Here is a 69,016-nt window from a genome sequence, read left to right as displayed (position 1 = left end):
ACTGTTGGATCACTGGAAGAGCAGAGCCTGCAGTGCTCGGTGTTGGTTGGCAGGGGGCGCTGTTGGATCACTGGAGGAGCAGAGCCTGCAGTGCTCGGTGTTGGTCGGCAGGGGGCGCTGTTGGGCTCTGGTAGTCACCGTGTGGGAGCCCCGGATCATTGGAGAAGCCAAAATGGAGATTTCCTCCGCCCCCATCAAGGAGGGGAAGAGGAAGAAAGGGGAAAGAAAGGTGGTTTCTTTCCCACTAAACTCACGCTCTCCGCGGCTGGCTGTAGACAGGACTCCCCCTTTGTTCATCGGTGAGCACAAACTTTACGATGAAATCTGAGTAGATTTGGCTGGCGACAGAGCAGACCGTAGACCAACCGAGGCTGGAGAACAGACAGGTGACCAGGTTGAGAGCAAAACAGCCTCAGAGCTTTGCCAACACACCTTGCCCCAGTTAAGGCACAAAGTGAAGTGTTCTCCGTTTATAAGGAGAGGAGAAAAACTCTTCCCCCCTCCCTGTAGTTTTTAGATGGGCTATTAGCCGGGAATGCAGGTCTGCCAGCTAGGTTTTCTTGTATAGTCAATTACCCTTCCCCCTCCTCTTTCAACCTTCTTCTTTTATAGTGGGACAGGGGAAAGGAAAATTTCTGCTTCGATTTTTAGAACAAGTAAACCTATGACAGCATAACTGCAGTGTTTCAGCAGTCCCCATTATGGAAATGAAGAGCTTGCACAAGGTCACTGTATTCTCTTGCTGTACTAAAATTGGAGATTTTTTTTGCCAGGCTTCTACTTTCATCTTGAATGTTCTTTGGAAATTTGGTATCAGGGAATAGTTGTCTTCATCTTCTAGGCTACAGAAATGTAGCCTAGACAGGCAGCATTAGAAGGGCATCAGCTGTGTCTTCAACTTTCCCAGCACCAAAAAAACTTTGAAACAGATCTTAATTTCTAAGTGGTATAGTATGAAAGTGGAAAATGGTTTCATCACTGCTCTGGGTTTTGCTGATTGCCTGTCAGTGATTTTTGCTGCTGTTTTGATATCTGAATATTAAAGTTACCATGAGAGAGGCACATGGTGTCTTATCTACTTAGTTGTTCTTGCATGCTGATCTTAGTATTTGTAATGGCAAGGAGCCAAAACTTTCAGATTTCATTTGGTCTTTGCTTTCTACTGCAGCAAACAAGTGGGTGGCTCTGATGAAGTGTCATGTTTTTAAAACTTGAGTGGGCAGCCAAAGAACAAGATCCTAGGTATGCACATCAGAATAGATGATTTATATCCATAGCTATCTATCTATACATGAATAAAATTTAACCTGTTATCTTCTTGGGGTAAATTCAACCAAGGCAACCTGAGGATACAACTTGGAACTGAAAGACACTGCACTGGAGCTGTGCTGTCTCCAGTCGTGTCATTTAGCATTGGCTATTTCTGCAGGCTTCAAGAAAAGCTGTAAGCTTCCTGCCACAGGTAAAAACTAGATATACTGACAAGAGAACATTATACATCTAAACGCACAGTAGATTACTTACATTTGAATGAAGCGGTTTAATAGCCACCATTTCCCTTTCCTTCTGGCTTGCCTCCCTCCACACAAAAGTTAGTGGCAAAGCTTATAAAGTAAATAAGGCCAGAATTTTGTCACGACTTGCAGATGTATACTCATGCTATAGGGTTTCAAGAACAAAAAAATCTAAACCTTTCCCTTTTCTATATGAATTTTCACCTTCTAGAATTAGTCAGATGTAGCTTTCTCAGAAATCCCTGTTCAGTAGGAGAAAAAGGAATGTAATGTCTGCCTGCTGCTTAAATTTCTATAAGAATCTATTGCCTTTGACATTATATTTTATAGATATTTTTCATGTGCAACTCCTGTTCTTTAGCCCCTTCTTCCCCACTACTCCTACCCCAAAGGAGAGATTATACATAACTCTTCTGCAGCAATCCAACAAAAGATTACATGTTCACAGAACAGCTTAGCAAAGCTCTGTTCTAAATACTAGCTGTGGCCATGCCAGTAAAACGTGCTTTAAAACACTTCGTTAATAGTAGATGATGTCCTTAAATTTTAAGTTAGTCAGTTGTGCTTCACTTCAGTTGCATCTCATTAAATGATTTCATGGAATCAATCTTGCAAGGAAAGGGAGAGAGAGATCAGTTGAATTTTTGCAGAAGTAATTATCCTCTTTAAAAAGTTGCAAAAAGGAGAGATGGGGTGGATCAAGATCTCTATGCTGCTGTGAATCTGTGGTTCCTTTGAAATAGCTGGATAAGGAATCCAGCTACTTCAGTTTAATCAACTTTTATTGGATTATTCAATATTTCAGATTGATGTATTTCTTTAGAAAACTGTACCTGGATTGAGGGTAGAAAAGAAGCCAAACAACTGAATGTACAATACTTAGAATTTCCAACAGATGGCACTTTATAGCAAGGAATCTTTATTGTCTACCGGAAAAGAGCAAAAGATGGCTGTGTGCACTGACATCCTAAAGTCTGCAAGAGAAAAAACGTAATATCCTTAAATCTGAGAGTAGAGTTCTATAAAACTGAAGGAACAAAGAGGGAATCTATAGCCAAACAAAACCACTCAAGTAACATTCTATCTCAGATATTAATCACACTGACATGTTCTTCTCAAAGGCGGAATATTCCCATCTTCTTTACTTCTCACTTACAGCTAAACTGAAAGACAGCAAAGAAAATATGACAATCAGACTGTGGTTATTACTGCATACAAGCTCAGAAGAAAACAGAGAATACTTTCAATAATATGACTTAGAAAGTCCAGTCTTGTGGAAAGCTTCACAGGCATTTTGATATCTAAAGCTACACAGAAGATTTTTAGAACCACTTATGATCTAAACAAGAAAGGCCTGGAAGCATTTCAGCCTCTGAGTTACAACCCAAATTACAACCCAATTTACACTTTTGTCTGTCAATATTATCTAAGTAGAAGGTGCTTACTTACGAGATTCACAAAAGGCAAACTGAGAATGACAACATTTAAAAAAATCTATGGGAGCTAAAAGTTATCTTCAGCTACCTGAACAATAGTTCAACAGACAAAGTCAGTCTTCTTGGATATGCACAGAGAAAGGACAAAATGATGTGATCAGATGTGATGATGACATTTCAACAGGATGCAGGGTGTCCTCTTTCTATTAAAGATCCGAGAAACATGTCTTGGTCTGAATCCTCTCACTGAACTAAGTAGTTTAATTTTAAAGTCACCTATGTTTCAGATGTAGAATCTGCTTAGTGGGCAAGCTTTTCATTTTTTAAGTTAATTTATATAGGACTAAGCAGCCAAAATCAAGCAGCACTTGCTATGCTAGACAAAATAAAAGGAACGTGTAATTTGTAAATGCTGTGAGAGTTTACAGATAAGATATTACCATCTAACAGTATTCACTAATGTTTAAATTATTCATGCCAACATGTAGAAAATATAGCTACATACATGTACAGTATTTCCAAATCTAAGTGGCATGCAAAAAAATTCTCAGACTTCTTAGCTATATCCTTAAGGTGATGTATGTCAAGGGAGAGTGGAGGGTTTAGACAAACTTATTTAAAAAAAAAACCCTGCTGCTGATTACGAGGTGCAAAAAGGACTCCCTTGCTTTCTAAAGTCCTTCTCGAAGAAGGGCTGAGGTGTGCCTGAAACCTCTCTTAGCCTTGGACTGTGTCAACAGTTTAAATTTAAGGAATTATAGAGATGTGATTAAAACAGTTTGTTCTGCAAGTTTTTAATAATGGCAAAATGGATATATTTATATAAAATGAATTATCTATTATCACAAATGAACAGACAAGTGAACAGAAGAAAGATCATAATCAGAATTATACACTACACAATATAAAAGCTAAAAATCTCCTATTAGGGTATCATAAAAGCTGTAACAAAGCAATTATATTAAACCAATTGCATCAAAGCTAACAAAAGAAACAATCATTAAGAAGAGATTGGTAGAGATGAGATAGCACATAGATCTTTTAACCCCTAGGGATTAACCAGGAAGAGGCATCCCTGCTTCAGGGAGAAGCTCCACACTTCAAGGAAGTGTGTGGAAGAGTCTGCCAAATGAAAGGTGGACCGGGCTTTTATAGTTGTGCCAGACTATATAACCATATACTCTGGTAGTCACAGATTACAGGCAAGCAGACTAGCTTATCTGTCAAATTCTGCTTCAGAAAAGCAGGATTCAAAATCTGGTGAACCAGGCTGGTTTTAGCATAATTCAATACCAAGACAGCACCTGGCACCAGCGGTTGAACTTGCATGATAGCTTGAGTGATGGTTTGCATTGCATGCATTCTCTGATCAGATTCTAGGCCTTATCAGGGTGGGCTATCCTACTACAACAGGACAAACCATCATTTGTAGGCACTCAAGTCTATCAAAAGATTTTATACTGAACATTATGTGTTCCAGAAACTTTTCCTGAAATTCATAAAACCTTTTCTAAATCTATCCTCTGTACCTAAGTATCACTAGAAACTCCACACTGAATTTGAAGCCAAGATGTCTGTAATACAGATGAAGTTCTCACTTTGGCACCAGGCTAGGGAAAACATCAAGCATAGGAAGATAGAGGAAAGGGTAGTGTTATACTTGCAGTGCAAGTACTGGGCCACCAAAATCCATGAAAGCTACGTTTCTCTCTGTTCCTGAAGGAGGCATTTTTTCTGCTGATTTTAATTGAAAATTTAGGCACATAAGAATGTCATTCAGCAGTCAAGAAACAAAAAAGTAGCAGTGAAAATGCAGCAGAAATGCAGCAACTACCAGAACCCAAAAGATTTCAAGCCAGGTATTGGCCTTATCAGGCTTTAGAGCTCTCATGAAAACACAGTTGTAATTTTAGCATATTTTTCCACTGTCATTGGTAGCAATAGATTTATCTCTTGCACAGATGAAAAACTCCATACCCAGATGAATTGAAACATGAGCTGTTCATTCATTTAGAATCAACTGAGCCACATACTTTACTGTTGATTTTAAGACTGATTGATGACTTTGGTGTCAAGGAAAGCCTTACTAATCTGATATTAAAAAACTCTGCTCAGAATGGTGTATTTAACAGTAGATCTGAGACAGAGAGAGATAGAAAGAAATAGAAAAAGGGTGGCGAGGGCAAGAAGAGAATGAGAGAGAGAAAAATAGAAAATGTATCAGCACTCCATGTAATCGGGTAGCATCCCATAGGTCCCATTTTTCTGGTCTTCTTGGTGGTGAGAGGGATACCTTGGGGGTCTTTGATTGTTTCTGACCCTTTCTCAGCTGCCTCTCATGTGAATGCCCCATGTGTACATTGTCATCCTGGGGGGGGGTGGTTTAATCTGTTTTGTGTGGAGAGATTTTGCCATCACACTCCGCAAACCCTCCTCCTCTGCCACCCACTGAGCTCAGCTAGGTCAGATTCCCTGAGCCTTGTTTACTTCTCCTCAGACCTGAGATGATTAGACAATAGTCTTACCTCAAGCTTCCCTTCACAGTCCAAATTCCAGTCAAGAAGCATATTGAGGAAGAGGGGGTGATTTCAGTGGTTGCAGACAGGCAGTTGCTTCCTTGCAGCTTGACAAAAAGGCTTTCTATGATTTTGACAATGTTTAAGATATTAATAACATCTCAGTCCATCACAGCTGCTTCCAGTCTTCTCCTATTACTTCTTTCATGTCTAAATCCTTGAAAAATTCCAGACAATGACTGCAAAGCGAGTAGAAATAAACAAAAAAAAGTCATAAGTCTTGTAAACATGTCTTTAACAAAAGACAGTATTCTCAATACGCTCAATTCATCTTTATTTTATGGTTTTCTTGGACAGGAATGTAACCGGCATTTCATGTGTTCATTTTCCAAAATTTGAGTTTATAAATAAAAAACACTACTGTGTTTCTGAAAACCTTGTACTGTAAAGCACGGGGCAAAATCCTCAGCTATGAAGAAGTATCGCCCAGCAGAAAGTGAAGTTAACAAAGTGCTTGCCTTTTAAACTCCCTCAGCTTGTGCTGCCTGGAACCGCTGTCAGAGAAAGAGCAATGACATCTTGCTTTATGACATATCCGCACTCCAGTGGAGCCAAAATTTACAAGTCTTGACCAACTTACAGAGGAAAGGAAGACTGGATGGGATAATGAAGCTAGTAAATATATTTTTTTCATAAGACTAGAAACCTCATTTTCTTTTAAATACTAAGAATTTTTTCTTTAGGCTATCATACAGAAACAATAGAAGGAAGGTATCAAAGCCAATTGCTAATAAATACTTACATTAAAAAACCACCAAACAGTAAATAGAACATCTGACACCACATTAATCATTTAAAAAGGTGAATGGAACTCTCGTATTAGGAGGTAATTTGTAAGAGTAAAGACAAACTAAGAATAATGAAAGCAGCAAGGAACAGCCTCTTCGCATAATCGCATCTGCTACCAAGGTCTGAAAAATACAAGGGTTTTTTTTGAAAGCAATACTGTAAAAAGAATCCCTTCTTGAAATTATTACAGGCTATTACAGAGAAATAAAAATATCTATTTCTCACAGAACACTGCTAATGTATTTTATTAGCAATAGCTTAGAATTTTTAAAAATAAATAGCTGCAGAACCTAAGTTTGTCTTAAAAAAAAGGTAACAAAGAGTAATTTATCTATGATTTACCTTACTTGTTGTGCTGGTTTAAGAGTTAACCAGCAGGGGGAATGAACTCAACTCAAAGGAGAGATTATAAGTCAGAATAACAATTTATTAAAATAATACAATAAGTACAATCATACAAACAAACAATTGGTCTCAACCCACAAAAACTCAAATGTATAACCCAGTACCCTGGGGCCTGAACAAAGGGGTGTTCCTTGGGCCCCGCTTGAGTCCAAAGTAAAGGGAGAGGGGAAGAACCTGCTGGTGGGAGAGCTGCTGCAGTCTGGCCAAAAGTGGTGATCGCAGTCCAGTGATGGTCTAAGTCTGGTTGAGAGCAATGAACTCCAGCCTTCCTCTGGATCCCACGAGTGGGTCGAAAAATGTTCCAAGACTCCAAGATTATATATCCTCCAGTTCAGGCAGGAATGTTCAGTGCTCCCCTCAGGGCGGGGAGTTCCACAAAGGGTGTGAGGACAAAAGCATCCTCCTATCTCTCAGGCCTCTTAACACCTAGTTTATAGCCTGAGGAGTCTTCCACATATATATATATATTACAAGCATTAGAACTAGAAGTGTAAATTAACATTTGTGACTTTTTCAGAGTGCTATACTTACGGACAAAGGTCAACTCCTAAAGAGTGCTCAGTTCTGTCACTTGGAAAAATGCTTCTATAACTAAAAGAAAACCCAAAACCAGGCTGTCAGTATTTTATATTAACTACTTTGTAATGTCCTGAGATCTTCATATCTCATTAAAACCATTCTGTTTTCATGATTTTCATGCCAGAGTTTGACTTGCTTGTGTACATGCTACTGACAGTTTTCTAACTATTCAAAATGCTGTGCTATAATTCTAACTTCAGGATCTTTTATTTTTCATGCCTCTTATCACAAAATGTGTTATAAAGTACTGTACTAATTTTATTAACTTTACCAACTCCAGCTTTGAAAACACTCACCTTGATATAGGAGAAAAATAAGGCAAATCTAGTAAGATTAGCTCTCCCTGGAGTAAGAAATGCATAAGCATACAGTTATTTCATCCTGTATGCTTGCTGTGAACAAAGCTGGCCAAGGCAGAGTAATCCTACTCAATCATACTCTCAAGCAGGCACTCCAGGTAGAGCACTTAAGTGCATAAGTCTTGTGTTTGCTGGTAGCCTGAGGATTCAGAGCATCAGACACTTACAGCAGAGCACACCCCCCAAAACTATGACTGCTAAATTTCAGAAACAGTGAGAAAACATTTAGCTCTGAAATGGTTATTCCCTGTAGATGGGTGATATTTTGGACAGAGGATTACTGACCAGGTATACCTGAAAGCCATCTATTACAGAATCATAGAATATGATGAGTTGGAAAGGATTCACAAGGATTATTCAGTCCAGCTCTTGTCCCTGCACCAGACCGTTCCCAAGAGTCAAACCATGTGCCCAAGAGTATTGTCCAAATGCTTCTTGAACTCTACCAGGCTTGGTGCTGTGACTTCCCTAGAGAGCCTGTTCCAGCACCCAACCACCCTCTGGGTGAAGAACCTTTTTCTAATATCTAACCCAAACCTTCTCTGACACAACTTCAGGCCTCAGTTACTACAGTTGAATCACATTTCAGGAACACAAAGTAGAACTACAGTGGTGTTTCTCACATAAAATTACAATGGTAATTGTAATTATTAGAAACCTTTAGTTAGAATTATGATTAAATATGACTGATATATTTATTTTTACATAAGCCTATTATAATAATATCAAAGAGGTGCTAATACTGTTTCAGTAGAGTTTTAATCAGAATAGCTCAATAATTAGGAAGTAGAGAACTTCTGGAAACATTCAATTCTTGCATTACTCAAAGCAATGAGTAAAAGTGACAAGAAAAGGAGAAAAAACAACATTACTATAGAATTTTCTCCATTACATTTGGGTACAATTTTGAATTGTATTTTTTGAGCTGCAACTTCTGTGTTTTACACCTTCCTATTCCTCAAAGAAACTTTGGAAAAGCAATTAAAACACTTTACTTCTTAAAGTAGAAGTAGAATCTATCTTTAGGATTTCACTTCTACTTAGTTCCTGCAAAGGAATTTATAGATATATGCCACAAAACTATTTTGATATTCAAATATGTCAATCCTCTGATAGTCCACAAGTTATATCAGTTACCCAAAAACTAAGTTTGAGTGCATATACTGTTGACAAGATCAGGAAGAGTCAACTTGAACATCACTGAAGTCAATTCAGCTCAATGAGTGACCCAATACATTCGCTTCTTTTCCCAGTTGTCTGAATTGTTGCACTACTACAGACCTACAACTCATGGTTAGCAGTGCCAGTGATGAAAATCAATTCGCTACCTACAAAAAGTGCATCACTCCTGAGTCAATCTGGAGTAGTTTTCATATGAATATAGCAGGAGGCTTATAGTTACTTGCGGAGCTGTTTAAGGGTAAGGCAATGATTACAACTGCATTCTTTCCCAGTATTCTTTCACAGATTCCTCAGGATATAGCAGAAAGGAAAATTTTTACTTTACATTTTAGGTCTGACCTGTAAAAGCAGTACTGTGACCAAAGAAACTGGATTAGATATCATACAGACACAACTGTTAGATCAGTTTGAAAAAACAACCATTAATGACTGTTAAATAAAAACTAGGCATATTAACTTCAGAGAAACATCAGTGTCCACAGAAATCAGATCTATTTGCAGTAGAACAGTTACATTTACCCTCATAGTCCCACAGCCTATCAAAAGGTTTCCCTGGCTCTCCAAGTGGTGCTTGAGGGTCATTACAGAAGGGACCATGAACCTTCATTAGCAGTCCTGCATTGTCTGGCCTCAGCTGAATCATAACCAGGTTATGGCTCACAGGTAAACCATCCCATGTGTGTTTAATTCTAAATTCCATATACTACATAAATGAGAAAAGAAAGTTCTGTCAAAGAAGATCTCATGCTTACCCAGGAAAAAAAGATACGCTTTCGTATAAAGCAAAAAAATAATATTTTTGACATCCAAACTGAAATAGATTAGCTTTGTAAAACCACTAAATAAAAAGTTACATGAAGGCTGCTTCTCATAGGTTTTTATACCTGCAGGGCTACAAATCACTCTGAAGTCTTATCAGGCTTAAGGCTTTTCAATCAAGCATCTAAACCTTCCAAACCCACTAGAAATATTTATCAAGAGAACAGATAAACAAAACAGTCTCCATCTCATGGTCTTAGAAGATTTGGTAACACGAGAAAAATAGATTGAGAAAAACCTTTAACAAATGTTCGAGATACAAGAAAATGAAGCAATTAGCTAAAGCTTTTCTTTGCAGTCATTGCAAACCAGACAAACTAAGGGATTTCACAGAAAACTGCAAGCACATCTTGTTAAACACACTGAATGTTTGCAGAGCAGTCAGAATAGAGGATACTGCAATGAACAGCTGATGTTACTTAGAAATAACTGTACAAGCCTTAAGAATAGCCTCAATCTATCTAATAAGCAAAAGAACCAGTGGTACCCAGTTTACAACCATTTTATGGCCTGTTACTCCTACTCTTCTCAGTATTATGAGTTCATGCCCATCTCTACAAAAAGTATCCTTGACTTGTTTCCTTACTCATCTCCCAGCCATAGGAGAGAACTGGCAGTGGGTAGCTTGACTGAGAATTATGCACATGCTGTCAAATCCTGTGACTAGAGAGGTGCTGGCTCTGTAGCTAAATTGTAACCACATTCCTTTCAGTTGGAAGCACTAGACTGGGTTACTTTATCTTTACTCAGATACCCATTTTCTTGGGAATCACAGACCTTGGTCACAGCAGCGTTACATCTCACCAGCAAGGAGACAGGTACTGTCATTGCCTCATGTTTCACCTTACCAAGGGGATTTGCCTCTTCCATCCCAAACTGACGGCAAAAAGGGTAGAAACAAGCAGGAAGGAATAAACACTCTGTTTATTAGTTGCTTCCAGGGGGAAAGTTGGAAACTGAGTCAGAAACAGCAGCTTTTACAGTATTTAAGATTTCATTACTTGAATCACAGAATCAATTAGGTTGGACAACTGTTACTGGAGGTTTTTAAGGAAATGGATGTGGCACTTAGTGCCATGGTCTAGTTGACATGGTGGTGGTTTGCTCATAGGTTAGACTCGATCTCAGAGGTCTTTTCCAACCTAATTGATTCTGGGACTGCCATCCCTAGTGTAGCTTAAGACTGTGCCCTCTCGTCCACTCACTGACTGCCTGGGAGAAGAGGCCGATCCCCACTTGGCTACAACCTCCAACAGGTGGAGCGGGCCCCACGTCGCTCCCGCTTTCGGTTCCCGCCTCTGCTACTCTAGCCACAAACTAATTTCCCGAAGGGGAGTTTAACGCGTGAGCTACCACCTTTAACCCACAAACTCCTCAAGCGAAGTTTTAACGAGGGATTTCTTACACCTTCAGACACCCCGCCGCTGCGGCTCCCGAAAAGAAGCCCGGCTTCACATGGAAACCGAAAGCCTCTACCACCACTCTCCCCCACAGCCGTAGAGCCCCGCCCTGTCTGGGCTCCACGTGACCGAGGCCGTCGCTGAGGGCGGAGCGGAGGCGCTGGCTGACCGGAGTTGTCCTGTGCCGTTGTGAGGCTCCGCTGTCGGGTATGGAGGTGGCTGTGCTGGCACTGGGGCTGTTTTCCTCCCGGGGCTGAGGGTAGGGAGCGGAGGGACAGCTCCACTCTCCGGTCCCGCCCGAGCGCGTCCCTGGGTGAGGGGAGCCGGTCCCCGGCGCCCGCGAGTTGCCGCCTCCACCCATCCAGAACGGCTCTCGCCTTCCCTGCTCGCGAGCGGCTGGAATAAGTGACTTTTCCCCGGGTGTTTGACGAAGGGAACTCTGCGGTGGGAACGCGGGCACAGCCAGGTGAGCGTTGGTGGCAATGACAATTTATATTCTTCATCAAGTAACAGCGTGAATAATAGTTTTAGTTAACTAAACACTAGTAATTAAAAGCTGCTAATTACGGTAGTAGCCAAAACCACATGCGTTTCTGTGTCAATGCCTCGTTAGTTATGAAACCACGGCATTTCCTATGCTTGGCTTACACCTCAGAGGTAGAAAAAGCTCTCTTGCCGTTTACATACGAAATTTGCTTTACAGACTAAAATCACTATTTTTAGTTACACGATACAATTTTGGTAGTTTTAATATTTCTTAACATGACAATCAGACTACACCTTAGCAAAATACTGGCAAAAAGAAGTTGCTTCTGCACAGCTTATATTCCTGTAAATAGGAAATGGGTGAATGTGTTGTCCGAGGAACTGTCACTGTCCCTAATTAGTGTCACAGGAAGACTTTATAGGACAGTAGTAAGACAAGGTCACAGTACATGAAGTGCTATAGCTGTGCATTACTCAAACCTTAGAATCTGAATTGGTAGCAAGTTTCTTGTGATGGCTTTAGGTGGCCAAAGATGAAAGACCGGTTCTTGATTCCAAAGACGTCAGTAGCAGAAAAGTTTCTGTTTGAACCAAGAGTCATTCTGATTCAAAAATCTGTATGTTTATTGAACTTTGTGGGAGTGTTCATTATGCTGTTACATGAACAAATTGTAGTTTTTCAAACATTTGGAATTTTGCCTTTCCATATGTATTCACTTTTTCTGGCTCTACCTTCTTATTTTATAAATCTTTAGGCTCTAAATACAACTCAGACTAAATGAACTGTGAAGTGGTAAGAATTGCCTTTCCTATCAAAGATTTTTATTCTCTCTTAAAAATAATATTTATACATTTTTATTGGTGCCAAAAGACAAATTTGATGTTGTCCATCTGATGCCAGCTGAGCCCAAAGTTGTTTGAGGCCTACTCGGAGTCTGATATATGGATTGATGTTTCTCTTATTTCATGAATGTAAAAAAACACTGAATGTATGTAATACACCTAAAAAGAGATTCTCTAAGCTGTACTGTATTTAATGTTTTAGAATAAGTATATGTTGTGTTAAATATGTACCTGTAAAGAAGGTTCTTGGAGTGAAATTCTAGTCTCTGGCACTGATCAGTTTAAAAGCTGGGTTTTACCTGAATGCTTTTTGAAGTATTAACATCCAAAACTAAAAATAATAGTCCTCCATTATATTACATATTATTGTGGTGCACTGGAACTTTTACCAGAATATATTTAATGATTCAGGGTTGAAGATGAGTTTCTATAAGGGATGTGTAAAATTTGCCCCCTTTTGCACCTATGGCCTCTCATGTTTACATACTTTGGCTGGTAAGGGCAGCAACGTTCCCCTTCCTGTTCCTTACATTCTTTTACTGTTACCTCCTTTCTATTGCCTCTATCTTTTTCCTATACCCCCCTTTAGAAGATTAGAACTAGAAAAGAACCGTGGGATATATATCAAGAAAAATAGTCAAGAAGTTGTGTAAATCATTCTTCATTCCCCATTCCAGTTACAAAGGCGTTACTCAGATTCTTACAAAATAGAATAAAATATTTCATTTGGAAGAAACCTACAACTATCACCTAGTTGAACTGCCTGACCAGTTCAGGTCTGGCCAAAAGTTAAAGCATGTTCTTTAGTGTAGTGTCCAAATGCCTCTTAAACATTGAGAGTTTTAGGGCCTCAACCTCCTCTCTAGGGAGTTTGTTCCTGTGTTTGGCTGCCATCTCAGGAAAGAAGTGCTTCCTAATGTCCAGTCTAAACCTTCCCTGGCGCAGCTTAGAACTGCTCCCAGGCACTCTATCACTGGATACCAGGGAGAAGAGCTCAGCACCTCCCTCTGCATTTCCTCTCCTCAGGAAGCAGTGAAAAGCAGTGAGGTTGCTCTTCAGCCTCCTTTCCTTCAAACTAGACAAACCCAGAATCCAGCTAATTGAATCTGATACACAATGCGATTTGTTGCCCTTAGACCTTGCAAATCATGAAGATATGTATGTGTTTGTGTGTTTTCTAGGCAGAAACTTCATTTTTTAGAATTTCTTAAAACAGAAGGAATATGAAAGGAATGGAATTCATTATTATTACAGTCTCTGTAGGCTTTTTCAAATCCTATTTTCTTTTAAACAATTGTGCTGAATAGAAGAATTTTAGAAACATTTTTTTGCCCTCAAAGCACTATACTGTTAAACATATTTCTGACTGGCAGTCACATTTATGTAATAATGTGTGATGTTGTAACCATGATTCTCAAACTTGGTATTTTTTAAATCTGAGGCCAAATATGGCACTTAGACACTATGAAGCAGATGAGATTTATTTTAAGAGTTATTGCTGAGCAGGTATATGAACTCAGGAATGGAAGTAGTAAGAATTTTTGCAATGAGGTTTTGCAACAAACAACATAGAGCACAGCTCACTTCAACATGGCCTGGCCCTGCTTTGGGTCTGTCACACAACTCAAGTTGCTTATTGTTTTTCCAAGCAGAAACAGCCGAACAAAACTGTCCTAACAGTGAATTATGGTATTTTTGGTGCATTTTCAAAAGTTTTATCCCTGAAAGAACATTTGATTTGTAACTTTTTTATTTTTATAGACTTCTCTTTTCTAATAGATTGGTCTCATGCTGAGGTAACTTTTTGTGCTGGGTACCATAAACCTGTCTGAAACTCTGTGCAGAATTTAGGGCATCAGCACATTCCTGGTGCTAAGGTGCATGGAAATGGACTTAGCACTTAGACAAACTTATGATTGTTCTTTTAAGATTGAGGTGGTTCCCCTTCAGATGCAATTATGCTTTATATCACATAACTCCAGGAAAAAAAATAGTATTTTTACATATTGGGCCAGAACACTAGGGGTTTTAAACATAATCCTGAAAGTGATTCTGTAAGATATTGTGTACAATTACAGTACAGACAGTTTTGGGTTACATATAAAAGTTTAAAACTACATACAGTTATGTGCAAGTACTAATATGTGAATAATTCCATTACAGAAAAATGCCCTTGGTGGTGATGACCTATTAGGATCCAGGGTGATGGACCAAAGGAACCAAAGGTAACTGATTTCAAGTGATAAGTTGGAGTGCTACAATGGATTTGAATGCTCATAGAAGTGTAAATATCCAGGTACACTGGGTCTTATGTACAAGTGTTCAAAGGTCTGAGAACTTATGAATGGAGTCTGTAGAAGTGTTACTGTAGCAGTTGTGTTTAGATAGTAGTGTATTTATTCAGGAAATTAAATTACTGACTTTGCTTCCACAATCTTGAACATAAAGGATGAGAGATGAATGAAGGAATTCTCTACTCTGAATTGTAAGATAATAAACAAAAGTTCTGGTAGGATTGCACTGATCCAGGTAACCCAGCAGTTACCTAACTGCTGTCTGTTGAGGTCAAGTGGATGTTTTTAAAAATGTTTATTTGACAGTCTTACACTAACAGTTGCCCATCAGGAAATGGTTTCATAATCACTGTAATTTCATGTTACAAAAATAACCTAGCCTTTCTTGTTAACTTTTAAGGCATTATTACTCTAGACAAATATAGAATTTTCAGAGAATTACTTTCAATTATGAAAATATTGTGAAGGAAAAAGTATAGAAGTAGAATTACAGTATTTTACATTGTCTTATAGACTACCTTACTGTTGTATGTGAAAACAGCAATAAAGTCTAGTCTTTTAACATTTGGAATTCTATGTATGAAATATTAATGTTGTATTAATGGTCATTTATAGTGTCCCATGTTCTAGTTCTGTTATACAGAACTCATGCTGTTAATGATCATAGTTTAAAAGTAGTAATTAAATTTGTTCATTAGATTCTGGGGAATGTCAAGCTTGGAACTCAAGAAAAGTGACTGTTCCGTTCTGGTCTCTAGATTAAGAATTCTTTAAAAATAGTTAATTATCAGAATGTTTCAACATTTACAAAACTTATTCTAAGCATGTTTTTCAACTTTATAGCGTGTCAACTCTAGTCACTGAGTATGATAAACACTTGGAGGAAATGAAAGAACAGCTGCAGCTTTATCAGGTATGGACATTCCTAACATTTCAGACTGTGTATTGTTAGTAGTCTTAATATCTAGGCCACTAGTTTTTGTCATGCTCCACAAACCTGCTGGACTGCAGTCTGCCTCAAGCAGATGAATGGAGAGCTTTCTGTGAAAAGATTGGGACATTGTCCAAATTGCAACAGTTTACTGTTTGGAGAAGCAATGTGGTGAAATGAAACATGCACACTTTATTTCTCTAGATGCTCTGATATGGTTGCAGGCATATTTCTAGGTAACATTGAGACAAGGTAGCTGTTTCCCTCTTTCCTTCCAGGTCTGATCTGATGCAGTCCAACTCAGTCCTGCAAGTATGGAATACACCCAGCCTTCTTCATTCTCGTTATATTTCTTTAAATGTGTATTATCATGGAGACTGAAGTGGAAGGGAACTGTCCTCCATTCTGTCACAGAAAATGAAACTTTTTAATGCTTTGTAACATGACTGAAAAATGAAGTGATATGTTTAAAACCTGTGGCATACAGAAAGCAATTTTTTACTTGTGACGCAGAAATTATACAGTGGTTTTGGTTTAACACACTGAATTTGTTTGATCTGTCCATCATAAAGATTTTGCAAATAAAGTCTTCAAGCTTGGCTGATTTTAGAAGGCAGCAGAAGCAATAAGGTTTTGTTGCACTAGTTAACGGAACAGCCAGTTTGATTAACGTTAACTGAAGTTTCTCCTCAGTTTCCTAAACTTTTCTCAAATGCTTATGGCATGAAAGATGAGAGGCATCCACTGTGCCCCTAAAAGAACTCGAGTTAATTAAAAATCAAACTGTAAGACTGATAAGAATTTCAGAAGGTTAAGTTTAATGCCTGAAATAACATCTGAATGCTGAGGTATAACAGGACTTTGCAGCTGCTAAATTTAAGTGGCATCCCTTAAAAAAGAAATTGACTTTAATTTACTGTATTATGCTGAATTAAGTTGTCTATCCTTTACAGTATCACTCAGAAATAAAAGATGAAAGAATTGCCAGAGTTTGTGTAACTTAAATGAATGCTTACTCTTGTATGTGTTGGTGTCAGGTACAAATGAGTGAGATGAGGCTAAAATTGGAAGAAGTCACCAAGGAAAATGAAAGGTAAATAATTGCACTGCCGTGTTACTACTGCTCTTTCTCTTGATTTTTGAACATTTAAAAGCCTTTTTTTCTAGAACCTTGAAATCTTTGAAATCTTCAACTACTAAGTAGATTCAGGATCTTAATGTTAGAGTCTTAAAATGCTAAATACAGATTACAGCACCAGGTATAGGAGATTTAACCATATCACTAGAAGAACTAGATATGAAACTATTTCAAACTGTCTTTTGTGTTTATAGAATGTAACTTAATAGATTTAAATTTGACTAAGAAGTAATATGTATAGATGGAAGGCACGGTATATTTCAGTTGTTAAAAAAATACCTGTTAAAGAAATACTTTCCTGAACTTAGTTCTTTGAATTTCAGGCTGCATGCAGAGTTGAAAGAGGTTCTTGAGAAGCAACTGGAGGCTTTTCCTTTCATGCATCTGGAGACTGATATTCCTTCAGATGAGGGCGTAGTGAGAAACCTTCAAGAACAACTACGACTGGCAAAGCAAGTGTGTGAGATGAAAGATTTATACTGTTTTATTTCTCTTGTTGTGCCTTCACAGATTAGGGAAAACTGTTTTATTTCTTGATTCAGAATTCATTTTTTCAGAGTTCTTGGAAACTGTTTCAAGGCCCTCTTGACATGGAATTTGAAGACCTGAAGGAACTTCTTTCCTAGATTCATAGAAGAATTTTTTAATGTTAATTTGTGCCAGTAATTTTATTTAATTGACTTGATCTGTATGTTGAATTCATGACGAGCAACTTAATGATATATTTTGTTCAATTCACGTTCTTTTAGTAGTTTGTCAGTTTAATCAAAACCACTATAATGTCCTATGAGGAGGCCAAGTATATGTGAGATATAGAAAATAATATTTAAATCTGAAAATACAATCAAATTTTGTTCAGCTTATTACAATGATCTATCAATCCGGTTGTGTATGATTAAATTGAAGTTAATTTGATTGCTGAATTTGGTATTTGAATATTATCTATACTGTAGGCCTACCTTAAAACCTGTGAAAGTTTGAGTTCTTCAAAAAAAAAAGCAGAGAACTTGTGATTCACTTGTAAGTGGAATTTGAAATTCTAAGCATGTTTTCCTTCATCTGAATTTGCTCTGTGTATTTAAAATGTGAGCAGAAAAACGTATAGGGAGTGGCATTTCTTCAAAATAGGAGTTCTCTCTTTTTAGAGAATGATAGATGAAGATAAATATGCTATAATAGAATATTTTTACAAGGTATTGTTCTGTAACTTAGGAAAAAGAACAAGCAGTTGAGCTCTGGCAGACGTTGTTACAGGAACATGATCGACTTCAGCAGCAGTACCAGGAACGCCTGACTGAAACGCAGATTCACGTAACTGAAAGGAAAAGGCAGAATGTAATTTTCATTTATATTTTTGTTAATTTTTTTGTGTGCCTTCCTGTGCAAGTTTGGAGTTGGCTTCCTGCCAAATCTCCGAAACTCAACAACAGGGTCTCCTTCCCAGAGAGGGAAGGAAAAAAAAACGAAAGACCAGGCAGCCAAAGTTCTAGCCAAAATATATATATATATTATGTATAAAACAGAGATATACAATGAGAATTATATATATGAATCTATGACCCCAAATAGCTTCCCGAAGTCGAAGGGAGGAGGGGGGAAGGGAGAAGGGAAAAGGATAAAATAGGGTGAAAAGGGACAAATAATAAAACAGATCTACACAATCTAAAAACCCAGCAAAGCTGAAGGATTGGCAAGAGCTCACCACTTCCCTTGAAAGAAAGCAGTACGTCTGGACACGGCCCAGCACTCCCCCCTCACGCGTGGTCGATAACAGCAGTTACTGTAGGCCTCAGCTCCAGATAAACCAGGCCCAGACAGGGACCACCGTTCTCCAACCTCACCGGAAGAGAAGAGAGCGAACTCTCTTATCAATGCCTTATTTATACCCTGGGTTACGTAAAGGAATAGCATGGAATACTTCCTTGGTCACCTTCCCAGTTCCTTCCTGGTTACAAACTGGTTTCCAGGAAGGCCTAGACTGAAACCATCACACTTCCTATACTGTAGAGATTCTGGATCTATGTGTAGTCAAACTGAAGTGAGTAGGTTCTGACAGTACTTTTATGATTTGGTTATTAAAATTATTAGAGATGCGTCTGCCTGAATTAAGGTACAAATGAGACCAGATGCCCAAGTCAGTAGTATGGGTTTTATTTAATGGTAAATGTGAGACAGAGAGATAGAAGGAAATAGGAAAAGGAGTTGGGGGAAGAAAGAAAATGACAGAGATTAAAATAGAAAATGTATCACTGCTCCATGTAAACTGTTGGTGTCTTATCAGTCCGGTTCTTCTGGTCTTCTTGGTGATGAGGGTCCCACAAAACATAGAGTCCAGTGGATTAATATATGTTCAGGAGATGCTAGGCACCTCCCCTGGGGGTGGGGGGGGAAGCTTTGCAATCTCTTGCGACAGGCTCTGAGTTTGTTGCCTCACTTGGATCACATGCAGTCCTTTAGTGGTGGAAGGCCTCAGGAATGAGTTGCGGGGGCGCTTTGGGGATCTGATAGTTTATGACCTCTTCTCAGCTGCCTCTCACATGAATGTTCCATGTGTACATGACTTTCCCGGGGCAGTTACTCCTTTGGTTTGATGTGGAGAGATTTAAGAAAGCACCATCACACACCCAAAACTCTTCTCCTCCACCAGCTCCTGGGCCTTGTTTATTTCTCCTCAGACCTGAGATGATTAGACAGTAGTCTTACCTCAAATCCCCAGTCACAGTCCAAAGTCCAGTCAGGTTTTAGTGGTCTCAAACAGGCAGTTGCTTCTTTGTTCGACAAAAAGTCTTTCTGTGATTTTGACAATGCTTAAGACATTACCGACATTTCAGTCCATCATGAGTACTGTTAACTATTTTCTATAATAGTCATCTAAAGTTGAGTGGTCAGATGTGGTCACTGATTCATCAACTAAATGCACTATTACAATTGGAAAAGTTCTTTATTCCAAAAATACGGGCAGAAACATTGGGGAGTGCACTGAGTCTGAGTACATATGTATGTATATGTATACATGCACAAGATATGCATGCGCATATAAATAATTATGTATTTGAACTGCATGGTTGGAAATCTTTAGTAGAGTAAAACATCTGAAAAAGTTTCCAGAGATTTCTGAAGTCTCAAGTGAAAGTCTTTCATCTGTTCTCCTGTGTTTGAATAGTGGGAAAAGTAGTTTCCATTCCCTGTTGCTATTCAGTAAGGAAGCATTTGTAAACAGATGAAAAATGAAGTTGACCAGTATTTGTGTAATGTTAGCTTGTTTCTTTTCTGCTGTGTCTGGGGAAGGCCTTTCAGGAAATCTTAGAAAAGCTCTTCTGCTCTGATGAGCTATATAAAGATGCTCAGTGTGTGAAGAACTAATAGAAACTTTATGCCTGTATGTACCTTGCTACATGTATTTCTATGTCTGTAAAGAGAAGCTACAAATTTTTAGTATTTCCTTTCTATTTTCAAGTGCACTTGATTTAAGGGCACAGTTACCTCAGAAATATTTTTTTACAGATTTTGGGGTTTTTTTCCATATTAAGTTCACCTTAGCAATGTGATCTTTTCTGAGAAACAGGATAAATATCCGTATAGCTACTGAGCTCTGTCAAGTTTCATAATTATTTCAAGGAATGAGGACTCTTATCTTTGTGTAGTTCCAGCTTTCTGCTCTTATTTCTTCTATTAAGTTATTTCTTGTGTTGTATTGTTAGTTACTGGTAACCCACATAGTAGATTATAGAGATCCATTGGTAGCTGTTGAAGGGTTTACGGCTGTCAGGTTCCGCTTTTCCTTAGTAACTAAATTTTTGGTGGATTTTAATGCCGTTGGAACAAGAGTGAGGTTAATCAGCCTTTTATTCTTAAATGCTATTGGTCACCCAGTGAAAACACTTTTTAGTTGAATAAACTTTTATTTTAGGGTTGCTTTTATAAAATAGCTGTCAGAGGTAAATAGAAATAGTTAAGACCAACTATAATTAGAACTGACAAAAAGAAAAGAGAGGATATCATAAGGATTGGATACAGTAGGCAAATGAGTTGCAGGAATAGGGTTCTGGCATATACTTGACCTTGAGACTGTTAGATGAATGCAGCACAATTAATAGATATTTCAGCTCAGGGACTTCAGTTCTTTCTGTGCTCTGAAGGCACTTCGCATGCTGCAGATGATTTTTCTGTGTTACGCTAGTTTTCTTAGGATGACAGATTTCACATTCAGGGACTCAGGCTTAATTGAGCCATTTTTTCTATGGACTCAAGACATCCTATATGGCAAAGAGCAAATTAAACACGTCTGTACAAGCATTTTTTTAATTAATGGGTACATGTGTGTTACTGTGCTTAGCAAAAATGCTTGTAGTAGCATCATAGTTTGTGTGGCTCTTTATAGGCACTGCTCATGTGTGCTTTCATATTTTGAGAGTAAGTGCGTTATGAGTTTTGGAAGGAGACAGTTTGTAACTGAGTGACAATTAGATACATTGTTCAGTAGTATATCTAATTTTCTGAATTATGAGGTCAACAGCTAAAAGCAATCTAATTAAAATCTACAAAGGCATACTGAATTTCCTGCTACATGTAGAGTTTTTTTGAAAATATTTTCAGTTGACTATGAAATTTTCTAATTATTTACTTTTTATTATGATGATGATTATAAGAAGCTTTGAATTCTTGTTTTAGGATCAACTGACTAGCTTTCAGCAGTTGACTCGGCAACTACACAAAGCCAATGAGAAAATAGAGTTGGTAAGTAAAACCTTCTGAACAGTGAGCTAGTAATTTTTTTTTTCCTCAGAGTATAAAACAAAAGCAAAAAGGCCTTCGTAAATATCTGGTTGAAAAAGAAATCGTGCCACTGAAATTCGCAAACTTCTCCAGGGACTAGACAAAAATCAGTTAGTGATGGCTTTATTCCTAAACTACAAACACCACGTCAGTGTAGTTGAGAGGTTACCAAAGGCATGTCATGGGATAAAGCAGCATGCCCTTTTTTTCAGCTAACAAACTGAAAAATAGAAAGTGAAGAGACAGAGTAATTAATCAGGTTTTTTATTGAGATAAACCAGCTGTGTTTCCTAGATGTGCTCAGGTTGGAGCTGTTTAGTATATTTATGTGTGTTCTAGAAATGAGATTCAGTATTAAGGCAACAGCGTTCACTGCTGATGTTAAAATATTTAAAGTAGTGAAAACTGAAGTAAACTGCAGAAATTTGTAAAAAGATCTCGTGATGTTGATTATCTGATGTAATTTTATCAGACATTTTATCGGTATCATAAAACCAAAGTAATACATGTGGGTGAGAGGGGCTTTCACTTTGGGTATTCCATGATGGTCTTGAAATTAACTTACCATTCAGAACAGGTATTTTAGAAGTAGGAAGTGTTTGAAAACAATTCTTAGGAACAGTCAAAAAAGCAAGAAGAATATTAGCAATTAATAAGAGAGGGGAGAAAAAGGAGAATATTGTGCATTTTGAATGCTGTCTGCTGTTACGGTCATCTTTAATATCTCAATGTAAGATATATGTAAGCTCTAGAAAAGGCTAGTAGGGTAGCAAAAATATGAAATTATTCTCAAATAGGAAGACAGTTGAAGGAGAATGACACCTCCAGCACTGGCTTGCATACAAAAGAATGAAGGAGGAGCAATTTCTCATTGTTCCTTGTCCCTAAAACACAGGAATTTTTTGCAGCATTTGTGGTCTGCTTGTGGTACTAAGTGTCACAAGGGATTCTAGGCACCTAAACTATATGGAAGTGCAGATGACAGGTCTGAGCTACTACAGTTTTTGTCTCGTGAAGTTGTTCTATTACTAAAATATGGACAAAGAAGGGAAGGAACATCACTCTGCTTTTGCCTTTCTAAAATACTCTACATAAATCTTGGTACTTGAAGACCAGCCATAGTGTTAAATAGACCTTATTGGCTATTTTTGTTATATAATATTCTGTAGAAATGTCCTATAAAAATTCTGAATACATAACATTTTCAATACTATAAGGAACATGTTACAAATATTTCCTTATTTTGCAGACCAATCAACAGTTTCTGAGAACTGTGACAGAACAGAATGTGGAACTAGAGCAGCTACGACAAAAACTGAGGTATAAACCAGGCAATTAAAAACATATTAAATATCTTTTCTATAGCTTTTCCTAGCCTGCTGCTCTATCATGGGCCTTGTTTGTACTGCTAATTTCATTCTAATAGTTACAATGGTTCCAGTTAATGCCTCTGAAGCTTGTTAGACATGTGTGCATCATTAGTGTTAGGGTAATGCATTTCCAGTTAGTGTTGTTTGGTTTAGCTTTTCCCTGAAATGTTCAAGATTTGACCTTTGATTTAAAAGGAACAAAGTGTCAGTATCATAGCACAGTTGCCTCTGAAGAGAGGTTTTCATTACAATACAGTTTGCTCAAAATCCAATTACATGGTTGCTCATTACAGTTCTGAAATCTGAACGTTCAAACAAGCTTCAAGTTTTAATGCTTTTAGTAAAATTTACATTAATTTATCAGTAAAGAGCTCTAAACCATACATTCTATGGAAGTTAGAGGTAAGAATACTGTTAATTACATTCCTGGAGTATATCAAGGAAAATGTGGAACAATATCTGTGACACAGTTTCATGATTATTTGTGTTTACAGCCAAAATCTATTCAATGCTAGTTTACCATGTCTGTTCTCTCTTTAAATTAGTGATGTTTGAGGTCAACATCCAAATTTAATTTCAGTACAGTCAATTTGTGGACTGAGAATAGAAAAAGAAATGGAGTCATTATCCAATGATTTATTTTCTTTTATAGCAGTACCTAAAGCATTAAATAAGCTTTTTAAAATGAAATTTTCAATTTATAAACTTAAAATGTATAATGTACTTAAACTTTGTTTTAAACATTGTTTATTTTTATGTTTTCTTTGTACAATACCTTTAGGACCAGAATCTAGTTACAAATGCTGATTTACTTCAGTCACTGAAGATGAGTTTTTATGCGGGATTTACTTCTTAGCACCTCTCATTTTTATTATCCAGGATTTTTCCATGGAAAAACTATTTTCCAGAGTAGTATGTTTTGAAGAAGGAAAATGTTGTGATAAGCAATCAAAGATTAATGGGGTATACAGTGTATCTAGTAAAATAATATGTTTCCAAACTCAATCATCACTTGCAATTTGTTTGTGTGTGTCACTGTTTAATTCTTCAAGGGAATGAACGCTATTTTTTTAAATTTCTTTCCTTGCAGAACATATAAATACTGTTTTGGTATCTCATTAATCTATAAATCTTTGGTCTTGCATTGATATGCTTAAATTGACTCATGTAATTAGTGAGGACAAGATTTAGTTTATTTATGCATTTCTACCACTCAATGGTTTTGATCAAAAACAAAACAGCAAAAAACCAACAACCAAAACCAAACCAACAAAAACTTTAAAATCATTCAGGTTATGGTTGAGCAGTTGAGTGTTTTTGTCAGAATTACTGATAATCATGATTTCCTTTGGTCTCATCTCTGTTTCATTTTTTAAAGGGAGACCCTTTTTAAGTTCGATCCTTGGACTTACCTGAAATTCTTTAATGATACCACTTTGATCAAATAATTTAGAATAGGGCATGACAACCAAAATGGCCAAACTCTTTGATTCACAGTTATGAAAACACACAAGGATTTGTAAGACTGTCTATTCTACTCTCTAGCAGAAAGTAGAAAGGAGAAGTGTATGTTTTTTGCTTATACTACAGCTTCAGGAAGAAGGTATATTATAAGGTGACTTACTGAAAGCTGGTGGATTATCTTGCTCTGAACTTCTATTCCCACATGCCCAAATATGTATGTGTATTTTTGATTAGTTGCTGTTTTATAACCAGTGAAATTGTGAGTTAATTTAGCCTTTCATTAAACATCCACAGGGCTGGATTAGTCATTGTCCTCACTTCAGAATGTTAGGTTTCTGATTTAGTATGTTCCAGGTGGGCAAGACTGCTCAACACATTTGTCTTGAGTGTTTTCGTAACTGTTTAGTTTGTCTGGCGATGATCATGAGCAACCTTTGAAATTGTTACTTCCCAATAGTATTTTCGGTTTGGGTAAAGAGGCTCCCAGATGAACTTCGCGTCTCTAATTACAGGTGCTGATTACGCTATATTCCTCTCAGATCAGCTAAAAGTCCTTGCAACCCTAGAAACAGTACTATGTCTTACTCCCAGAGTTAATGACAGCAGCTCTACCTACCCCTAAAGTAAGTGCTGCAGTGGTTCTCCAAGAAGTCTGGAATATTTTCACTGGTTGCTTCTCTAACATGAAGTTACATAGACATAGGTCACATGGATTATGTAGCATCTAGCACAGACAATTCTAATCCTTTGGGATGTTTTTAATAGATTTACATGATTTATGGTGATTGAGTAGTAAGTCTGGAATGGAAAAAGAGATTTAAAAAAAACCAACTTGTGTATTAGAGAATTAAGGTTTGACTTAGGTTTGTGTGGACTAGACAAAACACACAAACTAAGAAACTTGGCATTACTAGGGCATATATCCGCATTTCAGAATCTTAAAGCTTGTAAACAGAGATAACTTGCCAAGATTATGTTAAATATGCATTGTACAATAAAGAATAAAAGCTACATCTTTGAAATCAATTTGTTGCCTGTAAAATTTACACCTCTGCATTTGATCTGAATCTGAATTTGGTCATTAAAATGCATTTTTAATACTTAAGCAGTTCTCATTTTTATGGCCTTTTTATGTTTTTTCTTATTTTTCCCTTCTTATGCTGCCTTTTGAGTTTTTATTTTGTTTTACAACACCTTTTAAATATTTTGGGGAAGCAATTTAATGACCTCCTGAATTTAACAGTACTTTTTGTAGGAGAAAGATGCATGACTCAGGTGGAGTAAGATCAAAGTTTTGAACCTGCAATGAAGACCTGTGTTTGGGAATAATGTTTTTATTGTAGTTTTTTCTCTTTAAAAAAATTGTACTCAATTTAACTTTCCCAATTAATTAGGCTGAAATAAAGCATTCACTCTAAAATTGCTTGGATTATGTATACTTTGCTTAAGGTTTTCATGTAGGTATAATATGCTTGTCTTTTATGCTGTTAATTCAAAAATTTTATTTCTATAAGAAATTCTTACTTGAAGTTGATTGTTAAAAGTATTAAGTAGTTTTCTAGCTTCTTTCATGACTGTTAATGCTCCAGTTTGTGTTAACTTTATCAACGGTCAGTCACTGGTCTTTAGATTTAGCCTAATATGCAGCCTGAATAATTGGGTTACACTTAAGGTGAAGGGCAAGTCAGAGGAGTAGGAGGATTGCTGATGAAGAACCACTAGTCATCATGAACTTGATTCATTAACTGGTTTATTTTTTTCCTCTTTCAGCTCGTAAAAACTATTCAAATTACAAAGCACATAATTTAAATTCTTTAGCAGTGTTTAATGATTTTTTTTTAATTCCTAGTCCTATTACTTTAAAAAGTCAAATCTAATTCTGTAAAAGAGTTCTCTGTTAGGTATCTGTGGTTAATTATACTTAAGCTTTTGAATCACCTAAAGTTTTTGATTGCCTAGTCCTTCCAAATATTTAATCAATGCATACACCTTCCTTTTAAGCTGACTTTGAGAATTCATTTCCACAGGACTTTGGAATTTAGTATTCCTTTCTTACCGTACTACATAGTAAGAAGGAAAAGGGGGAAACCTCTTCTGCCCTGTAAGAACAGTATTATGAAATCTGACTGCCCTTCACAGCTATTTCAACAAAGTTGTAATGGAGCCATTTTTTTCCTCTATAATAATTGTTTTCTTTATATACAGGCAAGCCAAAATAGATGGGCAGGCAACAAATGCTAAGCTTGAGGAAATGACCAAATTGAGAGAGAAGCTTCACAGCCAATTGGAGAGAAAGGTATTCTAGAGAAAGGAATAATTTCTGTTGCAACTGAATGGCCAGTCACTTTCTGAATGCCGATGTTAAATTATTTGCAAGTTGCTATTTAGTTTGTTTTATGTGAGTATATCTTTATTTTGTTTAGGGAAGCTCAGATCCTGTCATGGAGAATACATTTATTCTTTCTAGGAAGAAGACATGATAGCTGCTCGGGAAAGAGAAACAGCATCTGAGAAACGCTTGCAGCAAATGCAATCTAGTTTAAAACAATTAGAAACCAGGTAAAGATAACTCATTGGGTGTTACTAACAGGATACTTGCAAAAATTATGCCTTGATTCTGCAAAAAGAGAGTGGTTGTTTTATGACAAACACGTTAGAAGGTAACAAAGCACTGCTGCTTGCGAAGGCAGCCCGAGTGTCGCTAAAGTGCTCGCTGTGGATATTTAGAGCTGTGCTCTTCATTGAACCAGCAGCACTTGTGAACTTCGAGATTTTTTTGAGGATCACTCTGAGGCTCTCTTGCCCTTTCTAATGCTTACCGGTACAATCATAGGAATTTCTGAGCTGTTTTTTTCTTCTAATAGTCTAGCTGCAACTTCGTTGCCCACATCAAATTATTCCATTTCCTCCACAGAGGAAAACTTTATTTCTTTTGGGGCTCTTCTATTCTGGTTTAATATAGAATATTTTCAGAGATGAATATTTTCAGATAGCAACTGTCTTCTGAGATTAGATATCTGAGTTAACTCCTTTAATTCTGTTTCTTTCTAGGACTTGATTAATATCAAACTCAAAAACAATGCAGTTTGGGTAGCTCATGAATAGATGCTTCCTATTAGTTCAGTCTGAATGGATTAGTGTCTTAATTAGCCATGTTATTGTTAAATGAGTAAAATTACTACTGTTTTGTAGATTACTTGTTACTGTCCAAGATGCTGAACAGCTGAGAACAGAAAGAACAGTCCTGGAGGAACAAATCAGAGAGCTTCAGGCCAAGGCTGCTAATCTAGAGAGTGAGAAGTATGATGCTGTTGTAAAAGTCCAAGACTGCATACAGCTCTTGGAAGAAGCTAACTTGGAAAAAAGTCAGGTAAGTCATTGGATAAAGGTATTTCTTAGAAATTAGAATACTTTCATCACTTACAGTTGTGAAGAGCCTGATTGCATATTCTCACAGGCATATACACATGCACGAGCTGGCTTCTTTTATGTCTGTTGTACTAAAATTAGTAACGCATAGATAGCAAACTGGGATATGATATTACTTAGGCTTGTCATAGAGTATAAATTTCAAACAATATGTTGAGTGCCTGGATAAATGTGATCAAAGTGATAATACTGTACCTGAACATGAATTTTCCAAAATTTTTGACAGTTTCTTATCACATACATACTAACAAATTCTGCTGTCAGACTGAAAAGGAAGGTTCTGTTATGAATTTATCACTTAAAAATGGCTAGGAAAGAACAACTAAACTAAAGGGACATTTTTGTTCTATGAGGGACATAAGGCACCGAGAGAGAGATCTGTGTTCAGAAGAAGTGACTGAGTAATGAGTGGGTAAAGTCTGCAGTCAGGAAAAATTTGAAAATATGTTTATTAGTCTATTATAAAATGGCAGAAAAAATTCAAACATACCATGTTGGCTGCTGAGTTTAGTCTTACCAGTCAAAAACCAATTTAGGAGATAGTGTGGATCTCTCTTAAGAACACATTCACACAATCCTCAGTGGTGCTCGATACAATTAATAGGATGTTCATAATGGGAGTTTAAAAAAAAAAAGCCTTTAAACATAATGCCCCTTCATGTGCAGTTTAGATCAGCCCATTTCAGACAAGACATAGGAAAACTAGGAAAGTGCAGGAGGAGTCAACAAAGAAATCTAGATATGTGGAAAGGCCTTAAAAGAAATTTTTATATACAATGTGTGATTAAACTGTCATAGGTTGATGTGTATACCAGAAGTATAGATATGAAAACAGTAACATGCACAACAGGGGGATCCACCAAAACTTCCTAAAGTACAGGACCTAATCCAGCAAGTCTTGATAAGCCTGTTGATCAAAAAAAATTAGACCCCCTATTTTCACAATTCTTAACTTTCCTAAAGTATCTGCTCTTTGCCCCTTTAGAAAATAGGATATAGGGCTTGGTAAACTCTTGTCTAATATGGGCTCTTTGTGTTTTAATGCTAAGCTTCAGTTCCAGTCAGACTTTTGGAAAATTGTGTTTGGTTCCAAGGCAGAACTTTAATGCCCATCCAGAGATTGTAGCCATCAGTAGGTGAAACCCGGTTTAGTTAATGTCTGTGGGAATAAGCGGAGGATCTTAGAACTGATTCTGTTTCGGCTTAACAGTTCAATACTGTTGAGCAGTTAAAAAGATAAACACTTCCTTTTAGCCTGGAGTTCAAACTCAGAGACAAAACAAAGCAGACAATTCTTAATTTAGTGCTCTGGCTAAAACGTCCTGAATTTTTCAAACTGGGAAGTCTATTAATGAACAAGATACAAAAAATACACATAGCTGTGAACGCTTTGTGTTATAAACTGTTTTCTTCCTGCTCTGTTAGGGGTTGTCTTGGGTTAAAGACAATGTTACTGAGGAGGTGGGACCTTCAATGGGAGGTCCTGCATCCCATCCATTAAAAATAATGGGACTTAAAAGGAAGGAGTATAAACAAAGTAACAAATTTTACTAAAAAAAAAGGGCAAAACCAAAATAAAACAACAAACACACAATAATAAAGAATCTCACCCAGAAAATCACTCTGTCCACTTCCGTGTTGCTGAGCCAGCAAAGCAGTTCCACGTGGCCCCTTCGGCACTGTCACACAGAAAGCAACAACAATGGCAACAGCAGCGGCCGGGAGAGCTCCAACATGCAGCGCTGGTGCTGGAGCGGTCAGGAGCGGAGGGCACAGAGCGGGCTGGGACCAGTGGGAAGTCCAGAACGACAGGAGGCAGGGGAGCCCCTGTGGGAAATACCCCTCTCTTTAAATTTAGAAAGACGGCAATAAACTTAGGGAACAAAAACAAGGCAGAATTTATTCAACGCGTTGGGTCTTTCTCGGGGGAAAAGACACCTTCGGTTCAAATTCCGTACATTTTATAGTTTCACAAAATCCCCTCCTTTTCAGATAAGTTTTAATGTATTCATTTTTACCGAAAAAGGTTTCTTTTCTCTGAAAAGGGGCTTTCCCTTTATCCCAATTGGCTGCAAGCCATCCCCTGTCAAAGGTGATGGATCTTTCTTTGTTCTTAGCCCAAAGAGAAGAACCTCGTGTACAAAATGGCCATAAAAGATTTAATTTTTAAGAATTTTCTCATTTCCCTTATCCTGTCAAAAGAGACCCTGATACCCAAGTTCAGGCCTTGGAACTTGGATATCTTACAACTTCACGATACGCCTATTTATAAAAAAAACCCCGTATTTTTAATTCTCATACCCCGGTGGGCACAGTGAACCAGCAGAAGCCTATAGTTGTAGCAGGTGGGGGGAGGAGGGGGGTGGCAGCGGCTGCCGTCCCGGCGTGGAGAAGCGGGCTGCAACAGGCCGGCTTGAGACTGCGGCAAAAACTGGTGCGAGTCTGGTGGGGGCAGCCCCTCAGGAGCAAGCAGGACAGCTGTGGAGTAGCAGGATACTAGCTGGGGGAGAGAGATGGTCTGGGTCGGGCAGGCAGCGGCTTCTTGTCAAGTACTGAGCAGGAAGCAAATAGGCAGTCCCCATGCCAGCAGTGAGTGGGTTTTATCCCCCACAAACTGCCATGCCACTTCACGCGATAACCCCCTCTTTCAGCAGGTGTGCCGTGCCTGTGTGGGCAGGCCGCGGTGTTATCAGCGGGTGCCCCCTAATGGTGATATGGGAAAATTACAAGAGAATCTAAAACCGTAGCAGAGGTTGAGGTAGAAATTGTAACAATGCTGCTTCTGTTAACATTAAAAAGCACAAAAAGCTAAGCTTATAAAAGGACATCAGAAGAATTTTAAGAGTAGTTTGAGCAATAAAGAGCAAAGTTGAATTATATAGGATCAGTAAAGGAGATTATGACCAATGAAATGGCATGTTATTGCCTGAAGTGAGTAACCTTCTACAGGCTTAGCTTATTTCATCCATTAGGGACTTTTTTATGTCTTTCTCCCTTTGTGCATATACACATTCTCTATGTGTCACCTAGGATTTTTGATAGGTGACATAAAAAATCCTATATTCTGTAATCTTTTCAGAGGGGTATCTTGTGTTATACTGTAACATCAGTAACTTTCTTGCATCCCTCAGAGGAAGGGTTCCTTGCTACACTTTTTTCTGTAATTCTCCCAATTTTTTTTATGCTGAAGAGCTGTTTCGTTCACTGCATCCAACATGAAAGGGTCTGCATACCTGTTCCTTAGTTGCCTATACATTTTTATTCCTTTACTTTTAGTTTTCTCGGAGATGAGTAGTATATGAACCATAAAAAATTCTTAGCTTTATGTAGGAGTGTATGTGTGTATACAGGTATTCAGTTTCCTAATAGAAACCTTTTGCATGCATCATTGTCAGCATGTTTTTATTACAGATACTGGCACGAGATAGAACACTGGAAAGTAGCTTTGCCATTTGCTCTGAGTTCCTGTGCTTGCTTCTGTGTAAATTCCATGCTCAGCCAAAATCTGCAAGTCCCAATAAAAAAAGGCACCTACTGATACTAACTCTTTGTGTGATTCTGATTTACAAGAATGTGCATTTAGTGCAACATGTTTTTCACTGTTCTTGTTTTCTTGCTGAGTCTCAGTGTCAACTGCTCCAAAGTAAAAAGGAGAAAAAGTGTCTTTTGATCAGTGACTATATGTAGTTTCTTCTCTCCGTGCTAGGTACTGTGTCGCATTAAATATTAGTCATATTTGTTGTTTTTTTTTCTAGGCACTCTTTGGGGAGAAACAAAAGGAAGAAGAGATCAAGAAAATGAAAGATGAAATGTCTCAACTTGCAGAAGATACTGCTGCAAGAATTAGAAAGGCAGTAAGTTACGATGTTTAGAATGGGAAGATTTTTTGGTTTTCCTCAGGGTGAAAAGCCCTTGCTGGTGCATGGTCATCATGAGCAGTTTTCTTAAAAATGTTTTGATAATATAAGTGACAAGGCAGCATGCTGATAGTACATACTCTTCAGCTTTGTTGTCTAGACATGTATTCCTCTGAACTAAGTGGTATTCTTAAATCTCTCAAGAACCAAAACTGTTAATATCTGTGCAGACACTGGTGTAGACAAGGCTGCACTGTGAAGATGTAAAGAATGATACTTGTGGTGTCTTCATGTGTGCTTTTTTTTCTCGACACCCTCAATTAAAGTAGTATTGATAATAATAATTCTTCTAACATTTATGTCATAAGATTTGTCAGTTACTGCAGTCCCAGATACTTTCATGCATGCACCACAAATAGGCTATATATGTGTATATCAAAAAGCAAGATGGAAAACTAGTTTGTGGGACTAATTTTTTAGTTTTACTTTGTTTTTACTCACAGGTAAACACTGCAAAGAAGCAATGTAATGTGCAGGTTTCTCGGCTAACAGAAGAAATTTTGGCTCTTCAGATGGTAAGGAGTTGACTGATAAAAACATTTTTGATAGCAAAACATTTGAGACTTCTAGTTATTGCTAATCAAATAAAATACTATATTCCAGTAAAAGAAAGCCTACTAACATGATTAATGAGTAACTGTGTAGGACAATACGATATTACTATAAAGCACAATGCATCCTGTATGTTTCCAGACATTAGTTCACAAACATTTTGTCAATGAGATCTGTGCTCTAGAAAATATTTTCTCTGTGATGGCATTTCTTAAGTATCCCTGTTTCTTTCAGGGATAAGCATAGAAAGCTGAGTTTTGCATATCTATAGATGGGTATGTAGAAATTAAGTATATGAAAGCTGATAAAGTATCCTAAGACAAAGTCTGTCCATCACAATCATTGTATTCTTGAATGAACCAGGAACTTATAATAAATTATGCAGGTGACCAAAAGAACTCAGTGCTTAATGCGCCTATTTACGCATTAAATTTATTTTTAAAAGGTTTCATTTTACGTTTCTTAATTTGTACATTGAATGATCCTATAGAGAAAATAACGAACAGGTAAATATAGTCAAATGCATACATAGCAGCAAGAACTGCATTTACAGGTTTGGCTTTGGCACTTCTTGAATTTTTACTTTGAATTATTAGATCTATTTAAAAATTACTTTTAAAAATAGGAATGTGGAGAAAAACAGAGTGAAATTGAACGAGCCATTAGAGAAAAGAGAGCAGTGGAAGAAGAACTTGAAAAGGTAAGGCAATTGTATGTATTTTTACATCACATTTAATATCTCTTTTCAGAAGGAAAAGTTATATTGATTTTTCCCATTTTCATGTGTTTTCCCCCTAATTTTCTTATTTTATTTTTTTAGTAGCTTTTCTTAATTGTAAATTTTCATGTAATTACTTTAAGGTTGGTTGGTTGGCTGTTTTTTTTTTAATCCAGAAAGTGTTTTAAAGCTGCAACACTAAACTGAAAAAGAATGTTCTTTGAAAAGTGTAAAAAAGTAAAAGAGAGAGATTTAGCATAATCTGAAAGAATACTGGTCCAGTTAAACTCAATAGACAGAAAGCTAAATAAATGTCAGATCAGATCTTTGAAAACATTTTTTTTCAAGTAGCAGAAGCAGCACAGATACAATGACAGAAATTCAGTTTTGTTTTAAATCACTGGCAAATAGGATGCAATGAGGAGTAAGTAGCCTCCTTGTCAGTACTACGCTGCCAGTCACCAGGGCAAGGTAAAGATGATTTTACATGTACATTTACTCTTCCTCAGATTTCGAGGGAAGACAGAGGGTATGAATCTAACAGTAGGAAACTAGAGCAGCTGTATCAGAAGTACTTACTTGCAGAAGCTGCAAAAGATGACCTTCAGCTAAGTCTACAGACAACACAAAATAAACTGAAACAACTGGAAATTAAGTAAGTGATGTTACAGAAATACAAGAGAAAGCCAGAGAAATTATTTCTGACAATTTAAATTGTTGAATATGTGACAGGGTTTTGTCACATCTTTTTAATCAGTAGCAAACATAGTATCAAGATACCATAATTCTAAAGCATAATTCTGAAATCTAATATTAGATTGATTTTATCAATTCCATCATCTTGATAAAATTCTTTGCTGACTTTTGCATAGTTCTAGCTGTCAAGCCCATTAAACATGCTGAGCTAATACAAACTTTCAGAAGGAAGTGGGGGAACAGCTGTACTGGGTCATACCAAAGATCTGCCCTGGTCTATATCTTTTGTTCTCTAGTTCAGTAGTTGTTCAGTTCTTGAGTTACAACAGGACTTTCCTTCTCTTTCAGCTCTGAGGAAGAGAAGTCTCGTTACCAGGAAGCTATCTGTAAATTGCAAAGCATTCTGGATTCAGAACGAGAAAAGAGTGCCTTTGTCAGTGAACAAAGACTAAAACTTCAGCAAGAAAATGAACAATTGCAAAAAGAAATAGAAGGTTTGAGAAAATTGGCAATAGAGGCTCAACAAAAAGCTAAAATAAAGGTATGCTTTATATGTTATTTTAATTGTAATGTAAAACTTATATTTGCTTAACAAGGCAGCAGTTCTAAGAGAAAATCATTAAGTGTTTAAATTAAGGTTAGAAGTTTCAATGGTGCTTCCTGGTTGCTGCTTAAAAGTAGTTTTATTGTAGGATTGTGTCCTCAGAATCTGTTGGGTAACTCAGTCTCTGCTAATTAAATTGTATTTCAATGTGTATTAAATTCTCCTTCATAAGAAGACCCCAAGTATTCTTTGTGTTTTATAAGATGAATAGATTAAATAATATTGCAGTTCCAGATCTTCATTTATTTATTGTCTCTAATGTGTTAGAAATATCTCTCTGCCTTTGAGCTCAGAGTGTTCCTCTACTTGTGTGTCCACCATGTTGCCAGGGCAGTGTGTAACTAATAAATAATTTAATAGAGTGGTTGTGAAACTTTTGTTCTGTATTTTCTGGACAGAGAACATTCTTCTATAAGAGTAGTTGCAAACAAGGTAATTAGCTGAAAGATGGTTGTTCTTTTTGAACATGTTCCATTAGGTGCACCTGAACAGACTGCATGTAGGATAATGAATCAGTAGTAACCTCAGCAAATTCACAGTACCTTTGGCTTATGGAGAGAGGGAACAGCTTTGATCCTTGATGTGCTTTCTGAACATATATAGCTGGTACTTTCCTCTCTGCAATGTAAAGATACTGAAAAGGGATCTAAGAATCTGCAGCAGTGAAGACAAACTCAGTAAGCAGTTTTCAAGTTATGAATGAGGACCATCTCAAATCTAGTCTCTACTTTGCACTGCAAGATATAAAGGAAGCTGTCAAATTTAACAGGAAGTCTTGTCCAACTCCAGAACCCTTTGCTCAAACATAGCTTAAAACCAAAGGATTAGAGTCTTGTAACAGATAGGCAGTGGTTATAAAGTATATACCAAATCTTTGTCTGTCTCATTTTAGTCAGACAGGCTTCCATTATAGTCACAAATAACATGTACTGCTTGCTCCTATTTCCCTCTGATGTACAAAGGATTTCAGATGCAGTTAAGAAACTCCTAACACATTTTAGCTAGATAAAAATGGAAGAATGTTTTTCTGTGGAGAGAACACAAGGGAGAAGGATAAAGATTGTTTACAAAAAATAAGCATACACAACTCATTATCCTTTATTGTCAATTATACTATTTGCTTAAATCAGCTTTGGGAACATGTATCTCTGAGCATCTAATTACAAGTGTAATTATTGTATGTTATATGCTTTCAACAAATATTTATAAATTTACCTCAAGCATTGTAAAACAAAACAAAAAAAGCAAAGAGTGAGAGATTTGATTGTACCCAATTTGTGTTTTTTTGTAGATAAGCACAATGGAGCATGAGCATGCTGTGAAAGAACATGGATATGAAGCTCGACTCAAGGAAATGGAAGACACCAGTCACAAGTCCACTGCTGAGCTTCGATGTCTGTTAGTAGCTCAGCAAAAAGCAACCAACCAGTGGAAAGAAGAAACAAAAAATCTTACTGAAACTGCAGAAGCCAGGATCAGAAAGCTGAAGTAAGTGCAGTTTTGTTCCTCTTCTGCAAAGTGTTAGTGTTTTAGCTACTGTGTGGTATAGGGCAGTAGACCTGTCGTGAAAAACCAACTGGACTAGATGATGTGCTTCCAACAAAACAAGGAAGAATGATCTAAACAGAACTTTTGATGCTCTCTGTGAAGTTAGCACTGAAGTAAAAATTTCACATCTTGCTGATAATGTGTGAGTTTTTGTAATGACAAAATAAATGGAATGTATTACTTTTAATTTACTCTTTCAAGATACAGCACACTCAATTTAGAGAATTTTAGCCTTGGATTATGTAAACTTCTATACCTATTTCGAAAAGTCACCATAACATCAGTTGTGGAGTTAGTCTCCAGACTTCTAGAATAAACTGGACAAAAACCTATTGGCATACACATCTAATGTTCTATTCTGAGCAGTTGCTGTCATAATTGAAGATACAAATGGGTTGTGTGATTGTCCTAAGAAAAAATACGATATAAACTTTACTTTATCCTAGTTCATCTATGTTGCCAAGTAACTGGCTGATACTTGGATTTGCAGCACAGAATACAAGAATATTTTCAGTTTTGCAAGTTTGCCTTATGCTTTATTTCTTTCTAAGCTCAGGAAACTCTGTCAGCTCAAGTAGACTATAAATCAGAGATGAGCCTGATATTTTTATAGAACTGCATAGAAGTTTATGTCCTCAAGATCTCTTCCCCTTCAAAATTGGTTGAAAGTTGGAAGAGATTGACAGACCAGTACACAGTAACTTCTAAACCAGGAAGCTTGATTTCATAAGTCTCACTTCTTTAAAATGTTTAGAGAAGAATATAACTTTGCATATATCATTATCATTTAGGGTTTTGAGAAGAAAAATTAAGGATATGCCACTCTGTTAACTTTATAAATTTGAAATGACCCTTTAATCACTTAAAACACAGGATGCAGTCTTGGATGGTTCATGGCTCAGATTGATTCTAGAAGCTGCTTACTATCATGTTAACAAGAAAGCAAAGCTTTTGCCCTATTAAAATTGGAATGCTACCTTTCATTTCCTTTAGAGTAATCTTGGGATTTTTTTGTGTTTTATTAATATTATAAAGCTTTACATAGTCTCAGCTCAAACCATAATATTTCCAGTATCTCGTGCAATTTTTGGAGTCACAGTTTTTTAAGCGTAGCTTGGCATTTCTTGGCTGTCAGAATGCCAATGGTTTGAGTGGAATTAGAATCCAATTTTCTAAACATGAGCAAGGAAAAAAAATTCCTGAAGATGTTACCTACAAAAAATCTACCCTACCATTACTCCAACCTGGTTTTCCATCTTTGTAGAGAAGTATGTGGTCATCTTTACCTCTCCAAAGTAAACTGTTACAGGGGTTTTTTACCTTACCTATTCAGATATAGGCTGGCTTTATTTTCCCTTAAAATATACTGCATTTTGCCAATATCAAAGAACAATTCTTTAAAAAGGAAAAAGTCTCTTTCAGAGGAGACTCAACATCCGTGTTGAGCATGTCTGCAAGGCACTGGGAGCTGTGCCTATTCACTGACAGTTTTAATAGTTTCACTGTATGTAATTAGCTGGCTCTTACTAATACTTTTTTAACATCTTTTGTAAATGCTGCAGTAACTGGAGAAGAAAAGTATTTTGCAATGTTTCATGCTAAGGTAAATTTTAGCTCTTAAACTTGTAGTTTATTTTCTGTAATCAAAATACAAAAACTCACAGTTGAGCCATCTGGATTCATAACTAGATCCTGAATGTAGTTCAGCAAGTTCTTATTAAAAGGGAAAAATTGCAGACTTTCACCCATTAAAGTTGTCTGTGAAACAGCTAACCTTTAATGTTAAGTGTTAAGTGTTAAAATGTTGTTACTGCAGACCAAAAAATTTAGACCTCAGTTATCTGCAGCAAAATGCTGACTTAGAAAATACAACAGACATGACAAGAAATCTGCTTTGTGAATTTGGATGTAAAATAGGTAGTAAATTTTGAAAATGTCCCTGTTTATATGACTTCAGTAGATATTTTAGTGCAAGTCTAAAAGCCAAGTTGATTACTTTTTAAGATGATTTTGCATGTTATGCTTTTTCATACTGTATAAGCTAGAAATAGAAGTTTTTATCAGGTATATGCTCTACCTTGCAAGGAAGCTGGCAGTAGGAACAGAAAGGTTGTCATTTAGACTGACATGAGGAATTTCATATTAAATCTGTGCAGTGATGCACTGATATTATTATGAGAAGTGGCCATAACAGAACCTATATGTATTATCTGGAAATACTAAAATTAGCCTACTTTTCACATTATATACATTAACAGATACTGAGTTATATAGTGTGGAATGCAGTTGGTATGAAAATTAGCTCCTGACTTACACTCAACACGAAAGTCCTTACTTGTAATATAAATGAGTACTTATCGTATTTTTTTTAATCTTACCACAATAACAATTTGAGTATTTTGAGTACAAGTGCAGAACAGCAAATCACTTCTTACTATGTTGTGAACTAAAATCAAGTTGCTGATTTTTTAAAAAGCAGAATGATTTTGCAGCAAATGCACCTACCAGAGAAATTCAGTAAGAGCACTAAATACAGAACACTAAAACCAGACTGATACTGGTAATATATTAATTAATCTATTATTATTTAAAGGCTCTGTTTGAAAGTCCTCTTGAGGCTAATGAAGGAAATGGTCTCACCAAGTCTCACAGTGGGGTCCAAGAGAACAGGGGATTCATGTAAATATATGAGCAAATGCAGAGGTTGTGTTGGTGGCTTATAGCAGAATTTCAGTTTTTAACAAAAACACAATTTTAACAAAAATCATTACTCTCAAAGCATACTAATGTGTTTTATAACTGAGTGTTTTTCGGGAAGTTATAAACTTCCTATGAAAGTCCTATCATTGTATACCGAGGAGGTAGTTTACATTTCACCAGGAGTTTGCTGTTGGTGCAGCTCTCATAAGCACTGAGTCAGTGTCCCGTTTGTTAGTGTAGGTAGTTCCCGTTCCTTTACCTTAAATTCATGATCTCTTGGTGTTTCTCCACTTCTGTCCTCCTCGTTTTCATTTTCCATGTGAAGGAAACATTGTGGCTTTGTTATTAAGTTCCCAGCAGCTGCTGCTAACTTTTCCACATTGTGCTCCTCATTTGTCATCTTTTAAGTCTGGAAGTGTTCTGTTGGTGAGGTGTAATCCATATGTATGAAGGAGGTATTAAATAAATACTTCTAAGCAATGAAGAAACATCAGTGAATGTTAGGTGATTTTTGATTTTAAAAAAATTAAGAAGGAAAAGTAAATTTTGCAACCTGTAACAATAGAAGAGTAATGATTTTGTAAATTAAATGAGAATCTAATAGATCCATGAAAAACCTGTAGATAAAAATGTTGTTAAGTTAACTGATAGTTCCAGGCTTCATTGAAAATTATTCTGTGCTTCCCTGGACGTTTGGATCTCATTCAAGTTAAACATGATAAAGTTGCTGATAAAACTGAATTTGAAATTCAGAATCACTGCTGAAACAGTAGGCAATGCGTTGAACTTGTAGACTAAATTGCACCATTTTCTTCATAAAAATATATTATAGTCTTAATTTATGAGAAGTTTTCTTCCCTCTAAGCATTTTAAGATGCTTTATGCATCTTAAGGAGGATTTATTGGTAATAGACCTCACCTTCACCTTGCAGGAGGGCAAGGAACCGGTTTTGCTTCACTATCCTTGTGCCAAAGTCAGACTTGAAGGTAAATGAGAAGGTCAGTGCTGCTTGCGACATGGATCACTGTTCCACTGTAGATACTTCGAGTTCTAACTACATGTACTGAACATAGACAGCAAATATTTACAATTTTAAAGTAGTAGCAAAATAGAGTGATTACAGTTAAAGGTTTTAAAAAAGGTAATCTTTCACATTCTTTATAGGGGTTTAAATGGAAAACAGAAGTAAAGAAATTTTATAAAACTATCAAACTTATTTCAAAATGTAATTTCATTCATAACACGAAAAGAGCTTTTAAGTCTTGGTGAATAATTTAACTATTGTATGTTCATTAGTTTAGTAACTGATTCTTGAGTTTCTATTTGATTTCTTTTTTATTCTTCTCCCTATATAGCTGGAATGTTGTCCAAGTAATCTAAATAACCAAATTGGGAATGTTGTCTAATTAATCTAAATAACAAATCAGAACTAGATTTAATGTTGAAAATGTTATTTTGATCTTCGATGTCACTTCTACACCAATGTGTGTAGAATTTGATAAGAATTAGAAGTAATCCAAGTTGCTGTTGCAACCCTGATCTACAGGGTGTAGAGCTTCCAGTTGTAAAGTTGTAGGCTCTAAGATCAGTTTGAATGTTCCAAAAATTTAAGTTGCCTTTGACAACTGTGGTAAAAAATCTGTAGCAAGTGCTTCCAGCTTTTTACTTTTCTTGTCTTCATTTGGAAGAATTTACTTTTGAAAGAAGTGGGGAATACATGTGCAAGTTTTTACAGGCTCTGTAGTTCTTCAGCTGAGAAGAATAAATGACAGCAGATAGAAAATGGAATCAGCAATAACAAAGGAACATTTAGGAAATCTGTAAATTGGAAGGAAACAAACTTCAGTAACAACAGAACACAGTACAGAATGAGAAGGGATGAGAGAGACAGTTCTAGCAACAGAATGTAGGCAAAACTAGAGTAATTCAATCTGCCAGCATTTGCTCAAAGAAAATAAAGTGCCCAGACTGTATGCAGGTTTTAAAAATAAGGGTAGATTATTCATTCATTCTGTAAAGTCTGCCTTGACCGCTCTGTGCTAAAATGAATGCACAAATACAGTAGATGGTTAATCCCATCTAATTGGCATATCAGTGTTTTCCATAGATTTTTATGTCCTAATCCTGAGAATGAAGTAAGAATTGGGGTAAATAGAGAGGGAATTTTGCAGATAACCAGATAAACTCTTACCAGACTCTGCACCAGTGGCCAACACCACGAGCTTATTTTTGTTGAACATGATTCTGTTTGGAGCAGGCATCAGGATAAGATTCACTTGGATAAGCAAAGTGTCATACTGAATCAAATAACTGAATTATCCATAGAATGCACTTCATTGGAGTAGATCTGGAAAACTGCAGACAGAGAAAAAGGTAGGTCTTCTAACTTGAAAACTTGACAGGACATTGACAGGTTTCTCAGCTCTGCTATCAGTATTGCTTTGGCCTGTCAGACGTGGATGTTTGCTTGGTTAAGGTACGGTTTAGCTTGAATTGGGTAGAAATAGGTATGCACAGGTCTGTTCTTCTACGAAACAGTACATGAAACAATTCATAAACATTACCTTAAATGATAAAGATGATAAGTGTACTTCCATGTAACATTTGAGGAGCTTTAAAAATCTGAACTCTTTAAATAAAAATGTAATAAAATGTAATAATAATACATAGTATGAATTAGTAAATTAATAATCCTACCCATCTGCCATTATGTCTAGTAGATTCAGCTTTTTGGGGGGAAAAAACCAAAAATACTTGTCGTAGTATAAATCCATTATATTTGAATAACTATACTGAGTGGCTTAATTTTTTTAATATTCACTTGAATTATTATTGTCAGTACTTAAAAAAAAGGAATCCTTACCATATTGTTTTTAAATTGAAATACTTAGCTTAAGTCGTCCGATTGCAGCTATTTTGGGTGTCTGTGTTCGCGTTTCTGCCTCTCACACATTTCTGTGTCATAGTTGGGAATCCCTGTAGCCATGTGTGGGGTTTGGAGTTCTCAGTTTTATCTCTTCTGTAATTGAAAACAATCTGCCTCTGAGCAATGACCTTTTTTGGTGGCAGTGTACGAAATGTTGGCCATGACTGCCTTCTTTTCCCTGCATCCTGTAGAGTACATGCAGTGAATTGCACAGCATTTGAGATGAAGAAGTTTCCTCCATTTCTAAAACATTATTCTTGGCTGCACTTGTGTAATGTTTGGCAGCTGTAGCTGCTTATTTTAAGTTGTTCATTAAAGAAAAAAATTAGCAGGATGAGAGACAGATGCAGGTACTGGCAGTATACAAAATTCATAATTACTAAGAGTAACTGAATCATATTATAGTATAATTCAACCAAAAAAAACCCAGCTGGCACATGTTATATTTATCATGAGAGCTTTGCAGAAAGTACTTGCTGCAGCTGGTGGATTTATGACCTGTTTGCCAAAATGCTAAAAGCTCACCTTTTGTTTCCTACTCACTTGTAGACAATGTACAGTGGGGGCTGATTTAATTATTCAGCAGTTGGGGGTTATTGCTCAGTTCTAATATTGAGATCTCATAATGTGTGTTTGGGGAGGGTTAACACTCAGAATGAATCAACTGTCTGGCTCAATAGGCATCACATTTCCTTATGCTTACAAAGTTAAACTGTTTTCTTTAAATATGTGTTCAGTGTGATCTCATTATAAATATAATTCCTTGACCACAGCGGTATATGAGCATGTAAAACTGTTTATGGGCTGTGCTGCTAAACATGCTAATTCCATACTCAAGTGCAAGCATAGGAGACAGACTGTTTTCAGTAACGAAGAATTTTTAGGCACCTTAAAATTGGTCTCCTATATTGAAAATGCCTCATCTTGATGCTTGATATTGATCATGGAGAACAAATTGCAATAGTGTTACATATTAACATATTCTCTTGATCCTGCAGTCTTAATCCATCTGTAATTCTTACTTTATATGAAAGTGTTCACATGTGGTAACACAGGCAGATATTTAAATCCTGTTAAACAGTTAAAATTATATAGAGATTATACCTATGTACTTTTATTTTTATGAAAGTTAAAAGTTGTTGAGCTGTTTTTGTGATATCTACCTGGGATTGGTGAATGGGGTTGGTGGAGAACAGGGGAGTGGAAACTACTCACCTGGTACAGTGGTGACCTGATGTGACAAATACATTGCAACCTTGTATTGCAAATGCTGTATATCAAGTTTTCAAACTTCTATGAAATACCAGGTTTAAAAGTTTATGAGTAAATTGTTGAGAACTAAGTGTCATCATTAAAATATCAGAGGCTTTTTAAGATTAAGATCTGAGGCTAAAGTATCTTCTACTTTACCCCCATTCCCTCAAAAAGAATAAATGCTTTAGGTTCCATTACAGTCCTGTAGTTTCGGTAGAGCATCTAAAGGTGAGGTAGTGGAGTAGAGACTGGTCAAAGGTTAGATCAGTTCAGTTTTGCACCTCCCTCTGGCTAAAATTACCAAAGTTCCATCTTTAGTCATCCCTCTTCTTCTGTGCCTTGTGATGACAGGAGGCAAGGACTGTTTCCTTTAAGCACTAGGTCAAAGATGTCTGTCATAACCCAGATGGTTTTTGTCTTCAATACTATGCAAATTGAGGATCACTAAAACTCATTCAGTATAAAAGTAAAAAGACTGCTTTGAAGTAGGTGGTATTTTCCTTTTCCTCATGAAGTGTCACATTGTTGTCTGTCTCACAAGTATAGAATGATTTATTTTCAGGTACTTCAAAGCACCTTTAAAATGCCCACGTTGAAGTCTGGTAAAGAAACACCAATTAGAATGTTAATCTCAATATTGAATGCACTGTGCAAATGCAGCTTATATTTACTACATACTAGATATCATGCCTCCGAAATAAGATTCAATAAACAGAAATAAAACCCTGTAAAATGTCAAGTGCTCTTGACAAACTCCTGCTGATTCCAACAAATACATCTCATTCCTCTGCCACTACAGTTTTAAATACACAGCATGAAGAAGTGATGTGTGGTGCTTTTGAAATCAGTGTTTTAAGAGCAACCCTGTAATTAAAATCCACTATAAGCCCCTACAATGCAACAAAGGACCTATGAAATTATGTTCCAATAACTGAAGTACTACTGTGTGCTAATCAGCATCTTTTCTTCTGATTCACAGAAGTGAGCTGTGTCAACAAAAACTTCGTAGCCAGGAGCTCATTTCCCAGCTGGAAATAGCAAATGAGAAGGTAACTGAGGTAAGATAATGACTGATGTGACAGCTACTTTCAGTTACAACCTGATGTGTGTACACTTGGATCTTAAAAAAAACCTGTTTCGGTGAGTTATGTTGCTGGTTTAGAGAAAATTAAGGATATTTGAGAGGGATAGTCAGTAAAAATTGGAAAACTTCACTGTTTCTGCTGACTGACATGTTCAAACGGCAGGAAGACAAATGAACTTTACTCTCAAATTACCAAAGTTAAAGGAGAGATCATCTTTAAGGTGACTAATTTAGACAATTCAGGAAGTGTTTCTGAACTTACTTATGCCTGTGGATTCATGCAAGCCTCTAAACAGAAGCAGGCATTGACATTGTGGATAATGTGGCATAGACAGAGATACCAAGTTCTCCACATGCTACGTGGACAGTAGAATTTACCTTCGTGTCCATATATGCATATAACAAAGGTATTATCCATTAAAAATTAAGGACAGGGTTGTTTTGGAATGTGCACTGTTCAATAATTAAGGTCCACTTTAAAAAAGGACTTTCCTGTCAACCTCATGAATCTGGGAAAACATCCAGTTCTACCCAGGATAAGTCCTTCTATCTTGTTTTTTGTAGTGCTGTGTTACTTAGAGGAGAAAATTGGGTCTGATGCAAGAATAGATTTCTTTGAGTAATGCTGGTTAAGAAAGGCTTTGTGCGGACCCTTTGAAGAGAACAGAGGAGGTCTGTAACAGGTTTATCAGCCCATTTGTATTATCTATCTAGTATATTCCTTTTCCTTTTGAGTATAGCTAAAACATTTACATGTTTTACCTTACATGACAAGGTTGCGTGAATTAAATTACTTGAATTAAAATGTCAACTTTTATGCATCTTGCTTCAAGATGGTGAAATGAGTAAAACTTCCCCTGCAAATTAGTCTGAGTGGAAAAGTCACGTCATGTCATATCAGAGCTGGAAATTCTCTATAATGTGTCAGCAGTTTGTCTTCAGGCTTACTGTAAAGGGAAGACATTTCCACTTCTGACATTCCTTTGTGTTAAGCTTTTTTGCTGCAGTATGTGTGGATTCAGTGAAAAGGACTTGGCATTGGTAATGAGATATTCCATTTACATAGGATGAGACATTAAAGATGGAATATCGTGAATACATCGATAGGCTCCAAAGACGACTGAGCCAGGCAGAACAGAGGGCAGCCACAGCATCTCAACAGGTACACAACTCACAGAAAACGTTATCTAAGCACACTGAATACAAAAAGCACAGAAGTACTCACTTTATATCATTCCTGAGGCAGAGATGATCATTTACGTGCATTATTAGTAATATAATTTTAACAACAAACTTGTATTTTGAATGTGTTGCCTTCTGACAGGGTGCCTATGTGACAGTGTAGGTTTGTTTATGGAAACCAGTTTGATATGAATTAAACTTTAAAATGTGTTAATGAAGGTGTACGATCATTTCCAACTTCAGAAATGGCAGCAAGCTAGCAAAGACAAAAGAAACCCTTTCACTAACTGCAGCTCCTGTTTGCACAGAGCAGGTTGTTTATCTGTTGAAGAACACCCCACTGCAGTTACCATCAGCTACGTGTAACAGCTGCAATAACTCCTGCAGTGACAAAAATACTGAAAATTGTGCAGACAGAATAGGAAATGCTTGTTTTTTTCCAGGCCATGGGAAGAGGGAAAAGAGAGATGGTGTATATGTATGCCACTGTTTAATTTTCCATACTCTTTAAGCTATACAACTCTAAACAAATCCCCTGGATGTTTATACCCTGGTATCACTTATTTTCCAAGGAGGTTAATTACTCAAGTTGGCCTCCTGTTAAGTAAAGATGGTTTTTCTGCCTCCCACATTTTTTTACAGTGATTTAGGAAACTGATTTGCAAATTATAACTTGTTAATATGGGTGACCCCATGTGAGCTGCAGAGAGAAAATATTTTACTGACCTAAATTGTCCAGTTCTAGGACAAATGGCATTTTTTTCTCAACAGGAGAGAATAAGAGGGCATAGCTGCCAAGCCGTCATAACATAAGCTATGGTTCCTGGCTCTAAATGCTCTCTGTCATGACAAGGTCTACTCAGCTGCTGAAGATTTGCTCTGAAAGAGTAATTTATTTATTTATTTAACCTCGTGTTTGTTATAGGGATCTGTTCAGCTCTCATACTTCTGGGATGCTGTCTTCCTATAAAAAAACAAACATGGTCATGTCACATTTCAAGGGAGTAAACTTGTGACCTCCGTGCCCATAGAGAAAGAGGTCCTGCTGTTCTAGCAAAGATTGGTAGTTAGCTGTTCCTCACCAGGCTCCCTCTGAAAGAGGGATTTGATAGACGTTCAGCAGCTGAACTGTTGCCCATATCTTGTTGCCAGAGTTCAGAACTGCCTTGCCGTCTTCAAGCTTGACAGAGGTCAAGCTTGAAGCTTGCTGTCAGCTGTCAGGCCTGGCTGCTCTGTAATGACCTCAGAACTGCTGTGCCAAGCCCCAAGAAAAGACATACCAGCAGTGTCCTACTAAAGTCTGGAGAAAGAGGTCTCCAAGAGTAGTGTTGCAAGAATGTCCACTCTTCTGAATCTGGGTATTTATTCTCATCCAGGTCTCCAAAGACTGAATGTCTGTGTGTGTGTTCCCTCAGATTCAGAATGGGATTCTCTGTATTCTCAATCTGTAGGCTGAGGGCTGCTTTCTGACTTAATTGTGTGTTCTCATTATATTATCCAGCTTACTTGTAAAATTAAATCAAATATAGGTTAGAGGTGGACTAGTAGGGAGCCTAGAAATTACGCTGTTATTGTGGACAGTTCAATTACTCTAAATTTTAGCTTATTCTCAAATAATAGTAATTCAACAAGAAACATAAAAAATACAGGATAATGGCTGCATAGGTTTAAAACATGTCTATTCTGTAGGTGTTCTTTAAAGTGTACTCCTGATACCTGATCTTTCATCATCTTGAATTCTTTGGGACCTAAAATAAGACAAAAGCAGTAGTCATCTATAGAGCACATTGTAAATTCTCTTGTTTATCCCAAATTCCCATTTATCTGTGCTTGTTCTCTCTCCTTTGTAACACCTTCAATATAGAAGTTCTACTGTTACTTTGATCCTACAAAGAATTATTAAGAAACTGTTTGCTTTTGTTTCATTACAGCTCAGCCTGATAACTACACAGAATAAAAAAGCTGCTTCTCTGAAGGATCTGGAAAATATTTAAACATATGTATTGCTCATTCACCACACTGGAGTTAAGAAGATTGCTGGAGAAACTTCATATTGGAGCAATAAAGTAAAATACACAACAAGGCTTGTAAAACTTAAACATTCTCTGGTTTATTCCGGTAAGAAAGGGAGTGGATGAAGGTCCTGTTTCTGTATGCACAATAAAGATTGGAAGAAGAATGCAGAATGTTGTTGGTAAAGTCCTTTAATATAGCAGATGAAAAAATCTGACACAATGCTGTGGCATATTTGGGTTTTTTGGTCTAAAATGTACCAGCTATGACAAGATTGTGTACAGAGAGTAGGTAACACTTATACTGAAATTCATCTTGGCTTTGGTCATGTACAGTCAATACCTTTAATTTTTCTTTATAGTGCAGTAACTTGGGAACAATTTAAAGATCCTTTATGAGCCGTAGCAAGACTAATTACATAACAAATGCAAAATAGTTGCTTGTTTTGTGGTCAGTGTTTGAGCTGCAAGATGCCTCCATTGCCTTCCAGTTTTAAGAATTTTGTTCAGTTTGGTCTGCTGCCCCTGGCATACAGGTAGTAACTAAAATGCTGTCATGGCTCCTCAGACAGCTTATTTCTAAGGACTGTAATATTTCTGCAGTTGTATTTTTTCTTCCTAATTACTATTTTGCAATTACTTTACAATTCCTTGCTTTTCTGTTGATCTGCTCCCTTGGTTTGTATGTGTCTGGGAACATCCATTCTCTGACTTCAGTTTGCACAAAGGTGACATCATCCAGCTTTTATGCCTTTTAAAATAGGGGGATTGAATTCTACAGATGCCAGTATGTGGGATTCCTCGTCTATGTGTTTTTCCTTGATAGTTGAGAAACTTCATATCTATCATTCTAAAATCAGAACCGAACTCCATTTTCTTTTCAGCACATATTATAAGCACTTGATAGGTGTTAACTGATTTTGAAATACTCCGATCTTAGCCTTAAGTGACATAATTTCTTGTCCTTCCTCTTGAATGTCAAGAGTATAATTTTGCTTTCTAACTTCTAGTTCTGTTGATGGGTAGTGCTTACCCAAAACTGCTGTTTTGGACTAACAAACCTGTATGATCATGGCAGTGGATCTTCACCATATTTGTATTTTAAAAAGGCAGAGCTGGGTTGATCAGCTCAAGACTTTGTGCCACCTCCTGAAACCCTGGCTGTGCAGGTAGAGCCTGCAAGATAGATGCAACTTCAGGAACAATTCCTTCTTACTGCAAGGGGAAGTCACTAGTTCCTACAGTGGTACGTGTCTTTACTAGTGCTTTCTTCATTTGATATAAACCTGTACTCGTTGCAATCTAATTTTGCTAAAATGATATTGAAGATTCTTCAAAGTGACATGGATACACTGTTCAAAAGCTCCAGAATTCTGTAGGGGTCAAGTTTCATTAATCAGCCATGTGTATGATACAGAGGGAGGCAAGTACCAAGCACCTTATTTTCATTTCCATAATGCACAGCTGAGATGATAACCAACCACCTGGGAGATTCTGTGTGAGCTATTAATCCCCTTCACTCCTCTAAGACAGGCTCTGGCTGTGAACTGAAGGCTGGCTGGAAGCATCAGGCAAGTCTGAGTATTTGTTTATTTGTTCTTCAGGGCACAGAAGGGCACCTGTGTGGTTCCTCATTAATTATGGATACATTCTAGCTCTTGTGTGATGGCTGTTTGCCAGAACAGAAATTGCAGTGATGACACAAGCACCTAATAGTGAAGTTAAGGGGCAGGAGAGCAATTACAGCACATGACACAGGAAAGGAAAGGTTTCCCTTCTGTCTGCCTAATCCTCTGAGCAGCTAAAAACAGACCAAATGCATTTGGCTGAACCACGAGCAGGAATGTGGTCACATGGAGCTCATCGTACTACCACCAACTCCTGTCATTTTCCTTCGATGTCTAAAGGAGACTGCTTGCATGTTGTTCCCAAGTTGGGCATTCAGAGGAAAGGCAATTGCTAAGGCAATTGCTAAGGCAAAACTTGAGACTTGCTAGTTAGGTAAGTTTTGCTCCTTTCCTTGATGTGCTTCATGGCATGGAGCTTTTCATTTAGCTGTCCTGGTTGCTTTACATTTGTTTCTAGCTGCGTATCTTCCATTGGAAAGTTTGTTTCTGCAAACTTCCTTTCTCCACCCCTGTCACCACGTTTTGAGTAGTTTAAAGATTCCTTACTTAGTGTGATAGTACTGCCTCCCATTGACTAAAAATGTTTTTGACTGTCTATTTAGGAAACATTTCTAGGTGATCAGATTCTTTGCATTCAACAGGTGAGATTTCATTTTGCATCTTCCCAAGAGCCCTACCCCTTGTGAAACAGGCCAGACAGTGAAAGATCTATCACTGGTGTTTTTCAAGATGCATTGCTAGATGTGAGCCTTTACAGCCTTGTCCTTTTCTTGCTCTGCTCCAAGTCCATTCCGCATTTTTGCATCTTGAGTTTAGAGGAATCCTCATCTTCTAGAAATCCTACTATAGCAGGATATCTCCAGGCAATTCAGAATGTGAAATGAACATTTAGCCTAATTATTCTGAAAATCCACAGGTACAAAACCTGGTGTGCCTCTTCCAGTGGAACATGAATGAAGATTATGGACTTTGGAAGGACATCACAGATCAACAAATTTAAACATTTTGAGGTAAGTAACATCTCTTGAAGGATCTAAAGGGAAAAAAAAGTGTTCTGTTGATGGGATGGGCACAGCTGTCAGTAAGAAGTAGTCCTAAAAAAAAATAATTAAAAAATCTTGCAACTGCAGTCTGCATTGTGATATCTGTACTAATCCAAATTAAGTGCTTGTTTTAACCATGAAAGTTGTTGACATCATTGCAGTGAAATGTTTCTGTCAGAACCCAAACAAGAATACTGAGAAGTCTAAAACGCTACTGGCAAGGATATTGCAAAAATGTACAGCATTTATTCACATACAGACAAAGGCACAGTTCTACCAAATATTTTAACAAAAAATACAGCTGTCTTCAACTAGGTCTTTAGAAATACTTCAGAAAAGGGAGAAAATAAATACAGGATTGGGCCATGTAATATAAAATAGTCATTTCTACATATACTTTTTATTTCTATCTGTTTCTCTTCATGCACCTTTTTTTAAATTAATTTCAGCTGAAGGGACACCCAAGCTAGGCACATAGTGAAAAATCTTCTCTACAAGTTTTTCAAATATAATGACAATTTTCTTAGATTTCTGAAATTAGGATTTATACACAACACACAGAACCCTTCATTTACATTTGTCTGAGTTTATAACCTAACAAATGGCATTCCAGGCAACTTTACAGAAATTCAACTAGCCTACAGCTTGACAGAACACACTGATCACATCAAAGATCTCTTGGTCAGTCTGCACAAGGAAAGGGAACGCTTGAAAACAGAAATCCAGCAAATCCCAATAAAACACAGAGGTGGGTTTGTACTATAACTGCAGTACTTAAAACACCTTCTGCTGAGAGCTAAGTATGGAGACAAAATTAACCTATGGAGATGGTCCTAACCACAGCTGGCTCACAGCCTTTTCAGTTTTCGTTCAACTCAACTGGAAACATTACAAAGCTTTTTACCCTAAATGTAAGGGGACAAAACAGGTAAGGCATTAACTCTGCACATTAGCATTCATAATAGTGCAAATTAACAAGGTACCTCTGTCCAACTGGCGTGAGGTTAAAGGTTTACTCAGAATCCAAATTTAGGTTACTCCATCTATGGCTTGACAATTCTCATGTGATTATGAGCTGCTTGCTTACAGCAGCCTATCTATCAGTGCCTGTCTAGAGAACATTGCTGGATGTTGAGTAGAACTTACCTGCTTTTACCTCTTGTCTGCTGTTTGTACTTTGAACACATCCCAAGAGTGATTATGTAACCTCAGACACCAGTGCCCTGCCTGACTTTCACCTTTGCAAGTCATGTAATTAGTCTGACAACTTGGGACCAGCAACAGGAATTTAGACGTACATAAAATTCCCCTTCCTCAAAAGGTTAAGACTTCTGACTTTTAAACAGTAATAGAGATGCATTCTGCTGAAATATTTACTTGATAATGATAACTTGCATAGAAAGAGTGTTAATAAGCCTTTTTTATTTTCTGATTGAATCCTCTGGAAGACTCAGTTATGGCAGAGGAATTCTGTGTTGTCAAGTGTTCCCTGCACAGGAGGCAAGGGTCTGACATTCCGAAGTGAGTGGACACTGTAACAGCACGCTTGGAGTAGGAAAGGGGAGAAGGAGGTTCTTTGCACCTTTCATTGCTGCTAAAACTTTTTCACCAGTACATACCTGTCTTACATCTATGCAGAATTCCAAAATCTACAGGCTCCTAACAGTCCACTGTGCTGTGTGCGCTCTACTTGGTACAAAACGGTGTCCTCACAACCTGTTAATATTATTGCTGACAGCTTAATAATTATTGCCATTTGCAATTATTAAAAAAGTACACAATCAGAACATGAGTTCCCTCTTCCATCAAATCTAGTCCAGAATAGAACGAAATAATTTTTCTTCATTTGACTGTAAAGAGCTAATCACAGTTTATTGCCTTTGCACTTTATTCTATTTAAAAATATATATTCATGTCCATTTAAAGCAATCTTTTCAGTGTCATTAGCCTGGCTTTCCCAGTACATACTATTAGTGCATCTGTGGTGGCCTTTGGGAAATTCTCCTGACTAGTGCTTTAGGAAACTTCTGTCTTGAATTGTCATCACAAGCCCAGAGGACAGTGACTGACTAACAGTGAAGGATTATTCCATGGGGTGCTGGAACCCACAAACCTGCCCCTTGCTCAGAACTGAGCCAGCTGGGAGCATCCTCTGTGCTTGGTCTGAGTCTTTCCAGCCCTGCCCTGTCCCTTCCTCCTTCTCTGGTACAACATCATGTCTACTCCTGGTCATCATTTCCATGTAAACTCTGGAGCATACAGAGGGGTTTGAGCTGCACCTGTGCTCAAACTGAATGCAACAAACACATTCTGCAAAGAGAGGAGAAAGAGCTGCCACCATCCAAGGACACTGACCATTTGTAATGGGATTTAGCAGTGCAGTGCAGTATGGCCTAACAACCATCTTCCATTCAATACATGAGTTAAATTAAGAGCTTGTGCTTTTCCAGAAGGCAGGGGAAGGAAGTAAAATTTTCAGTGCCTTTTAGCTAAAAGGGATGAATGCAGCCTGATTCCTCCTACCCACCCTAGCCCCTTCTAAAAGATTTCTGTGAGTTATTTTACTGTTCATCCCAAATCCTATTTAAGTAGTGATGACATTTCTCTCTTACTCAGGAAAGTTGCAAATAAAAGAGACTCAAACTTCATTTCTGTGAGAGAAATGGAGGTGAGGGAGTGGGGGGATGGAGCAGAGCAAAAAACAAAAAGCTTAAAACAGCTTTAAGTGCATGTAAACATATTTAAAACAACTCAGAAAGAATGGGTTATTGTCAGTCTGTAGCCATGTCTAAGAATGCTCCTCTCTCGCACCAATGAATAAACATGGAGTTGGCTTGTAGGCAGTGACTCTACTGACACTGTCTCCCTGTGTCCACTCAGGATGCCAGGATGCTTCTCCTAATAATGTCCGTCCTCCTGCTGATAGTGCTGTTTGGACTGAGCCTCTGCTGCCTGCACTTTTTTTCAACCACTTCAGTCTCCGAGTCGCTCATTTCAGCATCAGGGACATATCCATCATTCTCACTGTCAGGCTTTAACTTCCTTTTTGTCCTATCCTTCGGCAGAACTCTGCCCATGCCCATGTAGGGGTAGCTGGAGTTCTGGCAGCAGGACTCCTCCAGGTTTTCACCCTGCTGCTGCCTCTCTCTCTTCTTTGGAATTCGGAATCCACCCCAGTTTTTCACTGGGGTTGTGGGCGCTGTAGGCACTTTAACTACTCTCTGATTAGAGTTTACTTTGATGAGACCCCCATTGCATTTAGGCACTACATCCCTCCCAGTGCCAGGTTCTGACCTGCCACTGGAGTGGTTCGCAGCCCTTTTGTTTTCTGATTGCCTCTGAGAGAGTTCTGTGGGTCTCAGTGGTTTGTGGTTGTGTTTAGAAGTCTTTTCTTTTAGTTCTGCCTTGGCCACCTCGGACTGTGAGCGACTGTCTCTCCTCTTCCTGTGGTCTGGTATAACTATATCATTTTTCTGCTGTGCTGACACAAACCGCGTTTCTGCAAAGGTCTTGTCAAAATTTAAAAAGCTACCTGAAGCAGCGCTGCCTTCCCTCGGGCTGGGCTGCCTCAGCAGGGATTTGCTGTCATTCCCAGACCTGTCTCTCTTGTGTGATTTTTTCAAGGAGTGGGTTAGAGATGTGCCCATCTGTTTCCTGAAGAATGCAGAATGCCACTTCAGATCCTCGATCTTAGGGGCATTGGGGCCCAAAGATGGACTGTTGAACAACACTGTGTTTTCCACTGAAGAGAATGAGGAAGGCACACCTGAATGCAAACAAATTAAGTTCAAGTCATGCAATTCCATACCTGTGTAAATAGCAGTTTTGAACAGCAGTTCCTCATACCTGACTTCCGTATCAGAAATAGGTATTTAGTTGCCTGTCCTGCACCTTTACACCACAGCTCCATAGGTATGTTATGGTTTCACCACATCCTGCTGGTGTAGCTTGTTTTCCTGTAGCCATGCTGCACCTTATTACACTTGCAGCAAATACAAGTCATAGCATTACTCTATCCACTAAGACAGAGATGCTTCTCAGAGAGGAAGGCAAAAAGCAACCAGCAAATGGATCTCACTGATTCCATCTAAAATATCGTTTATTAGTTACTGCATACTTAAGGGATAATCTAGTCACTGCAGTTAATTTTGAAGGTATTAATCTTTCTGAGAAAAGACTGTCAATAAGATTAGGCATAAAAAAGCCACGGCCTTAGAAAAACAGAGTGCTATCTTTTCATGTCTTTAAACTGCCATGGATGCTGCAGAGCAGCACATGCTAATGCAGTGGCACTAACAAACCACAGCCTTGCATGGTGCCATATGGCCCCTGAATGTGAGTCATGGTCTCCCTGTCCTAAGGAATCATTAAAGCATCACACCAGCAAGGAGCAGAAGCAGCAACCCAGGCAGTGACCCATGGATACGGACAGACACAGCAGTTCCTACAACAATGTGCCCACCATTCCAGCTACACACATTCTCATTCCTTCTCCTGATGCATGGTGAACTCCACCACATTTTAATGAGAACAAATGAGGTCCTGTTTGTCCTTCACAATCAGCTGTCACCCTGTAAGCAAACCTTGTGCCTGTGCTCTCACATGAAGAAGAGAACACTGAAGCATACCTGAAACTCTTCCTTGTTCCAACTGCTTGGCGTAGCTATTAAATATCTGTTCTTGAACTTTGCAAACAGATCTCTTGATTTTTTCCCTCCGTGTCACCATGTAAGTGAGGTTACGCACCTGGAAGGCAGCAAGTCAATGAGTTTTACAGGAATTATGTTTCTATGATGTTGTCTATCTGTGCTTTGAATTAATTCAGTTGAAGTACTATACACCATTTAAACAAGTTAGTAATGTATTTAAATTTAACCACCTTCAACACATTTCTTAGAAAAGAGTCTTAAATACCATTTAACTGACAGACTATTCTATCAGATTTGGAGGGCTGCAGCACAGAACTAACTTCTATGAACACCTAAATCACACACACATGAAACTTAAACAAATGTTGGAAATCCTTAAATGTACTCAAATATTAAATATTTCCCAGATGAGGGAATCACCGAATAGTACACATGGATGATTCCAAGGCTTCTCACTCAGTTCAGCTGCATACATCGTGGTGCCCTGTGAACCTTGCAGGCTGATCTCGATAAATGTAAAAAGTGTAACTGTTTTTGTAGAAGTCCCTTTTTTAAAAAATCCAAATTATCTTGGAGGTACAATCAGCGGAAACACAGAGTAGTAAGATACTAAAAGTACTACAAAACTCATGTATCTTGTTTTGATATCACATGTAGAAATGGAAAGGATACATACAGAATAATTTAAGATCCAGAGAACATAGTTACAAACTCTTAATTATTTAGCAGATCAAAGAGAGGATGAAAAGAAATCTTGAGCACATGGAGCAGGAACAAAAGATCCCAGGTAACAGCTAAGATCTTATTGAACTAGAGAAGGCCCATAGGCTGTAGTTGAAACTAGAAAATACTCAGAAGAAAAACTGCAGCAATGACAAGAGTAAGTCATCAGGATCCTTTACAAAGGATGCAGTAGATGCATAAGCACCTGCTGTCTTGATTTAAAGATTAGACAGTATTCTGGAAGAAAGGCTCTTGTTCACCTACAGGTTACTGAGTAGGACTCATGCTTGTAGGGATGTGAAAAACTAATTTCAGTACTTTTTCTGTCTCCTCTAACAGCTCTTAAATTCTACTAGTTAACCAGAAAAGGAAGGAATTTGGGTCATTACAGGACCAGATGTACTTAAAACACCAAAATGATCCTACTGAACTGTTCTTTAAACATTCAAAACCTAAATGACTCGAACATAATTTGCCTCCCAAACCTACTACACAGATCGTCCAGGGAAATGTCATCTTACTCTGCTGTGCCAATGAAAACCAGATCTGCTGCAAATCAATAATCTTTTCCTTCTTGAGCACCCCCTGAAGGGAACGTGAAAGGAACGTGCCCTTAAAGGCAAAGAAGGCTCCAGCTGAGGGCTGCAGTACAGTCCACAGCCATCAGTGTTCATCAGTAAAAAAGCACTAAAAAAACCATCAGTAACAAATCACAAAAAAACCCAAAAAATCCAACAGTCTACCTGTAGGAGACTGAATACCACAAGCCAAGACCTGTTGGCCCCTGACCCTTGGTGTGCAAAGGGTAACTGCTATGCTCTGGAGAAATTCAGTGTTAATGGTATTTTCTGACAAGGTAGCATGAGGTGCCCTGCTCACACAGGCCATCACCAGGAGAGTAATTTGGCATCTTGGCCAACTCTAGCTGGCACAGGTGATGTTGTGTCTTACCCGCTCCAGGTCCTGACGGAGGTGTGTGAAGAGCTGCAGCCTTCGGAACAGAACATCCTGTTCCCGTTTAGCCAGATTGTCCTCTTCATCCTTCTTTGGGGTAATCAAAGGCTTATTGAAGTTGGCTTTTCTCTTCAGCTTCCAGTACTGGTAAAGAAATTCCACCGGCTCCTCAGGTAGCTGCAGCACTTTAGCCACTTCCAAAGACTCAACAAACGTATAGAACTCATCCTCCAGCTGCTGGAGCTTTTGCTTGCGAAGGCTGACTCTGTGGGCCTCCTCCTGGTTTTGATCCATGCTGTGGAAAGGGTCAATGCAGGCAGGAAGAGAGCTGTCCTGAATTCCCTTCTCCTGACCTGGGCTTTTATTTGAAATCTCATCATCAGCTTTCTTGGTGGAACTGTGCTTGGGACAGTACGACTTGAACTTCACTTCGTCATTCTCTGCCAATATTGTCTTCATCTCCAAGCCACGGTCAAATGCACAGGTGACGTGAAAGGCTGTTCTGCAGTTCTTCACTGAACACTACAGAAATTAGATTAAAGTTAAACAAATAAATATAAAGTTAAGAAGCCACACTGCCTAAAACTATTCAAGGAGCCAGGGCTGCTTTGGAAGAAGAATGCTGTTACCGTGTTCTGCTTCGAAGCTGCACATACTTCCTTATTCCTTTTTAGTTAGGTTTATGATTTAGTGCTTTCAGGTCAGGAAAGGATCAAGTGGCCCAGAGGGACAGGAGTGGTTAACCTCTCACAGCCCCATCATGCTATTCCATAACCAGCAAAGCCACAAAGGGAGCATTCCTACTGACACCAGAGCCACTCGTCTACGGCAGTGTTACCCAAAGGAAAGTGTTCCCCCTTGGACTGTGCCAGTATGAGGGGGGGAAAATATCTTGGTGGCTACAGGCCAGTCTGAGACTTTTAATTAAAAGTCCTTCCTAGCACCTTTTGCTACACAAAAGGCCTCAATTGAGAGGCATTTTTTTTTCTGCTGTTATGAGGAGGAGAATAGGAAATTCAATTTTTTGTCATTTTTCTTGCCTCCCAGTGAACCCAGCCATCATGGAGTGATGGGCACTAATTCACCTGATTTGGCACTTCACTTCCATCATATCTAACTTCCTTTTGCAAAATGTTGTCATAGCTATTGCCAGACACCAACTGAAAGGTTTAAAAGTATACACACACATATGTGTTTGTATCGATTCACACCTCTGCCTCTGGTGAAGAGGATTTAAAGTGGAAATGAATATTAGTGCTCCTAACTAGGAAACAAAACTATGTTTAACTCAAGCCATCGACCCTGAACGAGCAACACACTGCACTAGGATGTTTATACAGCAATTTGTAAAGAAGCCAAATCTCTCTCTTGTCTGGGTTTTCCTGCTTAGGTTGATTCAGCAGCCAGATGGTTTATAAAGGTACAACTTGGTTTAAACTGCACAAGCTTCAAATGAACAGTCTTTAATAAAATCAACATATAAAAGGAATTAAAAAATATCAAAGCACTTTTTGCCCTTTACTCTCCTACTAACAAATAGGGCAGAAGCATCCCAAATGGAACACTGAGCAGTACAGAGGAGTACTTCAGCCATAATTAGCTCTTACTGCCGACCAGGTTTTAATTGGGAGAAGAGGGGAAAACCTGTCTCATCAGAAAGAAATCTGCTGAACCTAGGAGAATATGCAGTCTTGTTTTTTCCCAGCTTATTGCAGCAGCTATCTGCCCAGCCCGACACACAGTTTCTCAGCTTTCCTAATTGTTGGGCACATCTCAGAACCTGGTCTGGAGAACAGAACAAAACAGTTTCAACTATGAAACAGTGGCCAAGAGGAAGGGGACGGCTCTGCAAGGAGGTACTACGACTGCAAATTTATATGCTGTGGACAGATTTATTTTCTCTAGTTAACATTTCGTATCTCAGACATTCCTTACACGGAAGCAGATTCATAGGTTTCACTGGAATTACTGCTGCATTGCTGGTCTACAGCTCTTTCTGGCAACCTCATCGATTGACTTGGAACAGGGGGGAAAAGGGAAATGGATATAAACTAATTTCAAAGTAGTGTGGGATTTGAGCAATTTGTGTGCCTTAATGATGGTCTGACCACCATGGATCCTGTAACGTCAGGCTAGACCTCAAAAAGAAAGGGTTCTACTTCAGCCTCCTTATGAGACTATAGTATCAACCTCTCTGTCTCAGGGAGCTTCCTAAGGATCACTTTGCTGAAGTACTGGAGGTGCTTTGAGGATAAAGAGCATCACCACAACAACTAAGCTACATCTTACTATCTTCTACACAATCACAACATTGCCCCAAAGGGTCACCTGTCCTTACACTCCCTCATCATTTATTCCCAAATAAAGGAGATCAAAGTTTTGTCCAGTGTCTCAGGAAACTAAATACCCCCTCTTTCAAAAATCTGAGACTTGGAAATGTGTTTTCTCAGTCTTTCTAGATTTTAAAATTTACCATTTCTGAGTGATTTTCCACTGTAAAGGATCTGCAGGTGCTTTAATGGCAACAACCCAATGCAACTATGCACATGAAATGACACTGCCCAGTCTGAAATGCTCTGGTGCAGATCAGTTCAGTTATTTAACAGTGACAATTCAGAGGCTATGGTCAGAAAAGCTGAACCCAAATCCAACTGAAACTGCAGAGAGAACTTAAAAGGTAGGCCATGAGACAAACAGGCACTGCCCCAAGAATGTGAGCTGTTGGTATTCAACAGTTTAGAAGTCACTAAATGGGGACAGGAAGATAGGTTTTAGTATTCAAGCTTCATTTTCCCATGTGGTACATCACAGAAATATATTTTTTTCCCTCAACAACATTGAAGTTTTATTTCAGCATAGTAATAAAAGTATCGGCCTATCAACAAATTAGGAACTCTTATGGGATGACCTGGTTATTATTATTAAAATTTTACTAGAAAGTAAAAGCAAGCTAACACTCCAAAGTCCTTTGTGTGCACTTAAGTCCATAGTAACAACCAGGAATACATTTTATTATCTACTAAAAACTTACAAAAACCCACAGTGTATTTGTATGATTAAATTACCTGTATAGAAGCTCCAACTTTTTCATTACAAAGGCTGCACACAAGTGCCCATCTACTACTGGGAATGTGCGAAACTTTTGTGATGGGCTCCATTTTTTCTGGATTTCCAATGCTCACCTAAGAGAAAAAAGGTTAAAAAAACAGTGACTATACACTGTTAACTGGAAAGAGAAACAATTTTATCAAAGAAATCAAATTCACTGTGTGCATATGCAAACTTAGTGTGTTCCAAATTTCTCAGTTTATAAGGAATTAAAATTCTTTTTTTTTAAAAAAATCAGTTTCTCACTTCATGAACAAACCAGTTTCAAGGTGAAGCCCATGAATTTAAGATTATCATACAAGATGAATACTTTGATTATAAGAACCTGCAGGAATTTTCACTGTCACATCCAAACCTTCCTGATTCACTTCTACAGTTCCATTTACAAAATGAAACCATACCTTGTGTCCTTGTTAAATGAGCTTTGCCAGCAGAAAAGGCCTCATTTTCCAAAGCCTAATTTTGGCTGACAAAGGAAATGTAATTACTTTCTTTACTGATGAAGCATCATCCCAACTGACTCTATATTTAACCAAAATTCTTTTATACTGCCTTCCTAAGTCCCGCTAAATCTATACTACACACATTGAAGCAACTCCCAGAATCGCCACAGCCTCAAACCCCCAGAGAATCGGCACATACCTCTGGAATCCACAGAGCACAGCTAACATGCACCCACTTGGTGCCACTCCGGGTTGGCTTCATGGCACCGCCCTTCTTGGGACACAGGAGGCACTTGGGCTGGACACCCAGTGCGCAGGTCCTGCAGAGCCAGCTGCCTTCTGGCACCTTGAGGATCCCATAACATGCCTGCATTCCCACATACAGCACAGGGAAAAAAAAAAAGAAGAAAAAAACATTCATTTCTGGTACTTCTTAGCTGTTTACACATAGCCTCTCACGACTCTCAAAATTTTTTTATTCAGAGGGAAAAGTGCAGAAAAGCAATTGAGAACACACTTTTCAGAAGATTGCATCTTTATGGAGACTTCTATCCAAATTACCGTCAGTTTTAGTGCACTTAAGTTTCAGGTTTGATATGATCAGAAAACCACTACAGGTCTAAAAACATCTGCTTTACTCTGCATACCTCATAGGGTAGCCACTTGTACCTTACAGGTCTTCTAGGTTTGGTTCTTTATCATTAGTACAAATGCATTTAAGTAATGAACATGCAAGAAAATGTGTTTCCTGCTCACCAGACAACAGTTTTCCGAACACCACAAATTTGTTAAAGCTGGGAAGGAGGGGACAGGTTGATAGGAAAGCATCTGCCACAGTAAGAGGCATCCATGGAAACAGATATGCTAAAACTGTATCTCTTCTTTCATTTAAGAAAACTGCCACAAAAAGGCATCACATAGTGGTGCTTCCTTAGGTTGGCTCAGTAGGTTCTCTATGAAATTATCTGTAATAAATCCTGTGTCCCTACTGACTGCCTTTTTTCCCCTCCCTGCTGAGCCTAAGCTGCTGATCCTAAAGGTGTGTTAGCCCCAGAACTGCACAAGGAGAAGAAAATACAGGAAAAGACGTGACCAGGTGAGAATGTACAACAATGCACAATGTATGTTTTGGGGAGGGCAATTCGTCACCTTACAGCTTCCTCCACACATGCACAATACCACTTTTAACCTTCTTAGCATAACATTTCTAGAATTACTCCTTATTTACATAATTTCTGAATTCATCCCATTGCTCAATGGCGAACCCTGCAACAACTTAACAGATTGCTGTCTGTCACTGAAAAAAAAATCTAACCTTTATCTTCAGTGGTTTGAAAAAGTTTCTGTCACCACCCTACATCCCCCTGCTGTACTTGGGCTGCCATACCTGGTGCACACAAATATTGCATTTGTCACAGAACACCATTTCATTGCCATCTTCTCCATCTGGAGACTGACAGACATCACAGACAACATCTTCATCATATTCAATCCCGAGTCCTTCTTCTGTCTCGATAGCATGATTCATGTTGTCGTAGCAGCGCTGTTCAAACTCCTCCATGACCCTTTCCATCGTGTACTCATCCAGCTCAGGCATCCCTGGAAGACAAGAGTTGTTTATTAAAGGAAAGAGTGATAGCCATCACCACACACAACTCCACTTTCTTTTTTAGTAGCTGAGTAGATACAGCCAACCCCCACATGTACACATTTCATTCCTAGAAAATCATGCCTATTCCAGCATAAATCAGGGAAATTATAAAAAAAAGTCAAAGTTGTTTTCTAACTGTATTAAACTAACAAAAGTGGAGTATCCAAATCTTTCAAAATTCTGACAAGACCTTCCATAAACTGATTTTGGCTTCCTGATTTTGTTCTCATTTTCCTTCTGGGACAGCACCATCTATGGCTTTTGCTCCAATTCTGCCACCCAGATGTTGACTCTTTGGTGAAAGATTTGAAACTGTTTTGAACCGAAAGTGATGGGGCAGGGAGAGGAAAACAATACTAAAATCTGCTATGATGCTTGGTGCAAACTTGCAGTTTCTAACATCAGTTGTTGGTTTATCACAAGTTCCAACTCAACAAGGTGCAACCCCAACTAAGGTCTCCATCAGACCCTACTACACCAGTAAATTAACTTGTTTTAAAAAGTGAAAACCACAGCTGAAATAAATGCAACATCAAATCTGGAATTTGCTCTTTTCCAACAGAATCCATCAGAAAATTAATCATGACATAGAGCTCATTATGTCATGGTAGTCTATCATTCACTATATTAAATGACTATTATATACCTGGAAAAAATATCTATGACAGAAATTGCAAGAAAAGTATCAAAAAAGAGCACAGTGCTTCTGGCTTCCATCTCCCACTTGCTGTGACAAGGAGCTGGCTGTAATGCTTCCAAATTGGTACTACACGAATCTTTCCCACAAAATCATGCAACCAAGCAAGTTCTGCTACTGCAAAGAATCACCTTCATTTTGCAAGGTTGGTTTAGCACAAGAATTTCCATAGACTTAAATCACTACAGTGAAACGTAGGCTTAGGATATCCTGCTTTTGGTCTAACTCCCATAGAATGTTTACTGTAACACTGTTGTGGTTTAAGCCCAGCTGGAAATGAAGCACCACACAGCCACTTGCTCAACCCTGCTCTCTTCCCTCCCACAACAGTGCAATGGGAAGGAGAATCAAAGTAAAACTTGCAGGTTGAGATAAGAACAGTTTAATAATTGACAATAAAGTAAAATACAGTAATAATGGCAAATGATAATAATTATAATAAAAAGGGAAAAACAAGTGATGCACAATACAATTGCTCACCACCCACCGACTGATGCCAGACCCCCTTCCCGAATCCAAATCAGCCCCCCTTCTGGGTAACTCCCCCTAGTTTATATACTGGGTATGATGTTCTGTGGTGTGGAATACCCCTTTAGTCAGTTTGGGTCACCTGTCTCAGAAGTACTCCCTCACAGTTTCTTTTGCAAACCTCCCTACTGGCAGAGCATGAGACAAGAAAAAAGTCCTCGACTTAGCATAAATGTGATCTAGCAACAACCAAAATGTCAGTGTGTTATCAACACCATCCTCATTCCAAATCCAAACTGCAGCGGAAATTAACTCTATCCTAGCTTAAACCAGGACAGACATATAGGAGACAGCAACTTCACAATGGGTGTTTAGCAAAACCTCCTTTTGGCTCTCTCTGTGAATAACTGAGCCACAAATTCCACAAAACAAAGTTTTTTTATTAAAAACCTCTCTAGCTCCCCCTAATCAGAAGACAAACACTCCTCAAAAGTACTTCCAGCTTTCCTCACTGACAGGTGGCAGAGATCAGTGCATCCCATACTACCCCAACTGAGCAGCTGAAAGGTAGCAAGAGGGAACATCCAAAATCCTGCTGATAAAAAGAGAGTGAATTTTGCCCTGCATGCCAGAACTACTGCACTAGCAAAGCAGATGATGGCAGGTTTTACAGCAGTTTGCAACGGAACTCTAGCCTCATAAATGCTATGGCTTTTTAAGCTTTTGGCAGCAATTGAGGTAAGCACTGGGAGTGAGATCAAGGTGTATGAGGTGGTTCCTGAGCTCAGGGACACCTGAGCAGCAGCCCCAATCCTCATCAGTGCACAGAAAGCCTCAGCAGCCAGCCTGGAGAGGAGCAGGCAGTACTGAGAGCATCTGAGGGAGATTTAAAGGCAGCAAACAGACTCAGTAGCTAGTAAGGAAGAGTAAAGAGATCCTTTCAGATCCAACCTTATTAGCACACCAGTTTAACCTTCCTCAGTTATGGCATTGACAGGCCATAAAGTTCGATCCCCTGTAGGTGCAGGAGTCACTGAACCAGCCATTTTCGGAAGCCTCCAGCCAGAGGAGGCCTCCAGCAGATGCAGCTCTCCAGGACAAAGGCTGCCAGGAGTGCCTGCCAGAGGAGTGCCTCTCTTTGTGAGACTGGGGCCAACAAACAGTTCATTTGCAGAAGGTGTGCCATGGTTGAAGAGCTGTGTTGCCAGGTGAAGGAGATACAGGAGGAAGTGAACAGGCTATGTAGGATTCGAGCAAATGAGAAATAGATTGACTGGTTATTTTCAGAGATGCTACAGTTTCAAGACTCTTGGGAGTTGTGATGGACTGAAATGTTATTAGTGTCTTAAACATTGTCAAATAACAGAAAGAACTACAAGGAAGCAACTGCCTGTCCAGGACCACTGAAGCCTGATTGGAATTTGGACTGTGAAGGGAGACTTGAGACAAGACTATTGTCTAATCATCTCAGCTGTGAGGAGAGGTAAACAAGGCCCAGGGGGTGGTAGAGGTAAAGGGTTTTGGGGGTGTGATGGTGAAATCTCTCCACACCGAACCAAAGGAGTAACCCCCTCCTCAACCTCTGGGAAGGTGTCATGGTTTGAGATAGTCCCCAAATCCAATTCCCTAGCTCCCTCCCACATCTCAGCCTAATGTGAGATGGGTTTTTCCAGACAAAACACACTAGACTCAAAGTGGGGGAAAAGGGAATATATTACAATGACTGTACAAATAAATACCATATCACCTCATACACACGATCACAAACTATCTCTACCATGACATATGTATTTACAATGATCAGATCTCTTCTCCCCTCCAAATAAAAGTCCAGGAGGGAAAGAAGGACAGATCCCTTCCAGTCTCTGAACAGCAGCATCTTCTGAGGCAGCAGTCTGTCTTCTTCACATTGATGCAGCAGCTGATAGCTGGCTTTCTGCCAGCATCCACGAGGGAGGTATCCAAGCCTCTCTCTCGGCCCCATCGCCTCCAACCGAGGGGTCTTCCGTGGGCTTCGTAACCCCAGACAAGGTCGTATCACCACGTCATATCACGAAGACACAGGGGGGTCTTCGTGACGGTCTGGTATCTCCAGGAGACTCAGCTCCTTGCAGGGCCTCTGTGCCCTGTCTCTCAGGCTGCCACCGTGGCAGCAGTGCAAGGGGGGGAGAGCCAAGGTCAACTCCCCCCGCATTCCTCTGGCCGTCCCGGTCCAGCTCCGGGACGCTCTGAGCTTCTCAGCTCCTCTCTCTCTCTGGTGCTGCATGTCTAAAACTCTTCTCCTAAATAGGAGTCCATCTCCCTCTTCTCCAAGAGGGTCTCAAAGGAGTTTTGGGGGGCTGGTACAGTCTTACTCCAAACTCTGTCTCTCAGCTGCTGGCTCTCTTTCTCCTGACTCTCCTTCCAGGAGTCCTTTCTCTGGTGCTGCATGTTGTTTCTGCTGCTCCTTCAGTTCAGGTGTTCTTATCTCTGGCTCTCTGCCACCGTTTCTCTGGTCAGTGCTGGTTGTTGCTCTGTGCCCATGGAGAAAAAACATCTCCCGGCATAACTACAGGCACCTAGCCCAGCTTTATGCTGTTCCAGGTCCCTGCAGCCCCCCAGCCAGGGGCTGGGAGGGCCCAGAGGGCCCAAGGGGCTCAGAGCCCCTTCCTCGTGGCTCTACAACATGGCCACCTCTCCTACAACAACCAAACTACAACTCATCTCTTCCGGTGAGCTTGTGATATGTTGACATTTTTGCAGGAGTGCCCATTGGACAGAACTTCAAAACTTCCAGGGGTTTCCACCCCTTGGGGTCTACCACTTTTTTTAGCCTCTGGGGAAAACAAGATCCAAACCACTACAGAAGGCCAGGTACACACAGGACATTCACATGAGAGGCAGCTGAGAAGGGATCATAAACCATCAAAGACCCCCAAAGTTTCCCCCCAACTCATTCCTGAGGCCTTCTACCACCAAAGGACTACACAGGATTCATGAGGCAACAAATCCAGAGCCTGTTGCAAGAGACTGCAAAGCTTCCCCCTGCCCCCAGGGCAGGTGCCTGGGCATCTCCTGAGCATATATTTATCCACTGAACTCTATGTTTTGGAGGACCTTCACCACCAAGAAGACCAGAAGGACTGGACTGACGGGATGCCGCAGGGTTCCATGGAATGGTGATTCAAGCAGAGGCATTTCTAATAAGTTTAATAACCGGATCATAACAGGAGTCTTGAACCTCTGTTGTAGTGGAGAAGCAGGTAGACTCAGAACCCTGCAGAGTAATTAGTCAACAGACTAATCAAGGGTCTGTTAAAGATGAAGACTGGAAGCTGGTCACTGCAGGAACAGGAAGTAAGTTCCTCTTCCTTCTCAGAATTTGACAAGTAGGACTGGAATCTTCTACAACACATATGAGGCCCTGGAACTAGAAGGCCAGACAACTGATGAGGTGGGCAAAGGTCCTTCTTGGGGTAATGGGCCTCCTAAAGCAACACCACCTGTACCCTGCATCAAGACCTCCTCTGTTAAGAGATAAAGAAGGGTAGTTGTAGGAGAGTCCATTCTGAGGTGAATGGAGGGCCCAATATGCAGACTGGAGCCAACTCAGAGGGAAATCTGCTGTCGCCCAGGGGCTCGGGTAAGGGACATTACTAGAAAACTCTCCAGTCTTATAAGGCCCTCTGATTACCATCCACTGTGGGTTGTTCAAGATGGCAGCGACAAAATAACAAAGAAAAGTTTCAGGGTGATGAAAAGAGACTTCAGGGCACTGGGACAATTGGTAGAGGAATAAGGAGCACAGGTAGTGATTTCCTCATTCTTCTGGTAACAAGGAGTAATATTGATAGGAATAGGCAGATCCATCAGGTCAATGAGTGGCTCCGAGGTTGGTGTAATGGGAAAAACTTTGGGCTTTTGACCATGGGATGATCTATTCAACATCTGGTCTACTGACACCTGGACAGGATGCACCTATCTCAGAAGGGAAAAAGAGTTCTAGCACAGGAGCTAGCAGGGCTTGCTGACAGAGCTTTGAACGAGCTTGGAAGGGGGAAAGGGACAAAACCAGGCCTCCCAGTGATGAGCGATAGGATGGTGTGCTGAAACTTGAGGAAAGGAGCACTAAAGGGATCCCTCAATCTGCCTCAGCAGGTCTTGGCTACAATGTACCACTCCTGAAATGTTTCTACACTAATGCATACAGCATGAGGAACAAACAAGAGGAGCTCGAAGCTTTGGCCCAGTCCCAGAGATTTGACAGCACTGTCATGACTGAAACCTGGTGGGATGAATCCTGTGACTGGAGTTACAGGCTCTTTAGGAGGAACAGGCAGGGCAGAAGAAGTAAGGGCTTGGCACTGTATGTAATATAAGGGTTAGAATGTAGAAGGGTTAGAAGGCATGGAGCCCACAGTTGGCAATGGCACAATTGAGAGCCTCTGGGTAAGAATCAAGGGGAAAACAAATAATGCAGATGTCATCATGGGAGTCTGGTACAGACCTCCCAGCCAGGACGATGACACCAACGAATTATTCTCTGAGGTACTAAGGGACACTTCCAACTCAACTGCCCTTGTCCTTATGGGGGACTTCAACTTACCAGAAGTTAACTGGGAGCATCGCACAGCTGGTACAACCCAGGACAGAAGATTCCAAAAAAATCTGGATGACAATTTTATGGAACAGGTCCTAAGGGGGCCAACTCAGAAAGACGCTCTTCTTGATCTGCTGCTTGTCAACAGAGCAGACCTTGTGAGCAAAGTGGAGATTGGTGGCCACAGCAACCATGGGCAACTGAGTTTAAAATCGGTGTTCACAGGGGGAAAAGTGCCACCAAAACCTCAACTCTGTACATGAGGAGAGCAGACTTTAGGCTGCTCAGGGAATCAGTAGGTAAGGTCCCCTGGGAAAATGATTTTGCATGTGCTGGGGTCCATCAGTGCTGGTCACAATTTAAACATCACTTCCTAAGGGCACCAGAACAGCAATTCCCAAATGTCGGAAGTCAAGCAGGCGAGGCAAAAGGCTGACTTGGCTGAGCAGGAGTCCTCTCTTGGATAGAAGGTGAAAAAGGAAGATGTATGCCCAGTGGAAGCAAGGTCAAGTGATGTGAAGAACACAGAGATCCTGCTGTAGGGAGAAAACTCATGTGGCCAAAGCTCATGTGGTCAATGTGTCATATGCAGCATGTACTTTAAAAGGTTATGCTAGTATAGCAGAATGGCTACCACAAGGCTTCTTGCAGAGGTACAAATCTGCTTGAAGAACAGCCCCTCTTGTGCTGCTCATACCCCAGTGTAACACTGTGGGAGCTCTCCTCTGCTTTTGGCAAAAGACAGGCAGACTGGATAGATGGATATCAAACAAGCTTTGAGGAAAGCTAAGGGATCTTGCTGCTGCTGTTTTCCTGAAGACAGCTGGAAAGGTAAGCTAAACTCTGGAATCGTAACTGAAATCCTCTAAGCCCTGTTAAACCTGAGCGGGATTGATGTGAGATCTGCAAAAAAGACCTGGTTAAGAGACTAGGTCCAGACTCAGTCATCTGTTTCTTTTATGTGTGGGTTTAAAAAGGAGAAATAACTGTAAATGGTCACTTTGTGGTTGACCAGTTTTTCAGCCATGCCACGTATGGGCTACAGCCAGGTGAAACATGTTTGACTAAACTGCAACCCAAAGCAGGGAACTGCCACAATGCCAAAACAAAAACCAGCAGCGTTCACTAACATGTCTCAACCTCTTCCATCTGGGACAGCATCTTTTCCCTTATCCAAACAATCTGGTGAAAGTTCTGGGCTGACTTACATCCTATTTAGTTCCACTGAAATCCTCTCATGAAGCACACACCTTACCAAAGAAATGTTCCTGTTCTTGCCCCTCTCCCCTGTCCTGTCCCACGCACAACCCACTCTGTAGAAAATGGAACAGCTGTTCCCCTTGTGACACCTCCTTTTCCTGCTTTGGAACTAGAGCACACAGTGACAGTGAGGTTTGGCACTTTCCTCCAATAAGTCACTCAGGAATTCCTTACTGTCTCATTCCCTGTGCCATTCAGGTGGTGTAGGTTCTCTAAAACTCCCAAGACTCATCATCTTGCCTTCTTCACACTGAACACCACTAGCTAAAAAGATGATACAGATTTGTGCTGAAGATAAAAACAAATAAGCAAGACTACCTGGAAAAACTACCAGAATGGTCTATCTGATGTTCTCTTTGAGAACTTGGATGGCAAAATGGGAACTTTGTCAGAATTCTTTTGTAAAAGGGAAAGTAGCAGAATGAAAAAAAAAAACAACATAGGGCCAGATTAAGACCAGGTCTAAGCAGATACAACACAGTATATATCTTAGGGCTTAATCACATCAGGTCTGGTTTCCTGTGGCTCATATGATTACTATTTCCTCATACCTCTACCATCTCTTGCTACTGCTGCCCTCCCTAAAATTATTCTTAAGATTGCCAGCTTTAAAAACAAAAAGCAAAAAGAAGGCAACAAAACATTAGTTGCTCACCCATTTCTTTGAATTCTTCATTGGCAAGTTGCAACCATTCTACATCCACATCATTGAGATCATAGCGACACGTACTGTCCGCCAAGGTTCGAATGTCAACATAGCCCAGCTCTGGAGGCTCCGAACCCGAGGAAACAATGTACTTCCTGGGACGTGTAAATGTGACAGCTTTTG

The 69,016-nt window shown here is 38.8% G+C and overlaps 2 protein-coding genes across 9 annotated transcripts in view; one reads left to right on the top strand and one right to left on the bottom strand.

Annotated features, from left to right (window-relative positions):
• The first annotated feature begins 11,206 nt into the window (after nt 1-11,206).
• Nucleotides 11,207-47,155, top strand: SCLT1 (sodium channel and clathrin linker 1). 6 transcript variants are annotated; one of them, XR_001922205.2, is made up of 20 exons: nt 11,207-11,525; nt 14,552-14,613; nt 15,526-15,595; nt 16,651-16,706; nt 17,075-17,207; nt 17,964-18,086; nt 21,423-21,488; nt 22,777-22,847; nt 26,567-26,657; nt 26,829-26,920; nt 27,554-27,731; nt 31,546-31,644; nt 32,151-32,222; nt 32,885-32,959; nt 33,487-33,632; nt 34,022-34,214; nt 35,569-35,765; nt 39,458-39,524; nt 43,689-43,764; nt 44,857-44,875. XR_001922205.2 is itself a non-coding variant. In XM_018084646.2 (20 exons), exons 2-20 carry the CDS (start codon nt 14,594-14,596, stop codon nt 46,964-46,966), a joined length of 1,920 nt encoding a protein of 639 aa, XP_017940135.1. In that variant the 5' UTR covers nt 11,208-11,525; nt 14,552-14,593; the 3' UTR covers nt 46,967-47,155. The 6 variants fall into 6 exon arrangements, 4 of the variants coding, with proteins under 4 accessions (XP_017940138.1, XP_017940137.1, XP_017940135.1 ...); XR_001922206.2 differs by lacking the exon at nt 44,857-44,875 and adding an exon at nt 40,784-40,899 and having other exon boundaries at nt 39,458-39,512; nt 43,686-43,759; XM_018084646.2 differs by lacking the exon at nt 39,458-39,524 and adding an exon at nt 46,904-47,155 and having other exon boundaries at nt 11,208-11,525; nt 43,686-43,764; nt 44,857-44,952.
• Nucleotides 47,156-49,742: 2,587 nt separating this feature from the next.
• Nucleotides 49,743-69,016, bottom strand: part of JADE1 (jade family PHD finger 1) — a 58,387-nt gene continuing 39,113 nt past the window's right edge. For all 3 annotated transcript variants that reach the window (XM_018084644.1, XM_029964536.1, XM_018084643.2), the window contains 7 exons: nt 68,843-69,016; nt 60,920-61,131; nt 59,732-59,899; nt 59,047-59,163; nt 55,979-56,503; nt 54,284-54,401; nt 49,743-53,421 (listed from right to left, as the gene is read on the bottom strand). The exon at nt 68,843-69,016 is cut by the window's right edge and continues 14 nt beyond it. In XM_018084644.1, coding sequence (XP_017940133.1) covers nt 52,532-53,421; nt 54,284-54,401; nt 55,979-56,503; nt 59,047-59,163; nt 59,732-59,899; nt 60,920-61,131; nt 68,843-69,016 — 2,204 coding nt within the window. In that variant the 3' untranslated portion in view covers nt 49,743-52,531. The remainder of the gene's footprint in view (nt 53,422-54,283; nt 54,402-55,978; nt 56,504-59,046; nt 59,164-59,731; nt 59,900-60,919; nt 61,132-68,842) is intronic.

Source organism: Manacus vitellinus, unplaced genomic scaffold (genome assembly GCF_001715985.3).
Source record: "Manacus vitellinus isolate BGI_N305 unplaced genomic scaffold, ASM171598v3 scaffold_73_pilon, whole genome shotgun sequence".
NCBI classification, from domain to species: Eukaryota; Metazoa; Chordata; class Aves; order Passeriformes; family Pipridae; genus Manacus; species Manacus vitellinus.
The sequence above is the reverse complement of the archived record's forward strand: the minus strand, read 5'-3'. Positions and strand labels throughout refer to the sequence as shown.

Excerpts from the sequence above, each read along its gene's own strand:
- SCLT1 (XM_018084646.2), top strand. The coding sequence starts at position 14,594 with ATGGACCAAAGGAACCAAAG. Across the intron at positions 15,596-16,650 it reads AACAGCTGCAGCTTTATCAG|GTACAAATGAGTGAGATGAG; the intron begins GTATGGACATTC and ends TGTTGGTGTCAG. Across the intron at positions 17,208-17,963 it reads AACTACGACTGGCAAAGCAA|GAAAAAGAACAAGCAGTTGA; the intron begins GTGTGTGAGATG and ends TCTGTAACTTAG.